The 64,411-nt window shown below is 35.4% G+C and overlaps 1 protein-coding gene across 1 annotated transcript; it reads right to left on the minus strand.

Moving 5' to 3' along the window:
• Positions 1–1,617: 1,617 nt before the first annotated feature.
• Positions 1,618–28,974, minus strand: LOC142355267 (MFS-type transporter SLC18B1-like). The gene is made up of 8 exons (XM_075407475.1): positions 28,773–28,974; positions 27,303–27,489; positions 15,305–15,905; positions 8,303–8,455; positions 5,719–6,024; positions 5,258–5,343; positions 4,400–4,655; positions 1,618–1,721 (listed from the first exon to the last, which is right to left on the minus strand). The coding sequence occupies exons 3-8, from the start codon at positions 15,627–15,629 to the stop codon at positions 1,618–1,620; spliced, it is 1,230 nt and encodes a 409-aa protein (XP_075263590.1). The 5' UTR covers positions 15,630–15,905; positions 27,303–27,489; positions 28,773–28,974.
• Between the last annotated feature and the right edge of the window lie 35,437 nt (positions 28,975–64,411).

The raw sequence follows: 64,411 nt of genomic DNA on the forward strand, positions 1-64,411 counted from the left end.
ACATTTGGTCTTTGGTTTAGCGTTGAGTTTAATTGTTTATTCAACGCATGATTTTTGACACGGTTTGATTGCAGCTATTTCATTTGATAGAGGAAATAGAGGAATAAAATCTTTTCAGAGCAACGTTCAATGTTTACTAAGCAAACACTGATTGACATGTCAAGTGCATATATGAGATAAAGTGGAGTGGAATTGTTTACATAAGAGTCCAAAGGTCGTGTACTTAAGATAAATAAGAAAAGGAGAAAGTTGCACAATGGTTGGTAGCAGTTGAATGACAGAGCATAATTTGATATTGGTTGTTTGCATAGCAAACAAAGCCCTCCTACAGAATTTGAAAGATTTCAAGTGTAAGTTGCAATGTTTACTTAAGAGATTAAGGTTTGTTTGCTTAAGATAAGAGCGTTTTGGTAGAGTATAAACTGAAGTAACACACAGAGAGAGAGAGAGAGAGAGAGAGGGTCCAAACGATTTGCTGAGACACAGTAGAAGTGGAACACAGAAGAGATTTTGGCACAAGCGAGAGATAGTAGTTGGTTTAGTGGGACTAAACTTTAGAAGCTTAGTGTGAAAAGCAGAGAGGAGACTGAACTGTGGAAGTTTGTAATTGCAAGACCAGTTGTGATACTGTGAGCTGTTTTGATTTAGTTCATTTGGGAAGAGAACCACGGATATTGGTATTATTTTTGTAATTACTATTATAAATTGTCTTGAATTTGTCTGTTCCATTGATGTGCAAGTAATTCTCTTACCTTCGTTATCCATATAACTAGAATTGATATTACGAGCCCCTTTGTGAATTAACTTATTTTAAGGCAATCTAATTTGCAACAGCATACAAGAGTGGACGAGGGGAAATAGCAGAGTAACAAATTAACGCTTGCTTCACCAATTCAAAGCCTTTGATTTATTTTATTTGATCGATCTTCTGGGCGACAGAGTCCCCTCACTGTTGAGCCTAGCAGAAATTCAGAAGACGACAGCGAATCTCAGTGAGACTTTAATTCCAATTTCGGAGTCAGGGGTTGACAAAACTGATTTTCTGTGTTACTTAAAAGTAAAAATAACCATTTGAATGAGTTTATCTTGTCTCATTAAAACATTACTCTTGTTTTTTTCTGATAATAACGTTAGAAGTCGAATAATTATAGGAAAAAATATTATAGGACAATTGACAAAATCTTCATTATCTTTATCATAATGATAACCTTTGTCCGTAGGACAGCTATTTTAACTTAAGTTATAAGTGCCATTATAAGTTAAGCACGACAAAAAGCTCCAGCTTTTGACATTCTCTTTTAATGAATTCACACAGCTTTCGTCCTCGTTTCAATTTATTAATATTTATTTACGCATCAGTCTCATGTAAATTTGGGCCAACATAGTCGGCTTAATGCAGCACGCTTCCAGCGGATATCGTCCGGTGAAATTGAGCAGATCTTAAGCTTTTACTATTAATTCCTATGCGTTTTTATACCAAAACTCTACGTTTCTTTTACTTTGAATAATAATTGAACCAGTTTTTATAGGGGTTAAAAATGAGACAAAATAATCAGGATTGATTAACTTTTCGGACAGATTAACTAAATAAGTGGTTGAAAAATGTATGTTGTTTCTTTAGACAGCACCTTTGATTTTGTTGTTGTCGTCATAGCCCATAACATATGCCATTCTTTCGAACACCAATTGGCCAGTCACAAAACTCGCTCCACCAGTCAGACCTTTTGAAATTTGTTCTTTTTTTGATCTTGTTCTCATTTTGATTCTTGACATGCATTGCCATTTCTGCAAATTTCAATGTTTCAAATTTAAAATATATATGCCCTATGATAGAAACTCTATTCCGAGAGAAAAGAAAAAAGGAATAAAAAACATCATGGCACACATAAATCAACAAAAAATTGTTGAGTTTTTACAGTTTTTCTTTGCTTTTAAGTAGGACAAGAAATCCGTAGTTTTAATTTGTTCTTAGAGGTACATTTTGGAAAATCCTGAATAGAGGCTACCATTTTCATAGTCGTATTGGGATTATTCAAATGCCAACCCCTACGTCACGTCACCTTATTCACTTTCAGACAGTTTCAATTTCTTTAAATTTCTCTTAGATAATTGAACGGCTAATTTTCTAACAAACGAGGTTCGGCCCAAGCATTTCTTTCAAAAATTTTTTTTAACCTCCTACCCGAAAATAGTTTCACGTGGACGCAATTAAATGAAGTTTCACCTGCTAAAAAAGCAGCAACAAACACACAAAAAACAAGAAGACATTATATTATATTAGTTCAGTTTTCTATTTTCATGCAACTGGGCAACCAGCTTTTATAAAAGTTTGATATCCGCTCCTATTGGTTGATAGATCTAAACGTAATTGCGATGTTTTTGATTATGAGGTGAGAATGAAATTCTGTAATGCAATATCATTGAGAAAAAAAGATTTGATCATTGTGTGTGATTCTATATTCAGTTGTCACGAATTCGAATGGGCGGCTATGATATGGTCAAAAGATATAACAAGAATAAAAGTGTTTGAAGTAATGTAGAAAAAAGCGTTTTTTATAAATATATACTACAAGAACGCTTTCTTCTAGGACGATTCAAAAAATTTTCTTCAGGATTGTTACATTGATGCTTAAAAATCTTTTATGCTTTAAAAAATGATTGTTACATTGATGCTTAGAGACTTGCACGTTTACAAAAAAAATTATTAGTGTATTTAATCTACTAATAGAGTAGTTCAGATTGACCTGATCAAATATACAGTTAAAAGACAAGCATTTTAAGGTATACTTTCTAGTCTGTACTTTCGAACGTGCTAACGTGTTAATGTTTTGTACATTGAATCTTTACCCAATGATGAATAAAAAGGAGAACAAGAAAACAATATCGAAATATACATTAAAAAGATCTAAATTGATTTGTTTGGTAGAAAAAAAACTTTTTGATTGAAATCATAGGTGCAGCTTATTAAAATTTGTGAGTTCATATCCAGATCATAGTGTGTTCACCAGACGTTTGTGCGCTTTTGTTAGGAATTTCATACGTTCACCAGATTTTTTTGCGTTTATGTTCAGACATTCGTGCGTTCATCAGACTTTCTTGCATTCGACAGATTTTCGTGCGTTCCCCAGACTTTGGTGCTTTCATCTCCAGATTTGCGTGCGTTCAGCAGGTTTTTGTGCGCTAATATTCACATTTTTGTGCATTCATCAAACTTTTATGCTTTCCCCAGACTTCTGTGCTATCACATTAAGACTTTCGTGCGTTCATCAGAATTTCGTGCCTTCACAAAATTTTTTGTGCTTTCATGTTCAGAATTTTGTGCGCTCATGTACAGACTTTCATGCGATCAGAGTTAGAGAAACTGCAACTTCATATAACTTGAATACTTGATATTAGCATAATTTATTCGATTTGTATGTACTTCTTCAAAATCTGTAACTGTTTAATAAAGTTTTGAATAACATTGTCTGAACTTAAAAAAATCGCAAAACATCTTTTTTTTTCGCTAAATATCATATACTTCAGACTTTTCCATCCTTTAGATTGAAAAACATGAATATGTTTTTTTAACCTCGGCACAAGAAGTAAAAGCTTCAAAAACAATGCAAAAGACTGAGTGCAATTCTTTTCGTATTCCACATTTTGCTATTTATTTTGAAGTCAAGTGATTTTCGGCTTTGAGCATTGAAGGCTGCCACTTGAGTTGGTACTCTGGGGTAAGAATGCTATAACTCATCTTTTAGATATTATTTTTTAAAACAAAAACATAGTGCGTTAGTGTCCTAGCTTTACATACGTTCATGTTCAGACTTTCCTTCGTTTTTCGATCTCTGCAGACTGCTGACCCACTCGTGTGTTTATCTTTGGGACCTCAACTTGGGACCTCAACTCTTTGGGACCTCAACTGGGACCTCAACTTGGGACCTCAACTTGGGTAGCTTTTCACTGTTATTTTGTTTCCATCCTCAAAAAACCGAAATAAAGGCGGAGAAAAAATATTTTCTCCATTTTTTGATTTATGCTTGACATTTTTGGTTAGCACGATTTCCGGGAAACTAAATCCACGTTAAGTTTTGAATGGAGCTGCAAGTTAAAAGCGTAAACACTAGGTATAAGTTTTTAACGTTCTGAAATGTACAAAAGTCAAGCCATAATTGATGTGGGATAAAAATAAAAAGTTCGATTTTGGATACTGCTCGCAAAAACAAATAACGTTATTTATACGCTGCTATTTGTTGATAGGTAATATGCAAAGCTCCAGTAGTAAAAGAAACGTCGCGAAAATTGTTCGAATAAGTTTTATCTGGAGAAAGCGCAACGCTACCACAGTTGCTTTCATTTTTTCTTTGCACTGTTTTCTTCAATTTCGATCTAAATTTCATAAGAACAAGATTTGTACCCTGAACACCAAGTAAGCCGAGTAACCAAAATGGCGATTCAACTCGTTTCCATACCAGCGGAAGAAACATTAAGAAGAATCCAAAGCTGGCAAAGATGGGAGAATACGAGTATATCTTCCCCCCGTGACCTCTGTCAACAAGGGCTCCAAAAAATGGGGATCCAATAGCATACATTGAAGAGAGAAGGAGAAAATAATACCCAGATGTGTCTCCGTTGATTCCAAAATAAATTTTAAGGTACGGGGATACGGCCACCTCATCAATTGCAAGCAATCAGTTAGTGATGAAGTTAAAACTCAATTTTTAAGAAATAAATTGCACAGTTACGGAGTAATTCCATGCAAGAATACCCAATAACCCAAAAAACCCACAATGCCAACTTACACAATGCCATAAAATTCAATATAGGTCAATTAATTCCTTTTGATGGTCTCCATCAGTTTTTCGATTACAAATTCGAATTTCTGTATGTACAGCCGCAGAATTTTTCAAAAAGGATTCTGAAGTTGCTAATAAAACTTATGAAGCAAGAGACTTATGGAAAGACTTTTACTCGACTCAAGATAACTATGAAAAGACCCTGCTTGACACAAAATATCTATAAAAAGGTTTTTACTCGAACCAAGGAAAGAATTGGCAGGAATTATGAAAAGAATTAGCCTCAACTTTAACAAGAGTCCTCGACCGTGTAATTTCATTCAATATTTACCCCCTGGAATTATTAGGTCTTTTCATAAATTCTAGATCTAGACTAGGGTTTTACTCGCTCGTAAGTGGAGATAAATGATTACTGCGAACAAAAAAAATGGTTAAACTAATTGTTAACGAATTTTTTAATTGATTGCTTGTGAGGTGACCTCTATGAAACCAATGCTGCTTGACATGACAATTAGTGGAAGCATTGAGCCAATCATGAGAGGCCGCGTCATCAGATATATGAATCCTTAATCGGAAAGGGAACTTTTCCCTTTCGAACAAACAATAATCATACCACTCCCCATTTTCCCATTATTCATGAGTGGCTAGATTTGATGCACTCCATAACAGTAACTAATATATAGTGTGGATTATTATTGAGGATTATTATTCTAATAGAGGATATAAGAGCTCAAACTTCCGCCAAAAATTATCTATCCTGTTTCCGCCGCTCAAATAGGCATATAATTTTTACGCCCACCACCGCACGTGCTATTTCTCACATAGAAAAGTGCCTTATAACAACTTATAGTTTATTCATTGAAACAGTGGTTGCAGGGGGGGGGGTTCAAACAAATCTAAATTCAGATCCCAAAAACATACTAAGGAAAAGTTTCCTATCCTTGTTCTTCGTCTTCCTCTTCATCTTTTACACCATCATTCTCATTTCGATTTGACCTCGGTAACAATTCTTGCGTCGACTTGTCGATCGTCTCAGATCCACTCCCACTTTCTTCGATAGTGCCCAAAGTTTTGGACTGCAATTTGTCCGGGGTCTGGACCACATTCATGACCGTGTTGGGCAAAAGGGGACAAGTGAGGAAAAAGAAGAAAAGCTCCACCAATCCGGAGGCGAAAAATGGCAAAGAGTATCCACCTAATGAGTAGAGGGCACTTCCAAGAGACGGTCCAATCATCTGACCCACACCTGTTGAGTGGAAACAAACGCAGGGTTCCGGTAATGCGTAATATCGTTCTTATTATCATTGTTAATTTGATTGAATTGAGTCATTTATTGTTACATCATTTATTGGAGAGGTTGATTTAATACCTATTTAATACCTTTAATGAAATAAATAAGAACAACTTGAAATGAAAATTTGATATTTTAAAACAAAAATAAACAAAGAAGAAAGAGAACCGTTTTTGATAATTTTCGCCTCTAGGTTAGTCTAGTTTTGATGTAAGTGGTTTGCAATCTGTAGCCGACATCAAAAAATGGTTGAAACTTTTGCTTAACAAGTTAATTAGAACACAGTAGTATCAGAATAATAATTAACCTAACCTACAAAACATTATGGAATAAAATGGACAGAAATGATTCCTCAATCGGATAAATTAATCTAATTACGGCTTCATTCATTCATTTTTAGGATTTTTAATATACAAGTTTTTACTAAAGACCAATGTGCAGAAAAATATGCCCAATATTGTTCTACTCAGAAAAACTTAATTTTGTTTTAAGTTTTTGAATGAATTTTTAATTTTTTGTTGAGTTAATATGAACTTTTTTAGACAATTTTGGAATTTTTTGCCAGATTGTTTTAGAGATCATGACAGTTAACACAACAAGAGCTTGTTAAATTGGTTAAAGGAAGAAAAAAAAATAAATTGAAGCTAGAATTTGAAACTGACCTTCTAGCAAAAAATTTTCAACTTGTTAAAAACCATAAAAAAATCACTGAGGGTGAAACTCAGCTCAATTCGCTCTGTAAACCACAGTTCTGAAAGTTTTTCCATTTATAACAGTCAGAAAAAAAGAGTATAAAAATTAATTACATCAAGACTCACTACTTAATCAAGACTCACATTAGCTATCAGCAGCAGTAGACTGATCACATAGGTAGCGGGTGGGGTATGAAACAAAAACATGAAAAGTTGAAGCCAATTTTTGCAACTACTCGAAGCAAAAATTGGTCAAAAATTTAATAGATAATAGACAATTACGAAAAGAACGCTAAGGGTGGTACTGTAGGTCCGCATGACGCACTCTTAAGGGCACTCCATCAATAGATCCTACATTTCCAGAGCTTAAAAAACAAAACAGAAACGCCGTTGATTTTTTTTGTTAAAAAATGAGCACTGGCAGAATTTCAGGTAAGTTCTTCAACTATGCCAATATATTTGTCACAATTTTCCTCTCCCATAACTTTTAACTAATTAGAATAAAGCAAATGCATAATTTTAAATTTTTTTTTCTGTTTTCTTTTTTCCGAAGCAAATTTTTTATTGCCCAGATATTTTCGACAAATGATAACTTTTTAAAAGTTTTGAAAAAAAATAGTACATTTTACGTTGTAATTACGCAATTTTTTAAATAGAGAGAGTTCTGAAGAACACTTGAGTACTTTATTGCGTAAGTTGGATTTTGAAGTACACATATAAGTGTTGAAGCAAAGTTTGATACACCCTGATAAGAAACATACTAAAACTTGATAAATCTTGCCAAGATTTTAAGTTGACACTTGCCATGATAGTATCAAGACTTGTACGAGCTTGCAAGGACTTTCCTTGGGTATCCTGATATGAAACAAAATGATAAGAATCCGCAGTGAACACAGATTTTTTGTGCTTTATATTTCCGAAAGAGGTAACCTGGAGCCTATTTGTGGGTTATCTATAATGTATTCTAAATTTTCAGGTTTTCAAGCCTGAAAACTGGGACTGATTCACTTTACCCTTACTTTATATTTTGAGTTCACATGAGATTTTTGTGGGGACAAGAGACATTGAGCAGCGATCAAAGATAATAAAAGATGTTATCATGATTTGTCAAGATTCTGTGAAGAGCTATCGAGAAATTTTCTTTGTTGATCGTGATAAGATCTTACCAAGGTCTTTTCAAGATTTACCATGAAGTGTTGGCATTTCAAATTCTTGGCAATATGTTTCAAGTTTTAAAATATCATGCATGTCTTATCAAGGTGTATCAAGTTTCCATTCACTGGGATTCGCCTACAAATCTTTGACTCAAATTTTTCAGCCAATGATTACAAAAATTGCCCTTTATTGCGTTCATTAGAAATCGGTAAAAATAATTTACAGCTACTTGAATGCGGGAAAAAAATATTTTCTTCGAAAAAATGGCAACTCAAACTATAAATTGGTAAACATTAACCAGTATCTCTTTAGGGCAACCAAATTTCTAAAAGAACCATTTTATTTGATAGAAATTACAACTATGTAATGATGACCGCAACCCGTGCCTAAAACACACTGAAGGGCACTGGTGACAGTTCCCGACCAATTTGGAAAGAGAGGTAGCAGTAAACCCAGACCACTGGACCATATCATGCAGCAACAAGCACCACTCACAGCTCTGATCATCATACACACTGTTATGAAAGGCCACCCTCCGCCTGCAATTCAGCACGTGAATAAGGTACACGCAAAGTTGGGTCAAGTTTGAACAACAAAAATTAACAAATTGTGAGAATTCTTTCTTAAATTAAGCTTGAAATAAGTTTTAAAAATTGACAGGTATGGGCGAAATTCCATATCCCTAGTTGAGTAGACTCAAAAAAACGACGAAAAGATACATCTTCGGAAATTCGGTTAAGAACGTAGAAAACTTCAGTACGTTGGGCTTGTTCGGTGTTGTCGGTTTCAAACGTAAGAAGGATTCGGATTTGGATGTAAGAAAGATATTCTGACACAGTAAAAACCCCTTAAATAATGTAGAAAGTTATTGAAAATTCTTCTTTAGCTTGTTCACGAAAGTAATTGAACAAATAAAAATTTCTTGGTTACTTTTGAATTCAAAATTGTAACCTACTTGTTGAACTTTCATGTGAATTCTGTTGATTAATTCATGTTCACTGAATTTTGACATACTCTCTTGTAAGGTATAAGCAATGTTTTTGACGGTTAGTTACGTTTAAAATCAAACATGCTGACCATTTTTTGTTCAGTTTGCTTAACTAATCTGCTTGTAAAACCCAGAATAAATAATTTCACCGTGTTTCTCTAAATTACAGGGAATGTACGTTATGTTTAAAAAATGACGACATTGAATCTCTCTTACGTATACAAAACGACAATACCCAGTCTCTCTTATAATAAATATCGAACAAAAACTACGAAACCGACAAGCAAAATGTAAGGGCTTTCATCCTTTTTGGATAGAATAAGACGACGATACTGACAATTTCTGATGTGTGAAAACCGGAGATTTCTCAACTACCGATTCCATACCCGATGAGTCATGGAAAAACTTGAAGTTATCTTGGAGGCTATCTCTGCGAGTTACTGAATAGGGAGGTTATATTGCTAGGAAGCCTATTGCAATCAACTTGAATTTTTGCATGAATAACAGGAAATGATCGTTTTCGACTTCAATTTTTAGGAAAAACCTCTTTATTTGGTCTTTTGACCGGTGCGATGTTTTTTTCAACTGTTATATATATATATATATATATATATATATATATATATATATATATATTATACTGCTGGTCCGTACATTATATACTTAAACGATAGGGTTAATCGCGAGACCACATGTATAACTTGTGATTTCAACTCCTAGTTCTACTCTTGGTATATAGTTGAGTATTAAAGAAAGTTAAATGCAAATATGAATTAATAAGTTATGTTAAATAGCATCAAATATGAACCGAGCATTAAGGGATAGAATAGTTAAAGTTATTAAGATTGAGATAACACTAGTTAGCACATGTTGAAATATTCTAACTTAACTTGAAACTTAGATAGAATTTAAGAGATGATAATTTATGACTTAGAGAAGTTAAGCTGACATTTCCTGCTTTCCACAATCGTGCTAAGTTAATATTTTCTGACTTAGAAAGTTCTTAGTTAAGGACTTGTCACGATATATTCTAAGTTAAAATCTATCTAAAATAAGCTGAGATTTAAGCAGAGGAGCAATACGGGAGTATGATTTAAATCAGAAGTTATCGGGGACCATTTAATACTTGCATTTTTAGACTCCTTTTTTACTTGCGGATACGTGGTTCTCTAGTATCCTGTTGGATAGAGATAGCAGTGTCGACAGAGTTACCAAGGTTAAGTTGGTGTTCTCTGTGTGGCGTGACAGCATCACGTCATGGTTTTCTCAGTTTAAGTTAGTGATCTTAAAATAGTAGTTTATTTAAAACTACTTAGTAATTTGTTCACACGTTAAAATGGACTTTGTCCAATTCCAGTTTGTTCTTCACGAACTATAATGTAAATTCTCAAAATAGCGCTAATATTATGAAATAGTGTTACTGAGTGTAGCACACTTCAGTACATCCCATCCCGGTCAATAATCAAAACATCAAATTTTACATAATTGAATAAATTATTTAGCTTAATTTTATAATAATTAAGCATTAAATGTTTATGAGATTGATTACTTGGTTAGAGTTCTAAAGTTCATCATAGCTTCTTGTTTTTTGAGTTTTTCTCTTGAAGAAGGGTTGACGACGTCCTGAGATACTAAGCTTTACAAAATAATATGTCCAATATTTTTGGTGGTCGTCGTAGTTGACCGTTTGAAGTTTTTCTATAAAAGTTGTTTTGTTTATACATCTGAAGCTGGGTAATAAGTTGAGGAATATGCTGGTTTATTTAATGGTCTATAATTACAAGCAAGGTAAATGAATAAGGATATTAAAATGACTGCGCACAACACCATGAGGGCTAGTGTTGCTCAAATAACTGCCCAAATAAAGAAAGAAGTTTCGTAATTCATCTTTATTTGAGTTTTGTTGAATAAAAAAATAATCGGAGTAAGCTTTGAAGTTATAATTTAAGGAATTAATGTTTAAACTTGGTTGAACATCTTGAATTATCTTCATGAAGTAATTAATTTTGCTTTTTGTCTTCAATTCAAAATAAATAACAATATCTCTTTGTTCTAATTTTTCAAGAAATAGAATAACTTCGGCTTGAAATTCGGGTTAAAATAAATCAGAGATTTTGTGAACTTTATCGTTAAAAATATTTTGTTTAGATAAGTTTATCCATGCAGAGTCAACATGTTCAGAAAATTGGCAATAATCTCTAAACCATTCGGTATCAGCGCCTCCTTCCAAATATGTATTCATTTTGAATGTTGTAGTAATTCAACTTTTGTGTCATTAGCAATGGTGAGAATGAAGAGAAATTAATCCTTGAAGGTAATTGACTGCAAAGTTCAAATAGTATTTAAACTATAAATGGCGGATGGCGATCCAAAAAATCTGTTAAGGAAATGTTGTAACATTGTATGTAAAGATTTATAGATCCGTAATTCGGTCATCACCAAAACTAAAGTATTAATTCAATTAAGTGAGCGGTCGAAAATTTAGATTATTGATGTTAAGATTTTCTTCTGTATGAATAAGCTTTAGAATTTCAAATAAATCGTACTCAGGAACTTGATGAAAATAAACTACAAATTTATTGGAATTGTTATCTTGCAAGAATAAGATAATTTCTTGTAACTCAATGTCCAATGAACTGACACTGGAGTATAGAATTTACTTCCAACTAAGAACGTTTTCGAAGTTTTAATCACAATATGTTTTGAAATACTTAACGTCTACTGAAAGATTGTAAGACATTAAATAGATTATTGAATTCGATGGAACAGACTTCGAAGTTAAAATAACTTTATTGGGAACAAAATCAGTTATTTGATGATAAGAACCGACTCATTGTTGACTATAAATTGCGAGTAAGCGTTTGATCGAAGAATTAATCAAATTGACTCTAATAATTAAGCGTTAAAACGAATGTATTAAACCAATAATTTTCCTCACCGCCGGAGAAAGAAGAGGAAGAAGTAATGAAGGAAGTACTGAACATCAACAACCACAAATTTATCTATTCCATTCCGTGAGTGCTCAACGTGAAGAGAGGAGGATATGGAGTTGAAGCTTCAGATTTGCGATCTCCTGATGGAGCTCAGTAATCCGTTGTTCGAGCTGTTGGGTGCGTTGCCTTTGTGTCAGAAAGTTTTGTTTTACTTGATAAGTGAAGTTATCAAGCTGAGGAGTGAGATTTGCTGTAATATTGCCAAACGGGACTTGTATTGTTTTTCCTTGTAGAGTGTGATTAGTTAGTAGATAAGATTTCTTGTGCGACAAGTAACCAATGAGACTGAATCTGTTGATATTGGGTTGCAACTGTTAGATTAAATTCGAATAGTAGTTTGGGTGTCCACTAAAAGCGGGGGTTTTAGCTTGTATCTCAGCTTGATGTTGTTTTTGTAGTCGGTCTTGCAGTGGGGTAGTTGTGTACTGATGAAGATTAATAAAGTTTGGTCGTGACGACTGAGTAGTTGTAGTGTTTGATAAGACATTGGGTACCGTACTGTTTGTCTTGGGTATATTTATGTCTAGCGGTGTCGCCGGGCTGAATGTCTCTCTAATGAAGTGTTTACGTGGTTGTTTCTTTCAAATTGTATCTGCGGTTTGAGTTCTCAGTTTAGATGATGTAACTGTTGTTGATGAATTTGCACTAGTTGCTTGAGTTTGTACTGCTGAAATCTTGATGAGTGAGAGAAAAGTTGTAGATGGGGTAACGTGAGTTGTGGGTTGTACTAGTCGGTCAAGTTGTTTAACTCCAGATTGAGGTTGAGAAGTTGATTGTGTATTGTAATCGGGCCAACCACTTGAAGGTTTCTTCCTAATGACTGGTATCAATTCGTTAGGGATTGAAGAAAATTCCTGAAAAATCAAGTATTCTCTACTCTTTTTCTATTCTAAGAGTATATTATTTGAAGTTATTTTGCAAGTATTCTCTTTTTTATTATTTTTTTGTATTCTCTTTCGAAGTGAATCAGTAGTAAATATGAAGTCAGTCTGTATTATATGATCATCATATAGTTTGATTATATAAGAATAATAGAGGAACTTTATAAATTCATCTTTTAAAGTATTCCAATTTGTAGCATCTGTAACTTCGCTCTAAAACCATTCTAGTGCGGTATCAGTTAAAAGTGAGATGAATAAGGATTGTTGCCTTTTATCATAGCTAGTTTTTGCAGCGGGTGCTGTAGGCCTAGTTCCCAGTGAAAAGAGTATTTTGTTTTCAAGAGAAATCCAAAAAGAAGTGGCGTCCTGATTAGGATCATTACCTGAGAAAGATACAAGTGAATGATTTGGTTGTGTTATGGGAGTTTCAGGTGGGGGAGTAACGGCAGGTGGAGGAGTACTACCTCCAGGACTGGTCATTGCTTAAAAGACTGAAGTTATTGTATTAAAACTATTAATAATAGAGGAAAAGTTTAAATCAAATTCAAATAAGAAGTTAAGTGAGAAGCCTTTTGAATAGTTAAATCACACAAGTTAGTCTAATGGCCTCTCTATGTTAGTTGAACAAGTTAAATTGAAATATCCTCTCTATTTTAAGTGAACAAGTTAAATTGAAATATCCTCTCTGGGACCACCATTTATACTGCTAGTCCGTACATTAGATACTCAAACGACGGGGTTAACCGCGGGACCACCTGTATAACTTGAGAGCTCAACCCCTAGTTCTACTCTTGGTATATAGTTAAGTATTAAAGAAAGTTAATTGCAAATATGAATTAATAAGTTATGTTAAACAGCATCAAATATGAACCGAGCACTAAGGGATAGAATAGTTAAAGTTATTAAGATTGAGATAACACTAGTTAGCACAGGTTGAAATATTCTAACTTAACTTGAAACTTAGATAGAATTTAAGAGATGATAATTTATGACTTAGAGAAGTTAAGCTGACATTTCCTGCTTTCCAAAATCGTGCTAAGTTAATATTTTCTGACTTAGAGACTTCTTAGTTAAGGACTTGTCAAAAATATTCTAAGTTAAAAGCTATCTCAAGTAAGCTGAGATTTAAGCAAGGTAGCAATACGGGAGTATGATTTAAATCAGAAGTTATCGGGGACCAAATTGTGCTGGTGGTTGAGCGTGCAAGCTAAGCTCCTTTTATACTTGCGGACACGTGGTTCTCTAGTAACCTATTGGATAGAGATAGCAGTGTCGACAGAGTTACCAAGGTTAAGTTGTCGTTCTCTGTACGACGTGACCATATCACGTCATGGTATTCTCAGTTTAAGTTAGTGATCTTAAAAAAGTAGTTTATTTAAAACTACTTAGTAATTTGTTCACACGTTAAAATGGACGTTGTCCAATTCCAGTTTGTGCTTCACGCACTATAACGTAAATTCTCAAAATAGCTCTAATATTATCAAACAGTGTTACTATGTGTAGCACACTTCAGTACATTATATATATATATATATATATATATATATATATATATATATATATATATAATGACCGTTTCTAAAGCCAATTTTAGGAAATGCCGGATTTTTCCAAAGCTTTTCTGAGAGTAAGGTTTTATAACAATTTTACGAGGTAATAGGTGGTAATACTCTCGGTGTGATTTAATAATCTTAGATGAAAAATTTTTTTTCGATAAGATGCTCGAATTAAATTTGCATTAAAATATTAAGTCTAATGGATTCGATTTCGTTTTTAAATAGAAACAAACTTGACCATATTATATTGAACAAATGTAAATTCAAATCTGCAATTTCAGCCTTTTTGAAACATTTGCGAAAATCCAGGAAGACCAAAATACCAAAAGTGGTATAAACTGGTCAAAAACTATCCCATCCTTAGAAGATTTACTATTTCTCTGGTTACCACCTCAGACGTACTCATATCACTAAAAAGTTTCTTGACAAGATTAATGCATATGAGAAGACTTATAAAGCCTTATGACATTGAATTGAACTTCGTCATTAATAACCACATAGCAAAGGCAGAGCGAATCTTTTCGAAAAATCATAACTTTCCAAAGATATTTTTGCAAGAGTTTTGCTCATATTTCTGTTTCTGCAGACTTAGTTCAGTTTTGGGCTCTGCCATTTTGACTATAAATACACGGTCCAGCAATACGATTAAAGTACAGTGAATTAAAGTCTTTTCATGAGTCCAGTATGGCCTTTTCGTGTTACCGAATTGACCGTGGCCTTTTCTTACGTCGAGGCCACAACTAGGGGAACAAGCGAGTAGCGTGTCCCAAGTTCAGCTTTTTGCTCAAAATAAACATGAAAAGTTGTCGGTTTTCGTTGGTTTTATTTCACCAAATAATATCAAAGCCTTAATTTTTTGTCGGTTTCGGTGGTTTCCTTCGATCTTGAACATACGTCTGTTTCTGTCAATTTTCAAACATAATTAGCATCGTTTTTCCTCGGGTTTATAGCCTAGCAAAAATTACCCAACCTTGCGTGTAGCCCATTGCACCAAACAATAAATTAGAAGCAGCCGACAAAAATGCTCCAGCGCAGAAGAAAAATTTCTGGTTCTGCCGATCGATAATTCCACCGAAGACAAACACTGCAAATAAATTACCAACATCAAAAAAGGCAGTAATCACACCAACAAATGTCGTCGACGTATCGTGTTTGTAGCGAGCCTCTATTGGGAAAAACGGCCCTAGTAGAGAGTAGTTAACTCCTTCGCCCAGATAGAAAGTCAAGCCCAATAGTAGGGCAATAAATTTCCGGCAAACAGACTCGGATCTCTGCATATTTTGGGGGTTACTCATGCTTAACGCCCAGTGTTGGTTTGGTGGATAAAATGCTATCAAGGTTGCCACTTTCGATAAATTGTTCGTCTGGTATGCAAAATGCTGCCTCCGATACGATTGCAAATAAAATTGCTTTGAATCTTTTAAATTAAGTAAGGAAGTACGTTTCGAAAAATGGGCTGTAATCTGTTAACGTAAAGGAAATGGATCTTTAACGTAGCGAAAATCAATCTTTGAAGCTGGCCCAATAATTAACCCTATCTCGTCAATGTGACGCCTTGACTAGTCTGTGAACTGTCAAATAATTTGTAAATTGGTCAAACAACAATATAGATTACGCTATACTCGCAAAATTCAGATTCATAGCAACAAACATAGCAGATTGATATTGGACGATTTTACGCCAAAATAGGGAACAATCGGGGAAAATAATGGAAAAAAGCCAAAAAGCGCAATTAGGAGTAATTATTGACCATTCGTCTATTTAATTTGAGTCATGAAACTAATTTCGAAGCTCTTTGATTTATCTTTCTGTACTGAACGACTGGGATTAGTTTAGTTCAGTTGCTTTTTGTGCTGGATGAGACCAGATTTGGTCACGCAAATTATAACGATTTCGGAAAAGCAATACTATTCGAAAAAAATGGGCCGCAAAATTTGTACAATCACTAACTTTGTGAAATTGATCGTTCACTATTTTTAGTGCTCTCATCGAACGTGATAATTCTTTGTTATTTTGTTGCCGATTTTTGTCTCTGCGCTTCTGCCTGTCATAATTCGTTATGATCAAAACTTGATCTTAAAGATGATTTATAAACTGAACTCCAAATCAAAGAACTTTTTTTATCAAGTAAACAGAAACTTAGACCAAGAAACGACTAGAAACAGACATGAAACACAACTTAAAAACGTAGCAGGAACAATCCTCGTATAGAATCCAAACAAATGAATTAAAAAAGAAGTACTACTGTACCTGACAAGTAGATTAATTGAAAAATGCCAACCAAAATAATAACAATCTCAAAAGTTGAAACTAAAATCAAACAAATTAAACAAATCTATAATCAATGCTAAAAATCTTGAAGCTTTAACCCTGAAGACCAAAATTTTTCCGTTTAAAAAACTCAATAATCTGTTTAAGCATACGTCTTAAAAGATGTTCATTGGCCAATAATCATTGTAAAAATCAAGAAAAATGGCCAAAACAAAAAAAATTGATAAGTTCAAAATTTGAAAACTTCAATTTCGCAATATTTGAAAACATCAAACTCGCAATATTAAAACGTTCAAAAAGTTTTTGTCTCTGGAACCTACCAAGTAACACATCTGCAAGACTTAAAATTTCATTTGGCCCGTAAAGGTCGATAAACTTAGAATAGACAAAAAAAATTGAAAACAGTTGCAAATTTTAAAGAAATACTGTTAGTTTTGCGACATTATTTTCCTCAGAACAATTCCATTGTCTCCAGAGGCAATCCAGTAAAACAGATTCACTCTTTAAAAAGTTTCATTGGCTCATAGGGATTTATAATTTAGGAACATGACATTAATAAACCGAAATTTGAAAAAGATTTCAAATTTCATTGGCAAATTTGCATTATTTCGTGATATTGAAATTCAGAAAACCATTCCACTGTCATTAGCAACTACAGGGTAAGCTATTTTCAATCACTAGAGGAGCTTACCTAGCTGATGATGAGGCAAAAAAGGGTAAAGAAAAAGGTTTATCAATCTGGTGAAGTTTAAGTCGGAAAAACTTTCAAGATTCAGAAAAAATTGCATCTCCGTTATGTAATATTTTTTCTAGTTCTCAGTCTTAGCTTTCAGCCCTTTGAAGATTATTAGTTATAAATATTTGATAGAATGGTTGTTGGCAAAACAAAACAATTATCGTCAAATACGTCATAATTGCATCCTTGCCTAATACTCGAGAAAAACTAAGTGAGTAAAAATTAAGCAGGGAAATGTTTTTAGACCACCAGGACCAGAGCCGTACACGAAACAAGAAACTAGATGTAAACTTAGATGAGGCTACTTAAGGTGGAAATTAGATAAGAGCATCGAGCACCATAAGCGGCTATGGTCATAATCACGCCGTCACCAGAACAAAAAAAAACTGAGAAAACATTTTTGTAGAAACTTAATCACAATTATTTATATGGACAACCGTTCCAAGTTACTTTGGAGCCCTCCCTTCAATTTTGAGCGATCTAATAAAAACAGATCTAATAAAAAATTTAACAAGAGACTAAGTCGTTGATTGAACAGGTTGCTACCCTTAAGTTTTGAAATCGTTCATATAACAAGCTGAAAATGGAAGCTCAGACCGATGAATTAAATATCGAGAGAATTTCGACAAACTGCCGCAAAAACTTCATACGATGACGAAAATTTGCTACTGGAAAAAGGTTCCATCTAAGGTAGCGCAAACGGTTCTCTTTTGAGTACTTCGAGTCAATGCACTTTTACACCGCCAAACGAAGAAAAACAGAGCCGGATAATAAAATTAGCAAACACCACAAAACAATTGTTGATTAAGCGCTCATTTTTAACTTGAAACTAAAAATTGAAACAACAAAATTGATCCAATTAACTCGATTTCGAAAACCAGTAGTTCGATTAAATAAAATATCGTAAAAAACAGCACTCATCAAAAACCCTTTTTTAGGCAAATGGACAATACACTCCAATCTTGATTTCTTTAACCTGGAATCATTAAAATCACTGATCGAATTTTCAAAATTTCAAACATTAAAAACTTGTGTTTCGTAGACGATGCTGGACCATCAGATTCAACCCCCCCCCCCCCCCACCAACAAGAAGGATCTCACCAACTACACCAGACCCGACAAAAGATAACACTCCAACAACGAGCAATAAATTGTACAGTGACGCATGCGCAATCTCCAAAACTGATACGAAAAAACTTCTCGCCAGCCTAACATCAAAAGACCCGGTCTTGAATTGCATTCTTATCGACCAACAAGAGAAATGCGAGAAAATACTTATCTACTGACACGACTTACACGTGAAAAGCGGCTGTGTCGGCATCGAAAATGGCATCTCTATCCGTATTGGAATCAAGTATTCATACATTGACGCCGTACACTGCAAAGACGCAGGCGGCTGGGACAATCTGGACATGAGATTCACGCCTGAAGCCGTACATCAACAAGAATAACCTGCAAAAGACATCCAAATGCAATTGCTGCATAAAGTTACTTAGAAAAAACTAACCCCCCATCATTTTCGTTCTCTAAATATCAACCACTAAATGGACTTCGGCTGTCCGGTTTATATCAAAATGTTCTAAGAAAGTTATTCTTCATCCGGAATCAATGGCTGCTCGAGATTTTTAACCGGTGAAGCATTAGAACACGAAAACCTAAAGAAGGTACACATACTTCTATAAATTTTACATGGCGTGCTATGCGCAATTAAATAACAGAATGCACGATGCTAAATCAAACAGCAAATAAAAAGGTTTTGTAGACACAAAAAAATAAATTAATTGAACCGACAAACACAATCGCAGAGCTATTGGATTGGTTGAAGAGATATTCGTGGTACAATAGTACATGTTAGTCTGGGGGCTATTGATTTGGTGCAGCTAATCAAGTTCATTTTAGTTTAAATCAATTTAGTTCATTTTCATTTACCATTATTTCATTCATCATTTAGTTCATGTTCTGAAGATCAAATCTTATGTTTTCACAATTTTAATTTTGTTTACATCCTGTGTATGATATCTTTTGTCTGTTCATGTTGTCTCGTGATTTTAAGTTGCCGCAATTGGAAATGTAATATTGTGAACAAACTGTTGATCAGTTTTAGTTAATCTTAATTTGGAATCATTCTGCTCATTTTCTGAATTCAATTTAGTTGTCTCTCTATTAAACTAGATTCCGCTCTGCAATAAGCCTTAATTTAGACGAGATACAAATTAAGCGTATTTCGATAAGCGAAATACCCATTCAAAAAGAGAACGAACTTTCGCTCCGCCAAATCTACAATAATTCTGTATTCAGATTATAAATTCAACAAGCATCAAAATTAAGTGTCATTTCGCTCCGCGAATAAACCCACAAATTGGAACACTAAGTTTGAATAAATCGGCACCGCGAATCAACTCAATCTACAGATTGCTAATCTGTACGACTTGGCGCAGCCAGCTCGAGAACTTCGAAAAACACCACTGTCGATAGAACCATTTTGGGAACGTCCAACGTCGGACCCACCAATCAGATGGGAAAAATAGCAAATCCAGGTCAAACTTGCGATCCTCGCACGTGAGAATATCACATTGGACACGCTGTTACAACCGAAACCTACGACGGTTCGACTACCAGCGGAACCAATGTACGAAACAGCAATTGAAGATTCAACAATGGAAACGGAGAGAAACGTCAGATACGAAACAGTCAATTGAAGTTGCAATGGGAGTTAAGATGTCAAAAGTTAGCAGAAGCGGGAGTACTATGCGGGGAACGGCCATGGAATCTTTGCGATCAAAAATGTGTGTTTCTTCTATACCTAAGCATTGGTACAGAGGGAAGACGTTTGCTAACACAAAAATTTCCTCATGATAATATCTATGATCTGTCTACCCTCAAACTTTAGGAGATGATGGAGATCGCCTTTATCCGTCCGCGAAATATCACATTCGATCGATTTGTGTTCTTTTCTCGAAAGCAGAAAAAGGGCGAAACAGTAGTGAACCGTGCATCAGTTGGACAATGTCGTGGTTGTGGTTAGTCTTGGACACCAACGCAACGCCAGGTTTGCTCCGCTATGGGTAAGAAATGTAATCACTGTGGTTTGCTCAACCACTTCGCAAAAGTATGTCGACGAAAACTTAACACTGTACGAAATACACAACAAAATAATCGTATTAATAATATCGGAACTGCTGAAACTACAGATCAAAATTCAGGTCAGGAAAGTCAAAACGTTAATTATATAAATTACAACGAGCAAATTAATTCGGATTATAATTCTTCGGACGACAATTACGTTGCGACAGTGGAAAATGCTAATTCACCGCAAGCAGCATTGAAAAATATGATGATAACGATCGGAAATACAGATTGTGATTTGCTTCTCCATTTCGGCAGCGGTTGCACTATTATTAATATGTCGCTTGCTAAAGAAATAATGTATAACTGTCCGCAACCACAATGGTCAGAGAAAAAAACATTAGAACTATAGTCTTTTTCTAATGACATTGTAAAAACTCTAGGCACTTTGAAAACGCCAGTTCGATGCAACCATTGGAAAATCCAGAAAGCAAAAAATACGGTCGTAGCTGATGGTTTCCCATCAATTCTCGGACGAGACGTTTTTGATCAATTAGGCATAAAAATATCGCAGAAACCTTGCCCGAATGTAGAAGTCAATAACATAGATCAAACTTGTGCGATTAAAGGTCGTTAGCAAAGGAATTCCCAGATTTCCCAGAATTCCCAGATTCCCAGCTTCCCGTTCTCACGAATCGGAAAATCTAAACATCACACGGTTAACTCAAAATTTCACAAAAATTATCGAGTAACACATCAAAAAGGAAGAAGTGCCAATACATCTTCAACCGAAAGTGAAAAATGAACTTGAAAAATTGCTAAACGAAAGACATATAGAAAAACTGACCAATTGTTCTGATCAATTTTTTATTTCTCCAATAGTCATTACAGTGAAAAAGGATCAGTCAATCAAAATAGCACTAGATTCCAAAGTTCTAAATAAAGCCATTCACAAAAACAAGTATCAAATGCCAAACATAGACTCGCTAATTCAAACGATTTCACAAACACTGTCAACGGCGCCGCAAGAGACTGCTTATTTTACAACTCTTGATTTGCAGTACGCTTATAGTCAACTAAAGTTACACAGTGATACGGCCCGCCATTGTAACTTTAATATCGTAAGCGGAGATATGACTGGCACATATCGCTTTAAAACTGGAATTTACGGTCTTACGGATAAGCCAGCTGAATTTCAAAAAGCTATTGATTGCACTCTCGCAGGTCTGGATAATACTTTCTATTTCTTGGACGATATATTGATAGTGAGCAGAGGTGGAATAGAAAAACATCTCGATTTAATACGGAAATGTCTAATAAAAATAGATCAAGAAAATCTCCGAATAAATCTTGCAAAATGTCACTTCGCAAAAGAAAAAGTCGAATGGCTCGGACACAATATTACACAATCAGGTGTAACTCCATTATCAAATAAAACGGATGCAATCGGAAAATTATCAGCACCTACAAATCTTAAAAAATTTTGATCGTTTATGAGTTCAGTACACCGTTTAGGAAAATTCATTCCAAATTGGTCACAACTATGCTACCCACTCCGACCTCTGCTTAAGAAAAAAACAAAATTTCTCTGGACAGGTGAGCATGAAAAACAGTTCTCATTTATTAAAGAACAAATTGCTCAAAACTACCAAAAAAAACATTTTAACCCGGAATTAGAAACGCGAATTAAATGCGACGCATCACGTAAAGGTCTGGGATGTGCATTAGAACAACGAACACCTAATGGTTGGCATACAGTAGCATTCGCGTCACGATTCTTGAATTCGGTTGAGGACAGATATAGCATAAATGAGCTCGAACTTTTGGGTGTTGTCTGGTCCGTGGAACACTTTAAATGTTATTTATTCGGCAAATCCTTTACTGTAATCACTGATCATAGGGCTCTTCTCTCAATTATGAGAGAGAACAGATCTAACAAATCTTATAATAGTCGATTGACACGTTGGGTAGATTGATTACTACCATTTGATTTTTCAATTTATCATCTCCGCGGCTCAAAAATGGGATTAGTGGATTATATCTCTCGCGACCCGCAACAAAAAGCCGTTAATATATCTACGTATGACGGGCAATTCATAGTAGCAAAATTGGATGTAATTAAACGCGGTGCGAAACGCTTCTTATTAAATGCAGAAAATTACGTCAATTTCTTAGCGCGAAATCCGCTTAAAAAACGAGCCTCAAATAATTCAAATTCCTCTAACAAATTATGCAGTGAATTCGCACCGCAAAATCCAGAATAGTCTACAATTACGAATAATGATAACTCAATTAACGAATTAACACCAAATAACTTAGACTCCAATATTCAAATCGAGACAGCTAACATTCCTCACTCGCTTTTTGCTTTAAATCGTTCGACCAAACAGTCGCTACCGAATTAAACAATTTCCAACGAATCGCAAACAAATTCAATAAAGTCTACATGATGTCTCAATCAAACTCCGACGATGAAACTTTGATGCAAGTCAAAGAATCGACGCCCTCAAGAGTACGATTTGCAGACGAAGCAGGACCGTCATCAGCCCAAACAGTACCCGCGACGCCAATCACCCCTACCACTGACACGACAACTGTTTTTTCGCCTTCAGTAGATGATCTTTATTTGGACTCTTTCAATTTGGCTCTCTCAAAGATCTTTTCCAGTTCCCTGATGGCTAGCCTTACAAGTAAGGATGCAATTCTGAAAAAGATACGAGATTGCATCCTGACCGAAAATGAGGACCGATGCAAGCAGATATCACCCTTTATACATTCCTTCTGGAAAGACCTAAATGTTAAGAATGGATGTGTCTGCATCGACGACAGGATAGCCCTTCCCCATGCCATCAAAGAAGCATACGTGGACGCCATCCATGCAACTCATCCTGGAACATGGGGGATGACCGATATGGCAACTCACGCGTGGTGGCCATATATGCACAGGGACATTGCTACAAAAACTGCAAAATGCAACCCCTGTGTCAAGGTTGGTAAAAATTTAAAATCTCTTATACCTGCTAATAAATGGGCACCATTAAAGTTATGCAAAGTTCCAAATGAAGAAATTCAAATTGATTTTGGAGGGCCAATTTATAATGAAAAAAATCAAGAGATTTACTTTCTTGCATGTATTGATCGATATTCAAAATTTCCAACAGCAGAATTATTTGATAGAGCTAATGCAGATAATATTTTGAAATTTCTTCAAGAATATGTTTTGCTACACGGTATAACCCGTACAATTAGATCGGATCAAGCTCGATGCCAAATGGGACAACAAGTTAAAACATTTTGTAGTCAAAATAACATACAGTTAATTGAAGCTCCAAAACACGATCACAGAGCAATTGGCTTAGTTGAAAGGCTAATTCAGACAACAAAGAATCGCTTAGCTTGCATTAAAACGGCGACGCGAAATCAATTTAATGTGAAAGCATCAATAAATTCAATAAATTGTCAGCTCCGAATATGCCGTCAAAAGACTATTAATATATCACCATTTGAGGCACATTTTTGTAGAAAGGCGAATACTCCATTAAGTAATATAACGACTAAACTGGACCCAAAAAGTCTAAACTACAAAAATATTTTAAATAAATATTTAGATTTGGAGACTGTCCAATGGGAGGAACTCATTGCTGATGAAAATTGGAACAATGAAGGACGCAGCGACACAGAAATTGAGATGAACAAAGACAGGCTGAGCAAAGATGCGACAAAAAGAAAAAACGAGGACCCGAACAAGGAATCAGGAGTGATTCCCCACACAGACGTTGGACAATCAGTACCACGAACAGAAGCTTCATTAGAAGTAAGACTTGCGAAAAAGAGACCGCGTACGAAACGATCAAAGAAAAGCATCGATGGCTTATACGACGTGTTGGCACCTGGATCTTCAGTAGTAAAAACGGATACATTCACCTCAGTCATTAAAGAACCAGGAAAAAGAGACGTAATTATCAGAATTTCAGACTTAGCGAAATTTGGTACAAAAGCCGAACATCAAACCGAACTACAGGTCTACGCAAATCGACGACCAAAGATACCAACGGGAAAAACAACCGAGGAACTGATCAGCCATCACGCGAAAGAAGTAGGGAAGAAGCTAGAGGGAGGAAAACGCATGAAGCACAGAGAATAAGCCGATGATGTCAGTACGGTTTCTTCTATGCATTCTAATGTCACACGCGCTCTTCGGGTACGAATGCCCACTAAACCAAAAAGATCGATAACAACAGCACCGCCAAAACAACCCGCCGAAATAAGAAGTGATTTCGCGGTGCCAATGGAGATGCCATCTACTTCAATTGTTATAGCGGAGCCACCTAGCAGACCCAAACGTAAATCCGCTACAAAAGCCTCAGCTGCATCAATTCCTTTAAAACGAAAACGTTCAACACCCTCGGTTACCAAATCAGATGAATCCGTCACATCAGTACAAACTTGTCCGCCTGCAACATCCAGTCCTGGTGTAATTGCGAGAAACAAAAAGAGACAAATCATCAAGCAACAACAAACCCAAAACAAATCGTTAATCTCCGCCATAAAGACAGCCGCTGCCCAAACCCAACAAAACGAATCTGACTTTACAGTCGGCCCATGTTCACCGACAAAGTCGTACCCTACAAAATTCTACGTCTCGCCCAATTACGAAGGACCAGAATCATCGATGACAGTCGGCGAGGCCGAAAGATATTATGAAAGTGATAGCGACTAAAACATTTAACCAAAAAACTGTTGACATTTAACAAATGAAACAATTCTGATTCAAAACATTATAGTATTAATTATTTAACCAGTACATATGTTATTAATTTTCTGATAAATAACTTTGTCATTTATTTTCGTCAAGGGGGAAATGTGGCACAATAGTACATGTTAGTCTGGGGGCTACTGATTTGGTGCAGCTAATCAAGTTCATTTTAATTTAAATCAATTTAGTTCATTTTCATTTGCCATTATTTCATTCATCATATAGTTCTTGTTCTGAAGATCAAATCTTATGTTTTCACAATTTTAACTTTGTTTACATCCTGTATATGATATCTTTTGTCTGTTCATGTTGTCTCGTGATTTTATGTTGCCGCAATTGAAATTGTAGTATTGTGAACAAATTGTTGATCAGTTTTAGTTAATCTTAATTTGGAATCATTCTGCTCATTTTCTCAATTCAGTTTAGTTGTCTCTCTCTTGAACTAGATTCCGCTCTGCAAAAAGCCTTAATTTAGACGAGATACAAATTAAGCGTATTTCGATAAGCGAAATACCCATTCAAAAAGAGAACAAATTTTCGCCAAATCTACAATAATTCTGTATTCAGAATATAAATTCAACAAGCATCAAAATTAAGTGTCATTTCGCTCCGCGAATAAACCCACAAATTGGAACACTAAGTTTGAATAAATCGGCACCGCGAATCAACTCAATCTACAGACTGCTAATCTGTACGACAATATTTCAGCTTTTAGAACAACGTTTGACTTGAAAAGAAAGAGGCAGCACAAAATACATTTAACCTCGAGACCAATTCTGAAAAAAATTAGATATGGCAACAGTACGATAGGACCAACTGGTCCATCAAAAGAAAGGGCAAGACAAGACAAAAAGCAACAGCAAATATGAAATAGATTGGGACGGGACCCACAAAACATAGTGAGTCGTAAAAATAACGATTCACTTTGCCAATTTTAGGTTACTTGATACTGAGATTTTTTTTCACTACCAGTACGAAAAACGGAAGCATCGCTATAGTTAAATCTTGTCAAAATAAGCCAGAAAAATCATCAAAGAGAAGCCTTGATAGGTTTTACTATAGTTTGCCCCGATTCAGCAATTATAAATTTCCACAAACTTGCCTCAAAACACTCGGGTAAGCTAAACTTGGGATAAAAGAGAAGAAAAATCTGATTGAGCACATAGAGCGAATCGTCAGCCAAATGTCCCTACGGTGAAGCTATCGTAGAAATAAAAGCAGTACAATGGCAGGACATCAGAAAGAGAAACCAATGTTTTGTGAAAGACAACGTGAGCTGCGCACGTGATTGGGCTTCGATCTTAGTAAAAGGGGTCAAATTCCAAACATTTAAAATTAGAAGGAATCCTGATTTTGCTTGCCCCTAAAACTCTAAAACAATTAATTGCAGAACAGTGAAACTACTTAATTAGATTAATAGCAAAAGATTGTGCCGATTATTGGGAATTTTAAAAAATATTATGGAAAACGATGTTTTTTAGGCCAAAAGAACCAGAACTGGCCTTTCATAGTAGCAAGAACTACCTCGTCATGAAAGCTTGACTTATCGGCACTTAACATATGATTCCGGGTAACAATAAATTTTCAATTTTATGTTGTATTATGCAATCACCATTTTATATTTATATATAAATAATGAATGATGTCAAAGTATGATGCCAATTTTCCTAAATTTCTAAGGTGAACTTAAATATATTTATATCATAAAGTTTTCTTTTAAGTTTAACACATTTTCAAATGCTCAGTTTGAAGTTTAACTTCAAACAGATAAAATCTAAGCGCAATGCAATTAATGATTTACGATCAATGATTTACGAGATCTGTCACAAACTTGCTGTCAATCTGGTTTAAAATAAGCCGGAAAAACAATTCAAGATTCAGGTAAAAATCCCAATTTTACATAATAATTTTTCACTTCATTTTGTTTAACAGTTGATGAACATTTTTGATAAACAGTTGATGGAGTCATTGTTAACGAAGCCCAACAATTTTTGTTCATATGCGTGTGTGTGAATGTGTTCATTCAGTGCACACTGTTCCTCACCACTGACTACAACAAAAACTCTTTCGCCCAAAACCCTGCTAATCTTTTGTTTTGCGTATTAAACCCTACGCTTTTTTCTCAAGCCATACATATACCTTATTTTGAGTAACAACTGCACAAGCTTTAGCAGGAATTAAAATTGGGGTGAAATAATATGTGAAATTAACGGGATTAAATGATAGAGGGGTGAAATAATCGGAATGAAATGATAAAGGGGTGAAATAATCGAGATGAAATGATGAAGGGGTGAAATAATCGGGGTTAAATGATAGAGGAGGGAAACTATTAGAGGTGAAAAATCCGGACACCCAACATTATAATTTGAAAACCACAGGTACTCTGAAATCCGCGACAAAGCAAACCTTGCAGACAAAATTTGAATAAATAGATGTCTTTGAGATTTGAAAAAAATGGAAGTTAAATTCGTTACGTGATTGATGCTAATTTTAGCGACAGTAGCAATGCGTAAATCGGCGACTAATCTCCAAATCGCATTGCTATTTTTTGAACCAGTTTGTACCATTGCTTTGTCATCTCAATGGCTACGTTTTATTTAGTAATTATTCGATTTTTAAATTGTTACGTTTTGTTATTAATTAATCCGACCTAATAATTTCATAAAACCCCTCAGTTAAAACAAAACTCTTTTCAAATATAATTCATGAAGAGTAGAAGCAGCCGACATGAGGCGTGTGGAAAAGAGCGATAACATCAATCAAGGATTAAAAATAATAGAGTTGTCGCAATTTATGCACACCTGGAGTGCAAAAACTACCAACGTATATACCAGCGTTTGAGCATGTCAGACTTTTTCGCCCTCGCCCGGGTTGAGGTGTCAACGCTAAAAATCGCTAAAAAATGTGAGATTTGCGGTGAATGTGGTGAAAAGATGTAAGAATTGCGATTATTAGCGCTTAATGCGATAAATGCACTGTAAATTTTTTGCGGTGAATTTTCGTATTAATCGCGGTTTTTAGAGGTGAAGTTTTTATTTTAACCGCTTCTTGTTGGTAGCGGCGAATTGTTTTTTTCACCGCTTAAGTTGTGAAAAAAAGTTTCACCGCTAAAAACCGCAAATTTTACAAAATTTCAACGCATTTGCCTATCAAAACGTTTTTTGAATCTTATTTAAATTCACAAGAAATAACATTTATCTAAGTAACAGATGGGGCAGTGGAATAAAAAGTTGTTGATATGCAGGAGATTATTACCGGCTCGAACTGGTGTATGGCAGTTTCTTTTTTGTAAGAAATCCGGTGAATGCGGTGAAAATAAAAATTTGACCGCTAAAAATTACAAATCTTACAAAAATCCACTACTAAAAACCGCAATTCTAACAAGAATTCGCTGCTTTTACAGCATTGATCGCAAAAAGATGCGGGCGCTTTGCAGTGAAATTTTTTTTTCACCGCTCTTCACCGCAATTCTTACATTGTTTCTTGACCAAACCTCGACCCGGGCGCTTACTTTCCTGATCTTAATACATGCGTGCGGAAAGAATTATCATGCGGAATGAGTATATATATTCAGTGCCATACGGTTTTAGTCGACCACTAATTTTTGACCTCTAGTTTTTTTAAATAAATGATAGGAACGGGGAAATGTTTATTTCTTGAGCTCAGATAGGCCACGATGACCGCCCTTTAAAGAAGGTCAAATGCACAATGGTAATACTAACAATTATGATACTAAAGAGTAAGAGAATTACTTTTTAACCCAATTTTGGCTTAAATCTCAATTAAGTAATTAATCTTAATTGTGTTTTTTTTTTACAAGTGTACTGGTCAGAAAGAATGGAAACCAATAGTCAATTAGAAAGATTAGAATCAAAACTAGGCACGTGAGCTTAACTACATTGTCCAGTTGCGTGTACGGTTCAGTTCGAAGTCTTTAGGAAAACGTCAATCAGAAGATGCATGATTGATTACACATTGCTCCGATTATCTTAAGTAAATAACCAAATTCCATCTATAATGGTACGTCCGGTTCTCACAATCTCAGCTTCTAATTTTGTCATAAAAATAAATGAGCATTTTGACCGCTCTTTCAAGGGAAAAACGGTATACGGACATGTTGATTGTATTTTCAACGTCAAAACGTTCCAATTCTGACAGTCATTTTTAGGGAATGACAGCTGTACAGCGGTTTTTTAAAAGCAAGAAGTGACGTTATAATGAAAAAGAGGAGGCTCGGTAATGTGCGTTCGCACTAAACTTTTCAACACCCATCATCCACTTTCTTGACTAGAATGTCTCCCCGGGTCGAGGCCGAATGGTTAACTTGTAAGAACTTGCAAAATTCTGGCAGAAACTTACAAGGCGATGAATTGCCTTGCAAGTTTTTCTTCCAAACGCTTTCAAGTTCTTTACAAGTTAACCATTCGACCTACAAGTTCTTACAAGTTAACCATTCAACTTAAAACGCTCTTCTAATTAAACCATTGGGCTTAAAGGGCTCTTGAAAGTTAACCATACTCAACTCGCAGGTTTCTTACAAGCTACACATTTGATTCACATAATTTCTTACATAAGTTCAGTTCTTCTAATATAAGTTGAACTTTTCCGCCTATATTGTTGAAAAACAAACAATACAACGTTTCGATATTTGATTGTAAACAGAAGTATCAAAATAGAATCTTGAAAAATGTGAATTGAGACTACAAAAGAAAAATTGAAGAAAAATGAAAAAAAAATGAAGGGTCGCAAAATTATTTTGAGAAAGTGCTGACACATGAATTTGAAACTTCAATCAATGTAAGAAAAGGTATAAAAATAAAAAGGTATATAACATTTTATCAACTTAAGTTGCATTTTATTGTTATCTAATTTGAGCAACTAACTCTGCCGCGCTTTCCACGCTAAATGATTGAGTATTAAATTGAATTAACCAATGAAAGTCGAGCTCAACCGGAACAACTTGCACGAAACACACAAGCTAGCAATTCCACTTGTAGGTTCTTACAAGTTTACCATTCGACTTTCAAGTTCTTACATGTTAAACATCTTTTGCAAGAAACTTGCAAACTCTTACAAGTTAACCATTCGGTTTCAACCCTGGTACCGAATAGAGCAAAGATAAAAAATTTCAGAGTAAAAATTGTAGTTCGTGTTTTGTAATTTAAAATTTAATGGATTCTCAAAAAAGATGAGGTTAAATATATTTATATGGAAAAGTGAAAAAAAAACCTGTATTACAATTTATCAAGCAACAAATTAACAGGCGACATCTAGTTCACCAAACACCAGTAAAATTAGAATCTGAAACCGAATTCTACCGGTTTTTCAATTAGCATAGCCTTCTGGCCAGTAGATCCTATAATTTGATTCCAAGATTTCATTTATATTCAACTTCCACTTGTTTTTTTTTGTGCTGGGAGATTGAAACATTTTGGTCAATAAAAAGAAGGAGCACAGTTTTAAATAAATAAACAATTTTACCTGCTCATTAAGGATTGTTTGGAGGATTTAACGTATATCTAGGACGGCAAAATATTTTACTTTTAGTGTTTTTCAGTTGTTTCAAGCCATTGTTTCAAATTTTTCAAACCGTTAAAAACCGTGCTCTCCGTTCCCACTTTATTCGATTTTGTCTTACGGTTTCTGAATCTTTTTTTTGACGTCTAGAATGATTGCCCTCTAGTTTGGTGCGGTTCCTCCGTGGGCCTCAGTAATGCACCCTTTTTAGTCATCAAAGAAATTAAAGAGTCTCATGAACACGCTAAAACAAATATCCCCCTTTGTTTCTGCTGCGCGATCCCCTTTTTTTCTTGACCCCCAAGATTTCGTGTACTAGCTTGTAGCACAAGTGAAATGGCAGGTAAATTGTTTATAAAATGCGGGTAAACTGATTATATATGCCGGTAAATTTACTTAGAATTTGCAAGTAAATCGTTCCATAATGCAACTTACCTAAAAACTACTTTCGAGCTATCTAAACTACCTGCAATTCACATAGAAACTGCAGTTTTAACAGCCTAGAATTTTATCTGCAAAAAAATTTTAGATAGATCTATCCGCAAATTGCATGTAAAAGTTGCAGGTAGAATTACCTAGAAATATCATTTTACAATTAATTTTTTTTTGGTGAAAATGCCTTCAAATTTTAGATAGATCGGAGGAAACTGTACTTAGGAATTTACCTGCAAACAAAATTTCTAGGTAATTCTACCTGGAAATTGCATGAAAGCCTTGCAGTTAAGAATAACTAGAAAACTTTCCTGCAGGTAAAATTCTATGTAAATTTGCTTACAATCTACCAGGAGTTTGTTTGCAAGCATTTTAACCAAAAATGCAGGTCGAATTACTCAGAAAAACATTTTTGGTTGTAAAGTTCTAGGCGGGTAACACTGCAATTTCCAGGTATATTGCAAGCAAATTTAACTAAATTTTCAGGTAGTTTAGATTGGTTCCATGTAGTTTCTGGCTAAATTGCATTAAAGAACAATTTACCTGCAAATTTTAGGTAAATTTACCCGCATTTTTTCATCAATTTTTCAGAGTGTTGTTTAGCTAAAATTGCAGGCGGGTAACACTGCAATTTCCAGGTATATTGCAAGCAAATTTAACTAAATTTTCAGGTAGTTTAGATTGCTTCCATGTAGTTTCTGGCTAAATTGCATTAAAGAACAATTTACCTGCAAATTTTAGGTAAATTTACCTGCATTTTTTCGTCAATTTTTCAGAGCGTTGTTTAGCTTGGGTGACCTCATTTTAACTTCAATTAGATTTTGCATTACGAATTTTGATTTGCAGAGTGAGTCCCGAAAAAAAATATTATATTGAGGGAGGAAAAAGTCATGCATGCTCAAAAAAACTAAATACGAATTGAGCAAAAAAAAACCCTCACAGAATGCAATAAAGAAAGTCTCACGCGATAAATTCAGTAGTTTGACGGTAAAACTCTTTATAATTGGTCTTTCATTGACTTTTTTGGGTCGTGGCAAAAATCGAAGAAGGCGAAGAATTGAAAAAAAACTTAATCAAGTTGTTATAATAGGAGGAATTATAATAACTCATTGATATCAGAAATCAATAATATAGCTATGCAGTTTATTTTTGTCAATACCTTTTTGTTTATTTTTGTCAATAGAAAACAAATAGCTTATAGAAAGGACTTTTTTTCAATTTTGCTAACTATAGAGCACCATCGATCAAAAATGTATTCACGAGAAATATGTTTTCACAATTTTGTTAAAGAGTTCTTAGAGGCCCAAAGTTAATTGATCAGAAAATTATCATTAGAGATGATCAAAATTGTTTGTCAAATCAGTCTTTATTCCTACAACAGTAGCCCAAACATCATTGTAAATTTAGAATTTGTGCATGCTTTTTCGTATTACAGATATTAGTTCTTTTTAAAATGAGAATATGAATTTTTCAATTGCAATCCAATACCTGTTCTCTTAGTCACATTGTAAGTTAGCTGCACATTGTTTGTTTTAAACTCTTGATGTATATTTGAGGGAAAAACAACGTTCTCTTTTCTTAACAAGGGCCACTGCTAAATTTCAAAATATTTTTTCAAATCTTTTTCAAACAAGTTAATAAACTGATCATCACCCACATAAGAGCGGCCACTGGCAGTGATAAAATTCTGTTAGTTGCAACAAAAAACCCAAAAGAATATAAAAAGACCATGTTTCATTGGATCCCATTATTGTCAAGGTTATCACACCCAAAAACATGCTTAATATTTTCACTAAATCTCTTTGGAAGCCGTAAATTCCGTATTCTGTTAATATTACCACTGGTGACAAAAATGAGAGCAGTTGCGGTCTAGATACAATAAATCTAATAATGTTTTGTGGAAAAAAATGAAGCCATGTGCCACAAACTGAAAAAACTGAGTAAACAATTGAAAATCCATTCAAAGTTATTAAAACCTTAGCGGCCCCTCGGAGACTTCGAATTAGGAATGTAATTACTTCATACAATTTGAAGCGAACACTGTCTCCTAATTTTAGAAAGCCAACACTGTTTCCTAATTTTAGAAAGCCAACACTGTTTCCTAATTTTTCTGACGCATAAGAAGACAACAATATCAAAGATGCAACTGATTAACAACAACAACAATTAACGGTAAGAGTAAAAACAACAAAACAATGGACTCTTACATGTTATATTGCTAAAAACTGTTAAATGCTTTATTTTCCAACAGTTGTAGCCACAAATCTGAAAACCAAATATTGAAGAATTAGACGTCCAACATTATCTGTTATTATTCAGGTAAAGACCCATGTTTAGTAAGCCAGCAAACTGGGCGAAAAATGAAAATTCCTTTATCTTTCAAATAACACATAGTATAAAATAAAAATACATTAGATAAAAACTAAAATCACAAATTCGACACCATATTTTACTCCAGAAAGAAGATGAGATTTAACATTAAACGGACAAAGTTACAACTCGAGAAAAGAACGGAAAAAATGGAGTAAAACTCAAAACTCATTGAAAATAAAAAAAATTCAAAGTCAGTAAAACCATTAATCTGCTGAGAACACTTAATTCGTTCTTTTATGCCACTGTGATCTTTCATTCACGGAGTTAATTGATAATAATACAAAAAGAGCAACAAATAACTAAAACATTTCAATAAAACTAAAATTTTACCAAATTATCGAGCTGCAAAAACCTAATATGTATTCAAGTAGGCTTCATGATAACGTCTATGATGTATGTCTGTAATGTAACTATGCTATTAAAATTTGAAATTACAGCGTGTCAAAATCATAGCAAAACGTGCTTTCCTTTAATCGATTTGAACAATAGAACAACAGCAAACATCTACGCGCCGTTCGAAAAAGAATCAATTTTAGAAAGATTTGCTTCCAAACCTTGAAAAAAGCGGCAAAATTAGAAATTGCCGCATATAAAAAAAATCACTAAAACGTATTTCAGATAACGTCTCTTTATAAGCAGTTCGAAAAATTTTTCTTTCCTAAACTACTTCGTCTCTTACTCTTTTATGGTGGGTAAAATCTCTAATGCAATTTGACTTCTCGTTAGCATCAAAAAATTGGAAAAAAATGTGGCTAAATTGTAAAAAGATAAAACGACCCAAAACAAATCCAAATTGTTTGGATATCAGCTGGCCAAACTGACTGAAAAAGAAAAAGTCTCCGAGTTGAGCATATAGTTCCTCCACCTAATATGTTAGTTAAAAATATATATGCTCCTCAAAGCCATTTCAGTGGCATGGTTGATTAAATTGGTTCTGAATTTGGCAAATTTACAATAATTCGGCGCTGAATTGCCGTAACTTGTAGTTTTTTACAGAACTGAGTGATGTAGTCGAGATTTTAGGCCCAAACGGAGCAAATAATCAAGAGGGCCAAGGTCGCAGAGTTGACTAAGTACCCTAAATTAATCAAAAGATTATAACTGGCTCGGGTTTGATCTTTTCAGAGGTGAATTTGATACAATTTTTGATGAATCGAGTGTAGTCATCCTTCCGTAGTCCTTCGCAATTTTTGGTTTTGCTGTAATGCTGCAATTCCACTTGCAATATAATTCTCGACCTCACCAAATTAGTTGTATGCATTTTCTCCATACAACATGACAGGCGAGGGAAATGATTTTTTTCATTTCAGACACTCACAGAAGTTAACGCATGATGTCAATGGAAACTTCTTGTGTTTACGGAGATTGTTTTGGAATGCTTGCAACGTTCCCAGATAAAAAGTAACAACTTTTAAGTTTTTTTTAAAAAAAAACGTTAAGCCAATAATTGTGTAAATTGAAAAAATATATAACCAGTTGCAGCGGGCAAAACAAGTCTGCGTCCTGTAGTAATCATTCTAAATTTATTACAAATATTATCACATCAAAAACTATAAACAGAGATTTATTTTAAAAGCGCTGGAAGTTTTGTTCCATGCTGTTTGTTGTTTTATATTTCTCTGTTTTTTCACTTGTCTCTAATTGTTGTTTTTCCTATATCTTGTTATTTTTCCTACGTCTCTAACTTTTTGTAATATTTTGCCCCAAAGTTTAAGCAGTTTTGGAAACCATTGAGTGAGATAGCTGTTTACTGGCTTAATGAGGAGAAAATAGTTTTTTTTTCGCGTGTACCCATAATTGTCAGGAAGTTTTTCTCATCATAAATTAAAGTTGCACATTGAAATCAATCAGTTGATTTTGAATGTCTCTTTTGCACTGAAAAATTATGTTTGTAAGAAAAAAATCTTGGTCTCTATTGTGTTTTTTTCTGTCAAGTGAATTTTCTTCACAAATTCAATTGCCTGCGCATTTTTTAACGGGTTGTTCAAAAAATGGGAGAACATAAAAAAACTGCAACTTAAGCAAGAGAACACTAGAGAATTGAATTATGATACTTATGTGCTTAGCGCCCTTGAATTTGGAAAAGAGATGGAACACTTATAGCCGTTTTGCTTTGATTATAATTCAATTGGTTATAAAAAAATTAACTTATATTCAATTAAGACAAGACCCATTAATGGTGATCTATTAAAGCTCTTAAGCGTTCAAACAAAAACTGAGAAGTGAAATCCTAAAGACTATTTAAAAAACGTAAACGAACAGGAGCGCGCGTGAACATCGAAAACAGCTGAGATTAAAAAAAGGAAAATTCAAAACTAAACAATCTGCTAATGTAACAAAAGAGCTGCAACGTCAAGAAGCGAACATGCATGGGAGCAAATTTAACATACTAGTACAAAGCAGTCCGGATCGAATGTCCGCCTTAATATCCTCCCATTTTGTTGTAAGAGTGGGGGGTATTTTGTCTATGGGGGATAAATTGATGTAAGGGTGTGGGGGCATTTTTTATCAGAGGGTTTAAAAAGATGTAAGAGTTGGGCTGCATTGGGCTGCAATGGGAGTACTTTTGAGGAATTACCCCCTCCCCTGACTAAAATTGCCATGTCAGAGTGGGCTGCAATGAGCTGCAATGGGAGGACTTTTAAGGAATTACCTCCCCTGACAAAAATGGCCCTGTAAGAGTGGGCCGCAATGGGAAGACTTTTGAGGAATTACCTCCTGACTAATATTGCCATATAAGATTGGGCTGCAAAAGGAGGAATTTTGAGGAAATACATCCCCTGATTAAAAATGCCATGTAAGAGTGGGCTGCAATGCGCTGCAATGGGAGGACTTTTGTGGGAATAACCCCTGACTAAAACTGCCATTTAAAAGTGGGCTGCAATGGGCTGCAATGAGAGGAACTTTGAGGAATTACACCCTTACAAAAATTGCCATGTAAGAGTGGGCTGCAATGGGCTGCAATTGGTGGAATTTTGAGTAAGTACCCCCTGACTCAAATTGCCATGTAAGAGTGGGCTACAATGGGTGGACTTTCGAGTAATTACCCCATTACTAAAATTGCCATGTAAGAATGGGCTGCACTGGGCTACAATGGGGGGATTTTTGAGCAATTACCCCACCCCCTGACTAAAATTGCCATGTAAGAGTGGGATGCAAAGGGCTGAATTGGAAGTTTTTTTGACTAATTACCCCACCTGACAAGAATTGTCATGTAAGAGTAAGGAACAATAGGCTCAAATGGGAGGCCTTTTGAGGAATTTCCTCCCCTGACTAAAAGAGCCATGTAAGAGGGGGCTGTAATGGGCTGCAATGGTAGGACTTTTAAGCAATTACAGCCCCCTGATTGAAATTGCCATGTAAGAGCGGGCTGCTAGCTGGGAATGGTGTAAGAGTGAGGGCATAGTTTGTTCAGGGGGGGATGAATTAGGAAGATTGAGAGGGTAGTTTGTGCAGAGGGGGTAAAATGGTGTAAGAGTGGGGCTGCAATGGGAGGATTTTTTACGAAGATGCAGCTCAAAACTGTCACGTATTTTTGGGCTGCTTTAGGCTTCCAACGGAGGTAAAATGGTGTAAGAGTGAGGGGGTGAAGGAAAAATTAACCCCCCACCCTTATGTCTTTTTGGTCTGTCAAGGGGGTAAATTGATGTAAGAGTTCGCGGGTAATGGAGAAATTACCCCTGAACTCTTACATCTTTTCACCACCCTTGAGAGACCAAAAAATGTAAGAGTGGGGGGTCAATTTGTCTTTTACCCTCTCTCTCTTATGCAGCCCAAAAAGACGTAAGATTTTTCAGCTGCATTTTCCTAAAATACCCTACCATTGCAACCCCCTGCTTACATCACTTTGCGCGGAAAATTTTGACCCAGGAACATATTACATCACAATCATCATTATAATATACCCCTGCAATGTAATACGTCACCGATATAAAGCACGTGGAAGTTGATTTTGAACAAGAAATAACGCTGTACTTGAACTTTTATCGACAGAGGGTTAAAGAGTAATACTTTTAAAAATAGTAATGAAGTGAAAATTCCAAAGCAGTGGCTTACGATTCTGACATAAGTACAATCTCTCTTAAATTAGCTATAATAATTGAGTTAATTCTGATTCAACTACGCTAAAACTGCTACCTCATAATTTCGTCGGTCGATATATTCATAGTAGAGGGTTGCGAGTGGTATAATTAGAAAGACTGTTCAGCGAAGAATGTGGAAATAAGGAGATTTTTTTGTTTTTATTTTTTAAAGAGAGGTACAATGGTTTGAAATTTTGGGAATAGTAGACCGAAATCTTTTGTTTTGATCACATATAGCCTATTTTTGACAAAAGTTTTCATCAAGTTTGCTAAATTTTGATATAATTGTTAAAAACAATATCAATGAATTTAGTAAAATTACAAACAAAATTTCCTGACTTTCGGTTTTTCCACAGAGCTATCGAGGTTTAAAGTTCTGTATTCATTTGACTGATTTTTGTTGTTTCTGTTCAAAATTTTCGTATATTTATGCTATTTTTTTGCTAATTTTGCTCTAAAACTGTTATATTTAGCAAAGATAGTGTTGTTTGTTTTATCTCTAAAACTAAGAGCGTTTTTCAACTGTTTGGTTTATGTTTTTGGCTGAAGTTTTTGCTAAATTTGTCAAATTTCAGCCTTTTCTCCATCAAAAATTGCTCAAAGTAGGCTTTTATAGTCCACTTTGTTTAAATTGAAAGCCTTACAACAGCTGAAAACTTCCGACACAATTTTCGATGACTCAAAAACATAGTAGTTTAATTGTGGATCCTTTGAGAGTGTACTTGAAGTAAACAATTGCCGGTTTTTCGCTAATAAAAATCTTTAATTGAGCAAAATGCATCATTTATTGACTTTTTTTGTCATGTAATCCGTATCCATAATATTTGCAACAAAAATTCCCCAATAGACAATTGACAATAGCCAAGCTAGCTTTGGTCTAACCGTTGTTTCCTAAAGCCCAAAAAGATGATTTTAATCAGTCGATAATTTTTTTAAAAGCTCGCATTTCTCCCTTTTTTACGTTAATTACGGAATTAAACAAAAATATCTAATCGTGCTAATGACAGGTCCAAATATTTTCTTTTTGATGAAGTATCCTGGAATTCTATTTCGTTTTTTAGTCGAAAACTAATGGTCGTTTTGACTTTTGAATTTCAAATTTTAAAAATGAACAATGGTTTATTGGGCTTTCTTCTCTTTTTTTTCTCGTCTTCTGACTTAAGGTAAGCAAACACAGGTCGCATGAGGTTTTATTTCGATTAAAATCTAACACTCAATGCAATTTTACTTTTTATCTATTCAATTCCTTCCGTGAAAGTTTTCGTACCAATCTTACAAATTTTGCACATTATCTCAACATTCAGTTTTTTTTAAGCACTTGCCAGATTATTGACAGTTCAGTTCTTACGTTTTGGAAATCTAAAAGGAAGGATTCTCAATCTTATTTGAACACATCGGTTTTTTGGAGTATAGTTTATTGTTTTAACTGCTTCGACTCTGTCTTCTAGAATAATTTAATAATTTTTTAGGATTTGGTATTTTTTTGTCGTTATGTTTGGAGTCTTTTGACAAATTCTGAATATTCGCAGGCCTCAGTTTCTTCAAATAAATTATCAAAGAAAACTGTTTACTAATTATGGTTGATTGCTATAATTGTTCATGATTTTAAAAACAATTGTTTTCAAAAAGTATATAGAGGTTTTTTTTTCAAATCCACATTTCGCTGTTTTTGCCTACTTGTTAGCTACTCTCAATAAATACAGGCTGTTTAAAAAATCAATGCTGATATAAAAAAAGTACAATTGAAGATGTGACATTTTTTTGGTTCATCGTTTATTGTTTTAACAAAACCGGTTTTTTGCAAAAGAATAACATTTTTTTTTGTTTTTGTTTGTTGTTTGTGTAGTCGAATGAGAAACACTGCATAATTGCAGTTCATACATTCGCTATGACAAAACTATTTGCTGAATTCGTTTGATGTTTCATTTTTTCATTAATTTTGAATCAAAGGTTTTAGAATATATAAAGACGTATTTTTCAAATTTAAACATGACTGTTTTTTTGTCTACATGTTATCAAGTCTCCTTATTTACAACTTGAATATTGAATTATTGGTTTTAAGAATAGGCACAATTTTTAAATTTTTAGTGCAATATCTATTGTTCTACGCCTTCAGAAAAAGTTTTTTTTTGCAAAAAATAGTTATTTAGTTTTATGTTTGGTTTTTGTTTTTTATTTTTTCTGTTTTTGAATAAGACATATTCTGATTAATGGCAGATTCAAATTGCATTTTGAGAAAAACAAAACCCTATCCAATATTTTCAGTTGCTATCTCATTCTTTGATGCCTTTGAAATTAATAGTATTCTAATAAATTATAAACATAAATGAACTATTAAACTTCTCCCTTTTTGTTCTTTTATTAAAACTTAAAACCCAGTCTCATTATTCAGCGGTCACATATATCACAATTGAGTTTCAAAGAAGACAAAGTTGACTTTTCTTAAATTTTACATATTAGGTTATGGTTTTAGCGTTTCGACGCCGTTTTATTGTAGAAATTAACGGAATTTTTTTCTTTTGAATTTGTCGTTTGTATGTGTAGACGTACGACAAATTCTGGAAACTGATTTATCTCAATATCTTTGTTTCATAAAACGAAAAAAAAATAAATCTTTATAACGTTTTCAGTTGATTTCTAATGGATCTCATTGAATTATTTGTTTTCGAGAAGACAGAAACGTTTTTTCGTAACTTTGTCCTTTTTGTTCGTTTTATCTGCTTGTTACCGAGTCTCATCAGAGACTAGTTCAAATTTCTTCTAACGAACAACAAGCTAGTTTGTTTAATTTAGGTACTATTTGAAACTGTTATTGACCTTGTCATTAATTAGTTTTGTTAAAAAATAGACATTAATCTTTGGATGTAGATGCTTGGTGTTGTTATTTGATTTTTTTGTTTGTCTTGTCTCGTGGTCCTAATAATGACAAGTCTCATTGGCCCACTCATGCGGTATTATTTACTTTAATAAATGATTTGATTTAGATGAAATGTTTTTCGTACACCAACTATTGTTCATCAATATGTGATAACTTTTTAAAGTTTTCTATCTCTTCCTGATTTGGTAGACAATTAAGCCAAACTTGTGGGTATGCGGGGTCGGAACCTTATGTGCAAACGCACATTACTGAGCCTCCTTGTTTTCTTTCAAAATTGGGTTTTCATGGGATACTTTTTGAGCATATTTTACATCAGGTAAATTTGACCTACAATTTTAAGTGCAAAGCTCCTGAAAAAAAGGGAGGAGTTGGTGGTGGTCAGATACATCAGTCACCTTTGGTTATATAAACTAATACAATCAGATGTTTCCTCTACAAAATTAATTGAGGGGGATAAATTGTGTAGTTTTAAGTCTAATCAAAGCTGCAGAAAAGAACGATATTGTATGTCGTCGAGTTTGTTTTCGATGTCAGCTAACAAAAATTGGATGCTCTAAAATGCCTTTTATCCTTTTTTCGACATTGTTTCTTTTCTTTCTCTCGATAAAAATAAAGGGCCTTTAAAGGAGTTCAGTTCGAGAAAAACCAAAGTTTTTTTGAAAAAGAGAACCAATCTCGAACGGTCAATCATCATATTTTTGTCTTGACAAACCCTTATAAGCATCTGCAAAGTTCATTGATTTTTTCTCAGAAGCGCTTGAAAATATTTGATTCGAATTTAGAACCAACGACGAAAAATGGATTTCACTTACAGGATGTAACAGAAATTTCAATTAGAAATTCTTCTTACGGGAATTCGTCAAATTTCAGCATTACTTTTAAGCATCTTCTGATGAGCAAATTCAAGTTCCCTTCAAACTTTGTTTTTTTTTTGTCCGAAATTTCCTTCATCTTTGTTTTCAAATGCGGCTGATTTTCACCCGATTCATATTTTTGATACATTTTGCCCTTTTTTGTGAGTCACATAACCCAAAATTTTAGCAGCCGCTATCGTGATAACCAATTTTGCTGCCCACAACTTGGTCCGGTGGAAACCAGGACACTGCCTTCAGTCTTAATTTAATACTACACTTCGATAGTAAAGACTTTAGCTTTTCCTTAGTTTACCACGTCAATATATCTAGTTGTATCTAGCTTTTATACTCCTAATTTGCAAGAAGAAACTTTTTAATCAGAGGAAAACTCAAAACCCGCAAGGACAATTACATAAGAGTAAACCGCCCTTTCATCGAATTTTTCACGAAAAGATTAGAAAAGTTTCTATCTTGCTGAGACGTTTGTAGTCTGGCGGGTTTTCCCAATTTAATTTTAGATGACTGACTTTGATTTTCTTGTTGAGCTGTAGAAAATAAACACTCGTTCAGGTGAGAACAAAATTTAAAAATATTTTGAAGAAATATTGACATTACCGGCAGAAGTATAGAAGCGAATCTTGTTGTAAACCAAAATCTGGAAGTATCAAATTTAAACATTCCCCGGTCGAGGTTTGGAGGTGAATTTTCGTAAGAAATGCGGCGAAATGCGGTGAAAAAAGATTTTCACCGCGTATTTCTTACATCTTTTTGCGGTGAATGCGGTTAATCGCGGTGAATTATTTATTTTCACCGCGTTCTCACCTCTGACCTCCTGCATGCCTTCCACTGCTTAGTCCTCTGCGCCAAATTTCACTTACATCTTCGAAATTTCTTGTGGATTTAAATCAGATTGAGTAAACTTTGGAAAACATATGCGGTGAATTTTTTTAAGAAATGCGGTGAAATGTGGTGAATTATTGTTTTTTCACCGCATTCACCGCTTTCACCGCATTTCTTACATTATTTTGCCACAAAGTTGATGCGGTGAATTTTTGTAAGAAATGCGGTAAATTTTGCCGTGAATTTTCGTAAGAAATGCGGTGAAATGCGGTGAATTATTTATTTTCACCGCATTCACCGCAATCACCGCATTTCTTACAAAAATTCACCGCATTCACCGCATTTCTTACAAAAAAACCCCTAAAACCTCGACCCGGGTTTAAAGAAAAAAGCGTTGGCAAAAATGCGAAACCACCTTTGAAAGGTCCAATATAAGCAATTAAGACATCTCAAGAAGGAAAAAATAATTTATTTTTAGAAACTAAAAAGCGAAAAACTAACTTAAAAATTTCAGGATGGTCTTGACGCTTTGCTGCGTATAAGCAAGCAGGTGAACTAAGTGGAAAAAAGAATCTTTCACCTTTACAATTTGTAGCAAAAATGTTTAATAACTCATTACATTTAATCAAAAGACGTTTGCTATTTTCGGGCGGGTAATTAGAGAACACGTACAAAACTGTCCAATAACTCTGCCCATTAACTCAACTATTCAAAAATACTACCCAATGTTAAATTAGAGATGAAATCAGACACCGAAGTTACGTCATGTGTAAACTAAGGACAATAGGACGGCTGCTTTTTGAAATTTATAATATTCCCGGACCTATCTGTCATAGTATTTCCAAGCTGAACCATGAAATAAACATGCTGGATTTTTGCGCTGCGCATGAATCTGTTCATGGCATATTTTTTAATTTATAGTCTGGCTGTAAATCCTAAAATGACTCATCTGTCTGAGCAGTCTGCACTTATTTTCTGCCTTTCATCTGAGCATAGCAAATTACCGCGTGCTTTCAATTTGAGCAGCTATAATTACCGCATTTCCTCTATATGCGCAGCTATAAATATTGAGTGTCCTCTATCTGAGCAGTTTGTGTGCACGCCGCAATTACCTATCTCTCTCTCTCTCTCTCAAAATGCGCGGGGAAATGAAAGTTAAAATGAAAGCTAATTTGAAAGTTGAAATGCATGCTCAATAAATGCATGAATTAATTTAAAATTGTATTCAATTTAGTTCAAGTTAATTTAGATCATTTAGTTTCATTTTGCTATCATCTCGCTCTCTCCGGAAGTTATAATCCGTGTTTTCCGGCTGTCGCCCTCTGGAAGTTATAATTCGCTCTCTCCGGCTGTCGCCCTATGGAATTTTTGATCCGCTCTCTACGGCTGTCGCCCTCCGGAAGTTTTAATTCGCGCCCTCCAGCTGTCGCCTTCCATGTATAACGCGACAGGGGTGAGGCCAGCTTTTCCAATTGGTTTTACTTGGCCCCCGGCTTTGTTTCAGTCCATTCTCTAACTCACAACATAAAAAAACAGTAGTCGAGTGTACACTTTTTACTTAAAGTTCTTAGAGTTTAAGGTAACCGTCTTCTCAATTGGGCACGGTTAGGGGGGGGGGGCTGGTTGGAGGCTAGCTACTTTTTTCGATCTTTTCGGGTTGTGCCCCCTCCCCGGTACATTGTGCATCCCGCATTTACGGAGCGCAGGATCAATTCACATAGTTAAACAAAGCGTTAAGAAAGAACAGCAGATAGTTATAAGCTCTTTAAGAGTTGTAATTGGTTTTTAATGTAAATGAAATTATCATTGTGTCTGATAACAGTCCCGATCCACTTGTGGGTGGGAGTACTATATACCCAAATCGTTTTTTTTAGACAATTTTGGCTGATTGATATATTCATCGTAGAGAAATGTGAGTTGTATCATTAAAAAAACTCGTCCACCGTAGAATTCAAAATTAAAAAGATTTTTTTTGCATTTCGTTTTTTTTTCGAAGAGTTATCAAGGATTGAAGTTTTTTGCAAACACGGGATATTTGGCATGATTTTCTTCACTTTTAGTGTAATATTTCCTCAAATTAAGATTTTTTTCTCCACAAATATTATTTCAAAAGCGCTTGCCACGACATAAAACGTAAAACGACTAATTGTGGTCTTATAGGGAAGTTTACTATCAAAAAAATTTCGAATTCTATTTGGAGCTGTTTATTTAGAAAACGTTTCATAGTTTTTTGTGTTTTTAAGTCACCAAGAGACTATTCTATTATCGTATCGAGGTTCCGTTAATGACAAATTTGCAGTTAAATGAAGCCCAATAAACAAAAAATTTGTTTTCAAGGAATTGTTTATGCTTTTTTGACTTCGACTCTGAGCTTTCGTAATTTTTTATGAATTTTTGATTTTCTTTTTGAGATTTTACTAAACTTTGGAGCCCTATGCCGTAAACTCGTTGACTTACAGCTCAATAGGTTTTGTAATTAGCATTAAGTGGAAGGCTCATTATGAAACATCCAAAATTTTTGGACTTTTTTGCATTTTTGGTTCACTTTGAAATCTTATCCAACTATCCTAATTTTGATAGTTCTCTTTGGCTCAGGGAACACGTTCAATGCATCACAGAAGAAAATTTTAAAGAAAAACTTATGGTTTAAATGGCTTCGACACTTTCTTCACCCACTTTGCTACTGAGTTTTTGATTTTTGCCTGTGTTTGTTGTTGTTTTCATAGTCAATGACTCATTGAAATTACTCATTGATAAAGTATGTATGACAAAAATTGTTGTTGACTCATTGGGGCATAATTTAGCGTTTTTTTGCTTCCGTTGAAAGTTATTGATTTTAATGGCATTGACAATACTGGTTTTCTCAAAATTTTCGTTGTTCTTACGTATTCATTAATATTTGTTGATTTTTCTGAAATGATATTGACTGAAAAACAAAAAACTCGCTGTTGTTAAAAAACAAATTAAAAATGAAAAGTTTTTACTGATAAGTTCACTTGTTAATGGTTTTGACACTTTTCTTGCTCATTTTTTTTAAGTTTGCAGATTCTGCTTGTTTTTTCTCGTTCTTTAAGTAGCCGTAAAATTCTGAGCGGTCTCAAATGCTGTATTTTGAGTATTGAATGAATGATGTTACCCAAATCAGTCAGTTTGTAGCTAATGGTTAAAAGGTTAATGATATCTTACAATTTTTAAACTTTTCTAAACGTTTTATAAATTTTTCAGTATTTGTTGTTGTTTTTTGTCAAATTGTAAATTATTCTCATCATTGAGAGGTCCCTTTGAATTCTCTGTATTTCAAAAATCAACTTGTCAACTGATATTATGTCGTAACTGATGTTTTGTTTTTCGACAATATGCGTTTTGATAATAGTTTTGTCAGTGTTGTATTTCTATTTCTTTTTCTTTTCTTTTAGAGCATTCGTGTAGTAACTGATCCCAATGATTTGCATATGAGGCCCAAATGAAGTTATTTAGTCTTTGTGTATAATTTTAGTTGACTTAGGAAATATAAAAGTTGAAGGAAAATTACATAATATTCAGATAAAAGCTTATGATTTTAATGGCTTCAATAATTTGTTTTTTTTTTCGCAATTTGTTCGTGTTTATGTGAGTTTATCTGCATTTTTAGTCCGTTACTACGGCTTTTTCCAAATAAAGATGGTTCCTGTTGGTTCCATAATGAGTTTTTAGTAATTTTACCAAGAATTATTTTGTTAACAGTTAATGAATTTTAAGACTTTGAAAATTATTTGTTTTAAAAAATGTTGTCTGATTTTTGAGTTTCGCCTCATTATTTCTTCTTTTTGTCGATTTTACCTGGTCTCATTAAAAAATTGCCATATGCTTTACTTTTAGGAAAAGGTTTATTTGTGTAGTTAAGGTTTTGTCCGATTGCATTTTGACGTTGTTACTAGGTGCTTTTAAATTTAGATATTGAGTTTTTGCCGTGAAATTTCGGTTTTTGCTTACTTTCTAGTTTGATTTTTTTCTCATAGTCTTTTAAATGATCACTGTAATGAGGCATGACATTATGTAATTCATTTAGTAGTTAGGTTGTTTAACGATTTTTTAAAGGTCAAACATCTATTTTTGTCATATTTTTATTGGGTTGACAATTAAGTCAAAAATGTAGATGAGCTCGGGTCGAAACATCATATGCAAACGCATATTAATAAGCTTCTTTGTCTTCATCTGAAGACAATAACAGAGAGTTGATTACATTTGGTTAAATTGTGAAAAGACCAGAATTAAGAAAGTAAATTGCATTTTCAAAATTTTTTGATTATTTGTTAATTCAATCTCTTTAAACCAAAATTCTGGTAAATAGCTTGCAAACATTCAGCTGCAATCAACAGCGAAATACCTACCCCGAATTATTTACTGACACATTAAAAAACAGGGTTGAAATGCTAAAAGACGGATTTCATTAATGGTGTTAAGGATATACAAAATTATTTCTTCAATTAATTTCACCAAAGTTTTTATCTGATAATCAACAATTAGCGTCTCGAGGTCGGCTCAGTTAATCTTTTTTCACGATGAACGTTATTTTTTTAAAACAACCTTATCATTTGAAAATAATCAAACATCCGAATTTATAGACAGAGTTTGAACAGTTCGTTTATCAGTACAACAATGCTCTTTTTCTAAACTCTCGTATGACCGGACTACGGAAATTTTGTCTGACCTTTTTTTTGTTCGACTTTTCAAATTTTCGTCTTCAAAAATGAGATAGGGAGGCAAAAGGCTTAGTGGGCACACATGTTATTTGCACTCCCCAGACACACGTGCAATATTTGTTCCGACCCTCTTGAGGGGGGAGGAACTATATACTCAACTGGGTTTTTTTTTTTTTTTGTTCAGTGAATTTTCGCCGCTCGATATATTCATCGTAGAGAGTTGAGACTGGTATCATTAGAAAGCTCGTTCAGCGTAGAATATGGAATTAAAAAGATTTTTTTAATTTTCGTTTTCTACAGGGAGTTATCGAGGCTTAAACTTCTGAGAAAAGAAGAGTGAATTCACGTTGTTTTTATTCACATTTTCCGGAATTTTTGCCTAAATTTTCGTCAATTTTGCTAAAATTTGTTATAATTTTTAAGAATAGTGTCGTTGATTTCATTTTTGAAGACGAACAAGCATTTTTGATTGTTTTGATTTAATTTTTTGGTCAAAAAATCTGGATAAACATTTCAAAATTTAGCCTTTTTCATCAACAACAGCACGAAATAAGCTACTTTAGTCCACTTTGATTAAATTTGCCTACAGTACACCCCCAAACAACACTCATACAATCTTTGTAGACTCAGAGGGGGGCTATTTCTACTTCAGAGTCCGCAGAGAGTGCCTTGTAGTTAAAACTTTGCCGTTTTTTGCTAACTTTACTCGTTGATTATCAAAAATGCAAAATTTATTTTGAGTTTCAACTCAGAAATTATCTATATCTACAACATTTGAAAAATCAATTGTTCTTAACGGACAATAAGTATTAACAGGGGTAGTTTTGGGCCATTCTTGGACTGTTACAATCCAAAAAAAAATCGGGTTGTAATCAGTCGGTCTTTTTTTTTTAAAAAAAGACTTTTTTTTAATAATAAAGAACAGAACATATCAAATCAAAGCTCAGGAGTGATAGGTCCAACCAATTCGCTTGCGAAACAGCTCCAGGCTAATTCATTTAGTTTTTTAATTGAAAGTTTATGGTGGTTTTTTTTAAAAATAATTGACTTTTCAATAAATAATGGCTTAATTAACTTTTCCTCTATTTTTTTCTTAATTTGTTCAACTTCCAGCTTAGTGTCAGCAAAAAAAGACTGCTTCTTCTTTCTACTGAGTTAACATTTATTCTCGGTTGCAGTTTTAAGCCTGAAATTATTGTTTTCTGGCTTTGATACTACAAGATTTTAGATTTTTGTTTGTTTTGATATTTGCCAGTTTTTCATGTTTTCTAATTTTGTCACATTATCACATTATTGACAGTTCTCATGTCACCTTATTAGCATTCAAATTAAAACACAATTGAACATATTAAAATCTTGAAAGATATAAATCATCGTTTTAATGGCCTCGACGCCTCTTTCTTGAAGAAATCAATTGAATTTTTTAATTTTGTCTTAACTGTCATTTATACTTTGTCGTTTCGGTCGTATGAAATTTCCTGTTTAGTGATAGCTTTCATTAGCTTTTCATGGAAGAATAGGAAAACCGATATTCTGATATTAGCAGATAGCTGATGGCTTTTATGACTTTCAAACCCATCGTTTTCCAAAATTAAAAAATAATTTTTTAACTTCGCAATTTTGTTCTTTTTATGTTTCTTTTTGTTACCTAATCTCGTTAGTTGATTACAGGTCAAATATGACATTATGGGTGTCAAGGGAATAAAAGGGATTAGTGTCCAAAAATCTTTTTTTTAAAGATTTTGTTATGACCTTACTGGCTTCGACACCGCTTTTTCACAAAAAAAAATTAAATTAATTTGATTTTTGTCATATTTGACGTTCTTTTTGTAGATGCAAGAAATATTCTGGATAATTACAGGTCTCGAGGGTTTCTTTTTCATGAAAAAACGACGATATTTAAATAGTTCTTTTTGTAATTAATGCCTTTCATGACATTGAATGTAATTTTGTTTCGAAAAAAAAATTAAAAGTATTACATACTTTAGCACTCCGCTTTTTTGTCTACTTGTTACCTAGTCTTACTAATGAATGGCCACGTACTACATTATAACTGTTTGAAGAAGGCGCAATCAAATATATTTTGAGTGCCAAAATTTGGCTTGACGGTTTTGACAGCGTTTTCTGGCAAGTTTCAATTTAAATTTTGTTTGTTCTTTGTTGTTCTTTTTAGCCGCTCTAAAAAATGAATAAGGTCAGGTCCTAATGCCCTTCTATAGAAGCAGTGGTAATCGCAAATTTGTGGTAATATTAATTTATTCCTAATGGTATTTATTACTTTGAAGTTAATTGTTTCAAAAAAAAAAGTTAATTTTTTTTACTTTTCTGTTTTTGTTCTTTTTTGTATAATTATTACCCAACCTTTCTATGGACTGGTCGCATATGTTTTGTGGTGATTTTTAAGTTATTTTTGTTTAGTTTGAGGTTTATCTGACGGTATGTTGACTTTGTTATTAAATTTAGTTTTTAAGAGGGACATAAATTTTTTGATATAATTAATGTTTGTTGTTGTTGTTGTTTGATTTTGCTGTTCGTTTTGACTCGCTCTCTTAATATTGACATATTACAGCAATCTAATGCATCAATTTTTACTCCACTGAGTTATTTGTTTTGGAGGTTATCTTATCGTTCATACGGAATTTTTTGAAAAAGACTTGGGCTTTTTTGGGATTCGCAAAAAATAATTTTTGGGTTTTTCTATCTGTTACTCATTTGGTCGCCCATCCACAAAATTGTGGATGGGCGGGGTCGGAACCTTATGTGCCATTGCACATTACCGAGCCGCCTTGTTTTACATAATGATTTAATACGTAAGTAATGAAACGTGCTCTGTAACTGGCTGACTAATCTCTTAGTATGCATAGCTGCTCACATATCTCAAACCCTGCGCACCACATTCACCAGTTTGTCACCCATTCACCACTTCAACCCACCGCTCCACCCCTCCATCCATCATATTCCAACCGTACCACCGCGAGCTCTCCCATCCTCCTGCAATCACCCTTCCCGCCCCAAAATTAAGCTAAAGCTGGTTTGAAGCTGAGACAGCTGGCCAGTTAGAAAGCTAAACGCTCGCCATTCGTTTGAGAGCAATTCCCTGATGTCAGTGTGTAATCTCTCATAATCTTGATATTTCAATCGTTTTTTTAAAAACTATTTCTCTCTGAAATGAAAAGAAATTCACTCGAAGGAATGACAAACTGAGTTTTACTATATCAGCTGGCCAAGTGCTCCAAGTTTTTTAACTTGAATTTTTTTTTTCAAATCTGCGTCATTTCATTTATTGCCGTGAACAAAGCTGTCAGTTTGTTGTCAGAACCAAGTATGAACGAATGTGAAATTTGTCTTGATAGAGCTTGGATTGGGCTGATTTTGCTATAGCGCCAAATACGAGGTTTGGGTTGCCATTACATTTAAATCTTACCTTTAACGTGTGTAAAAAATTTAGTTAACAGCCCGGAACTGATTCTAAGATCCTTGCAACGTTGACTTATGATTTTAGCAGTAATCTCATCGCGTCATGTTATAACAAAATGCGAATCTTTTCTGCTTCGCCCTCCCCCCAGTGCTTTTTATGACCCCCAGTTACAAATTACATGTTATTGTAACTGGGGTGGGGGGGGGGGGGCAAAACACAATAGATCTCAAAATGATGCAATGTAAATCATTTTATAAAATGAGTCTGTAGCATAAAACAATTCAAATATGAAGGGAGACATTCCTCACATTGAATAATTTAAGCCTGCAACATAAACCCTGTATTGCTTCTACAAATAACACTTTTAGACACCCCCGTACCTATCACAAAGTGTGAATCAGCTCTGAATCAGCAGCAAAATCATTTTGTTTTTTTTTCATGACCCTTACTATGTTCATGTCACATTTAGGAATTCACAGTCTGCGTTTTGGAGTGATTCATTTGAGCATAATTGCTTTGTTATGAACTGCTTCTGAAGTGTTAGGACAAGCGGCTGATTCTATCAGCAGCAAAATTAATCAGCGTATGAATTTTGAGACCTAACTGCTCTATGAACGGTTGCAGTTAAAATGTGAAACAAATTCATTTGCTTAGAAGAAAGATCAGGGAGTACAATTATTTTTCAGCATTTTTTTGGTACGGCCGTTTGGTATCTGTTTTCAAAAATAACGTGAAGTGCACGTGTTTAACAGCTTTCGAGGAAAACAGATGTTTACTTACAGCTGAGGCGAATAAAACCAGTTTACTAGCTTTCGGGATCTTTTCCGTTTTGCCCCCCCCCCCCTCCAGCTTAGTGGGCTTATATTTTTCACGCCCCAGGCGCACGTGCTATTTTCTTAAATAGTAACGTGATATATTACAACATATAATTTGTAATTGGGGGCGTAAAAATCACTGGGGGGGGGTCGAAACAGATTAGATCCAGATTTCAAATAGTGATAAGCAAGCTTCAAAAATTTAAAAGGGTTTGTGAAATCGTTAGTTTATAAAAAGAATAGACAGCCATGATCATAGTTTGCTTCCCTCAAAATTTCAATAAACTTGCGCAATTTTTCCTCAGAAAGTTTGACTGCTACTGCTTAACTGAACATAGTAATGTATGAAGATACCGTTAGTATAGACTAGTACAGTACTGAATAAACTACCCGGGTCGAGGTTTTGTCAAAAAATATTGTAAGATTAGCGGTGGATAGCGGTGAAAAAAACTTTTTTCACCGCAACCTCGACCCGGGTAATTACTATCCAGGCCCGTACCGAACTCCAAGTGTAAATCGGTACTGGGCAATTGTATATGCAAGTCTCCCATGTAATATATTTTGCTCGCTTTCTCGCTCGAAATTTTCTGCTTTCAAGCGGACTTTATCGGCGCAAAATACAAATTAACAACAATAACGTTGGAGCAGTAAGAAGAACAACCTTTAAGGACGAGGGAGGTCGGTGGTTCGATCCCCGTGAGGAACTTTATTTTTGAACTTGGCTTTGACTTGCCAAGTCTTAGCCAAATCAGACAAGTTTTAAAAGTGTTATGATCATAGTTCTGAATCAGTACTGATATCTAGACTTGGAATTAGACTTGCCCAGTACCGATATTGACTTGGCGTTAAGTACGGGGGTAGACTTCTGTTATCAAGTATACTGTAATCAAGTTTGTTTCAGATTTCAATGGAGCCCAGTGGACTTCAGCCGTCCATAAACCACTACAGTTACTCAGAAATCCAGCCGGCTAAATAACTGTTGATAGAAAATGAGTAATAGTTGATATGGCGAAACATGGCTCCTCAATTTTAGCCCCCGTCCAGCTTAGAGGTCATGAACGCATAGCCCCCTATTTGTGGTAAACATTAAAAAAATTGGGGCGCTGGCTATAATTTTGTGGCGGGGATGTATAAATAACGGGAATGACCCCAAATAATAAAACGAGTAAATGACTTAAACTCAAAAAAAACATAGGGAATGAGGTAAAGGGAAGAGAAAGTGCAATTAGGAGAATAAGCACCACCCTGCCCCAGTAAAAGAAGAGTAAAAGCCATTACATATTAAATAATTTGATAAAAAATTATGACACATGATGTTGGGGGCTGAACAATTAGTGTGCACTGTCTAAGATGCGGCCCTCAAACAGAAAAAAACCTGAAGTTCTTGAAAACTGTCCAAAGATTGTACTGCCAGATTTTCTGGCATAAATTTCAATAATTGGGTTCCAGTTAAAAAATTGGATTGAGGCTGGATTTTTGATTTTTCGAACAGTAGTGCCAAAAGCGTACCACGAGTGGGCTCATCCAGTTTACGGTTCGAAACTTGAGTTCGACTTGCTTCATTATCGCCTCAGAAGTGGAGTGAATATTGCTGAGGTTGGTAAAGCAGACCTTAGAGCACCTATTAAAAACTATTCATCAGTACTTTATAAACTAATACTTAGCTCTAATTGTACCCCAATGACTCTGGTGTCTTCAATGAGGAGTACTTTAAGAATAGTTTAAAAATATCCAAAAAATTTGTATCAAAACTTACGTTCTTCAATTGAGAAAAAAACATATATCAACTGGAAGTTTTGTGTAATGAACTCGTTTAATTGGCTTGTTTAATTTGATTTTTCGTTTGTTTGACACTTCGTTTGTTTTTCGAATTTTAGCAAGTTTGTCCAAAATCAGCGACAGTGCGAAAATAACCAACCAAATTGGTGCTCTTCGTTGCTAATCTTGGCAGCAAATTCTAGCGACAATAGCACCGCAAAAATTGGCGACTAATCATCCAAAACCAAAAGACTAGATCAGAGTCAAAGACAAGATCAAAGGATTGGAATCATTTACACATGTAGCTAGTATTCACGCAGTGTAAAATGCGAAAATAAACGACCTATATACCACAAAATGAGATTGTCGAAATTTTTCACGCTCGCTTAGTTTCCTGATCTTAATACATGTGCTTAAAATACATGCGTAAAACAGTGACAAGCCGAGTATGTATGCTCGAGCTATTGTTCTTTTTTGCAAGGTAAAGGATTTCCATTTTTTGTCGATGAAACTGATAAGGGATTAGATCTGAACCATCAGTAACAACTGAATGTTTGCACAGATTGATTTTTAAAAAAGTTGATTTTTGTATTACTATGTTGCCCAAATCAATTAGCCGGCAGAAGATGTTACAACTCACACTTTTAGGTGGTTCTCAGTGTAGTAATTAGTTTAGATCTTAAGTTTTTTAAATTAAGCATTCAAAGCCTGTTTTTATGGGTTAGGAGTTTTCAGTTAAAGGTAGATGTCGGTGATATCCTGAAACGCAGAATCTAAATTATTTGATGCATTCGAAAGTGTCTGTCTTGTCGCTATCTTTTTAATCGATTGCAAGTTGTTCAATAATCGACCTATTCCTTTGATAAAAATAGAGCTTTCAAAATCATTTTTTTTTTGGTTTGAGTCCTTTGTCAAATATCTTAGTTCAGCAGTAGAGTTTTTTTTTTTACAAATGTTCTCCTCAGAGGCATTCATAAATGTTTTTAAGTAGTCACTATGTTTCTCCCATTTGCACAGGTGATCTAAAATAGCTAAAGAACTATTTTGACGCCTTTTTAATTATTGCGTGGCATCGGTTCGACTAGGTTTTGCCTCGTCTCAACTCCGCACGCTACTCTAATCAATTCGTATATGCAAATGAAGTTTTCAAACTATCAATTAGTGATCAATATGATGGTTTTGAAAATGATAGTTTTACACGTTTTTTTTCTAAAAAGCGCACCAGGATTGAAATCTCCATCGTCTCAGCACGTTGTCTTCGTTGCTAGACAGGATACCTAGGCTAAATTGCCTTCCATTTCAAATTTAAAAACCCCACTACTCAGGGAAATTATCACCATTCCATTTACATCCTCTTTCCCCGTAGACAAATCATTCCCATTTTAAACCTCATAATCGGAATATTCAGGGAATTGGAGGGGGAGGGGATGGGGGGGATGGTTGGGTAGGTGAGTAGCTGGAAAGGGTATACGTTATATTCCCTGACGAGACGGAATAATTTCCTTGCAAGATCTGGCGCGACTAACTGTTGCCTCGCATGATTTCAAGATGGAGGATTTGAGCAAGATTATTAGACCCGGGTAGCTAAGCTAATTCGTTTAGGTTCTGATACATCTGATGATATTCTCTGTGAATCTATACTGCGCTGTTAGTTTCATAAATGTGAAGAAGTTGCAGAAAATTGAATTTGGTTTGGTTGGCATCCAGACTGTTGGAGACTTGATTGGCGCCCTGTTTTACACAATCAATATTTGTCAATTGTACTTGCAGAGATACTTCTTCTATTGCACTATGGACTACACTACTGGCGTTAAAACCGATGACTTTATATTCTATCACTCAACTGATGATCTCAACTATTCTGGTAATTAATTCTGGTTATCTCAAACCAAAAACTGCAACAAACTTAAAATTTAAAACATCAACAAGTTTATCTAACTTGGACTGCAGTGACAATGCCTTAAAAATGTAAGATTTCAGGTTTTAGCCCTGAATTTGGTGAAAACGGTAAAAACCAAATTGTCACTCAAAGATAATACAGAATTTGTTAGAAAATTGAAGACTTAAACTTAGTATTATTAGAAAGTTTAACTTACCAAATTAATCTGACAGAGGTAAATTGATTCAAGTCACCCATACTGATAAAAAGGAATCTTCAAGAAATGGAGCTGTGAATCAATACTCGGTTCAAACTGATGATTCTAGATAACTATTGTTAGAGTTAGATTAATTGATGTAAAATCTTCCCAGCATGTATTAAATGATTATGATATCTCCGGGAGTGTGAATGAATTCTTAGAAAAGTGCAAATGCATTCCTTTTATGGTTCCCTTTCCGACTGATTTGCGGAAGCAAACCATATTGGGTAACCCTTGCGACCCCCACTATAAATCATGGTGCTAAGATTAGTTTTGTATCTTGACTTTTTCACACTTATAATGGGTATACATACAGCTGATTTTTGAGCCTTTTTTCATCCCCAAAATCAAATCACCATCTTGATCTAATAATCAGATCTCTCCTGTAAATCTCTAAATTCTACTGTAAAATATCATTCTTGTTATTCTCTCATTTTGAGAAATCAATTTTTCTACTTAGTTAAAAACGCTTTTTATTCCGCTTGCGAAAACCCATAACCCAACAGGTTAAGGGCCCAGCAATTTTCTAAGTCTTAAAACTAATTTCTAAAACAAAATTAATTTGTTGTAGACAGTCATAATCCTTTTCTGCTTAGTACCTTATCTTTTCACAACTGTTTTGCCTGTTCAAACTACGATGGATCAACAGACATTGAAGCTGCTGACCTACACGGGAAAGGCACAGGATTTTACAATCTGGAGCACAAGATTTGTGGCAATGATGCAGACGAAGGGACTCAGGAGCAACCCAACGAGCCTGCACTACTAGCCAATGGGGCGAGCAATGATGAAAAGAAGAAACACAAGGTGCTGAAGGATGCATATCAGAAGGAAGTTGCAGACATCAAGGAGAAAGGAAACAATGTGTGGTGCCGTCTGGCACTGACTCTAGATGCAACAACCCTCATGCTGATGAGACATGACTGTGTGGGAGATGACGGCATCGGAGATGGAGCAAAGGCTTGGAAGCTTTTGCAAGAGAAAGTTCAGAGTGTGGAGACGCCGACAGTGGTGAATTTGGTGGCACAGCTTGCTCGACTGCAGCTCAAGGATGCTGACGATTTGGATAGCTTCTTCATCAGAGGACAGGAGTTGCTCACAAGGCTACAAGAAGCAGGGGAATTAGTCTCAGAGACCCTCTTCAACGCCTTGGTCCTCAATGGTCTGCCAATGAGGTATGAAGGTTTTGTTAAACAGGAAAGCTTTAACCCGGCAGCGAACTTCACAGAGTTGAGGAAAAGGCTGCAGAACTTCCATGAGAGCACAGCACAGAGGCACAAGGGACAAAGTGATTCAGTGGCACTGGCAGGGAAGCGTGACTTCAAGAAGGGACCCAAGAAAGGAAACTTCTTTTTGTGTGGGATCCCTGGACACTTTGCAGTGGACTGCAAGAGGAAGAAGACAACACAATGCAGCAAGTGCGGTGAGAAATGTCACCTAGACAGGGCATGGAAGAGACAAAGAGATGGAGGCAAACAGGAGTCAGTGGCAACGGGTCCAACATTGGCTTCACCAGACGAAGAATACTGGGCAGCCCTTACACAGTGGAAGGCAGCAGGCATGCTAGTGGACAGTGGTTGTACAGATCACATAGTGACAAACATCGATGCGTTCCTGGACTTTGTGCCCATTCAATCAGTGGGGAATTCCACTCAAACAAAGGGGAATTCCAATGCAAACTCAAAAATATTTTGTGTGTGCCGGACTATTCTTCAAACCTCCTATCAGTCTCAAGATGCACGGAGTGGGTACATGGCTTCACTTTTGAGAAAGGAAACAGCTGCATGAAACTCCAGAAGGGAACTCGGGTAAAACTAACAAAAGCAAATAATTTGTTTTGCTTACCCTGCAGCGTTCTAGAAATCAAGATGAGTTCCAACAGCGTGAAACTTGACAGTGCAAAGAAGTGGCACAGACGATTGGGTCATTCGAATCGAGCGGATATGGTCAGCAATGAACCTGAAACAGTGCGGGAACTTGATGATGTATGCAATATGTGTGCATTGGCCAAGATCACAAAGACTCCAATACCAAGAGTGGCAGAGACCCAAACAGAATAGAAGCTGAAGGGGATGTTCACAGACGTGATGGGACTTTTCAGAGTAGAGTCACTGTCAGGGTTCCAGTTTTGCATTGTGTTTGCAGACCAGTACACGAAGTTTGTGTTTGTGGACTTGCTTAAGGCAAAGAGTGAAGCACTAGCCAGCCTGAAGAAATTTGATCTCAGTGTGGGACGCCCAAGAAGCTGAGGCAAGACAATGCGAAGGAGTTTCTCTCAGAGCAGTTCAAGACGTACTGCTTAGATGCAGGAATTCTACAGTAAAAGACCATACCACAGACGCCACAACAGAATGGGTTAGCTGAGAGGTGCAACAGGACACTGCTAGAGATGGCAAGATGTTTGCTCATTGACTCAGGACTTCCCCAGATGATGTGGGGAGGGAACAGCAATTCTTCACGCAACAAGGATCAGGAACTTGTTTGTGAGACGAGGAGAAGAAAAATGCCCAACAGAACTGATGCGAGGTATAAAACCTAAGCTTTCAATTAGTTAGCTATCTATTTTTGGTTGCACAGTCTTCATGAGGAAGCGGGACAAAGATATCAGCAAACTTGAACCCAAGGCACTGGAAGGAAAGTTTGTGGGTTACACTGAAGGAGACAATGGATACCTAGTGTACGTACCCAACACACGCAAGGTTGTGAAAGTTCAAGATGTGATCATCATCCGAAGTGGGCTCAATCCCTGACAACACAGGGACGCCCGACCTACTAGATGAGGGGTCACAGCAACTGGGGATCTGGCACCCAGATGATGGCCATCAAGACAATGGCAACATAGAGGAGCAGGGCACATCTACTGCAATAAAGGAAGAGTGGCATGACGCAGAGAGCGCGTGAACACTCAAGAAAATACACTGAGACGAGATGCCTCAGATGTTGAGGAGGCAGCACTGGATGAAGAATCTACTGCAACAAGAGGGAGTCTCTGAGACTCTGAGTCACTGGAAGACAGTGAAACGGAGGACTTCTCACAGACAATCGGCTTCTTTGAAGAGGCACTGGAGCAAGCGGACAGGTCATAGCCCACACGAGGGACACGAGCAAGGAATGTTCCGCAACTTTTTGGAGAAGTCAGGACCCATCTTGCTGTGACTGAGGGTAACTATGTGGAACCCAAAACAGTCTACAAAACCAAGCAAGTTGACGAATGGGACCAGTGGTACCGGGCAATGAATGAAGAGGTCAAGGCACTCCAAGACAACGAGACTTGGGACCTAGTGAGACCACCACCCACAGACAAGGACTTCATACCGGGCAAATGGGTCTACAAAGTGAAATTGGGATCCAGTGGCAAAGTCAACAAATATGAAGCACGCTATGTGGCAAAAGGCTTCAAACAAGTGGAAGGACTGGACTACTTTGAGACTTTTGCGCCTACCTGTAAGCCAGAGACATTAGGATTCTACTTCAGCTGTCAGCGAAACAGGGCCATGTGATGCACCAATTTGATGTCAAGACTGCTTTCCAGCACTCACCAATCGAGGAAGAAGTGTATCTAGAACAGCCACAGGAGTTTGTAAAACGCGGATTAGATGGGGAGATTTTAGTATGTTGACTAAATAAATAAATTTATGGTTTAAAACAGGCTGCTAACAAGTGGTACAAAGAGCTGGCAAAATTCCTACTGAGACAGGGGTTCACCAGAAGCAGGAACGATCACTGCTTGTTCGCAAGATCAGAGACAGAGGATCACACCTTCACCTTGGTCTGGGTTGACGACATTATAGTAGCATCAAGAAGTATGACAGTGATAACCGATGTCGAGAAGTCACTAGAGGCAACTTTTCACATGGAAGACAGAGGGAGACTACACTGTTTTCTGGGCCTTGGAATCAGAAAAGAAGAGGGCAAAGTCACAGTCGACCAAGAACGCTACATAGAAACAATGCTTGAGCGGTTTCAAATGGATCAATGCAAACCCTCAAGAACTCCAGCGGATTTGAATTTGAAACTTCAGACAGCACAGAACGGAGACAAAGAAGTGGACCAGAGGATCTACAGAAACTTGGTTGGATCACTTCTTTATCTGGCCAAACAGACGAGGCGAGACATCATGTTCAAACTCAACATTCTGTCCTGGCACATGAACGCACATACCAATCAACACTGGCTATGCGGAAAACGACTTCTGTGATATCTTCAAGGTTCAAAAGGATTAAAACTTACTTACACAAAGGAGGCTAATTATGATTTAGTGGGGGAAAGTGATGCATTTTGGTCTGGAGATGTGAACGACAGAAAATCAACACCGGGCTATTACTTCAAGCTCAACGGACGTGGCGCAGCACTCAGCTGGGGTGTCAAGAAGCAGGCCACAGTTGCTCTTTCTTCATCAGAAGCAGAATATCAGGGCATGGCAGCAGCAGTTCAGGAAGCACTCTACCTGAAACAACTTCTAGAGGATTTTGGCATCCAACAGAAACGTCCAATAGCAATTGGAGAGGACAACCAAAGTTGTATCAGACTTTGCCAAAACCCAGTCATGCACAAGAGGAGCAAGCACATCGAGACAAAGTTTCACTTCATTCGGGACAAGACGGAAGATGAGACTATTTCAAATCTTATTCTAGATAACTATTATTAGAGTTAGATTAATTGATGTAAAATCTTCCCAGCATGTATTAATTGATTATGATATCCCCGGAAGTGTGAATGAATTCTTAGAAAAGTGCAAATTCATTCCATTTATGTTTCCCTTCGAGACTGATTTGCAGAAGCAAACCATATTGGGTAACCCTTGCGACCCCCACTATAAATCATGGTGTTAAGACTGGTTTTGTATCTTGACTTTTTCACACTGATAATGCGTATATATACAGCTGATTTTTGAGTCCTTTTTCATCCCCAAAATCAAATCACCATCTTGATCTAATAATCAGATCTCTCCTGTAAATCTCTAAATTCTACTGTAAAATATCATTCTCGTTATTCTCTTGTTTTGAGAAATTAATTTTTCTACTTAGTTAAAAACGCTTTTTATTCCTCTTGCGAAAACCCATAACCCAACACAATTGTAGGCTACTTTTTTCATCAGAAAAAGAGGCTGGAGCAAGAGGTCGGAGGTTCAAACCCGAGTGAAGAAAGCATAATGGAGGTGCATGCAGCCAAAAAAATTACACGGCTGTTTTCGCGACTTTTACCAATGTTTACCGATACAGATGAGGACGTTTTTCTCTGCTAGCCTACAAAAATTTTGATATATTTTTTCTGTTTGAAACCCATGAACAGTAACACCTATTAAAGATAGCAGCAACTTATAACCGGTGTGCTGTCATAAAAACGAGCAAAATAGTATAGAACAAAATGGCTTTGTTGCAATTAGAAGCAACAGAATATCAACCTCGCCTCAATTGGTTAAACATGTCACAGACCCGTAGCCATGTGATTTTTTAAAATCATGGGTTGTATTACTGTTATTCATAATATCACAGAGTGAAATCCAGCAAATTGAACCATCTGGTACCAAAATCACCAGGACCCTAGCGGCATAGTACAGGTCTACTTTACTCTGATATGAGCGCTGATCAGGGAGTGAACAGTCTGAAAACCAATTCTAGCCAGCCTTTGCTAAGTTTTAAAATTCTATGCTGTTTTTAGTTTGTACAGTCTTTGACATTTTTTTGTCTGAATTTACAATTTTTTTGGTAAAAAGTGATATGATTAGAATAAAATCACAGTAACATTGCAGACTGAGAAATACTATGGTTCAGCGCTGAGTTACAATGTTACTATAATCCGGGCTGGATTGCACCCAATAAAAACTGCAAAAAATTTTACACATTTCTGTTCTAAGAATATGCTATTTTTTCCAATTCTTCCCGCCAATAGTTAATTCCTCCACTGTGTGTCGAGAAAAAAGTTTTCTAATATACAACAAAGAGACGAAATTATGCCACCTCTTTAATTGCAAAAGTAGTCAAATTTTAATCAAAATAGGCTCTGGAAAAGATCTCTTCAGACATTGGATCCACTCAAATCACACCATACACGCATGTTCGGGTCAAGGTGTTTGGGATCTTTTCTGTTCCCCCCCCCCCCCCCCCCCCAGGTTAGTGGGCTTATATTTTTTCAGCCCCCAGGCGCACGTGCTATTTTATTACATAGTAACGTGCCATACAACAACATATAATTTTTAACCGGGGGGTCATAAAAAGCACTGGGGGGAGGGCGAAACAGAAAGGATTCGCATTTTATTATAACGTGACGCAATGAGAGTACTGCTAAATTCATAATTCAACGTTGCAAGGATCTTAGAATCAGTTCCGGGCTGTTAACTAATTTTTTTACACACGTTAAAGGTAAGATTTAAATGTAACGGCAACCCAAACCTCGTATTTGGCGCTAGAGCAAAATCAGCCCAATCAAAGCTCTATCAAGAAAAATTTGATATTCGTTCATACTTGGTTTTGACAACAAACCGACAGCTTTGTTCATGGCTAAATGAAAATAAAACAGATTTGAAAAAACTTTCATGATGAAATACTTGGAGCACTTTGCCAGCTGATATAGTACGACTCAGCTTGTCATTCCTTCTTGTGAATTTCTATTCGTTTCAGAGAGAAATAGTTTAAAAAACGGTTGAAATATCAAAGGTTATGAAAGATTACACACTGACATCAGGCGAATTGCTCTCAAACGAATGGCGAGCGGTTATATTTGCAACTGCCCAGCTGTCTCAGCTTGAAACCAGCTTTAGCTTAATTTGGGGGCTGGGAGGGTGCTTGCAGGAGGAAGTGAGAGCTTGCACACTAAAAAAATTGCAGGTAAATTGATTGTATATTGCAGGTAAATTTACCTAGATTTTGCAAGTAAATTGTTCTTTAATGCAACTTACCTAGAATCTACCCGCAAACACATTACATTACCTGCAATTCTATGTAAAATTTCTTGCAAACTACCTAGAGTTTGCAGTTACACCCTCCTTGAATTTTACCTGCAAAAAAACTTTTCAAGGTAAATTTACCGGCAAAAAACACGCGCAAATTGGAGGTAATGTTACCTAGAATTTCAATTTTGCAGGTAAAATTCTAGGTAAATATAAATGCAATTTACCTAGAATTTGCAGGTAAAAACACCTAGAATTTTACCTTCAAAAAAATTTTTTCTAGGTACCTGCAATTGCGCGTGCTTTTTGCAGGTAAATTTACCTACAAAAATTTTTTTGCAGATAAAATTCTAGGTGTTTCTACCTGCAAATTCTAAGTAGATTGCATTTAAATTTACCTAGAATTTTACCTGCAAAATTGAAATTCTAGGTAACTTTACCTCCAATTTGCGCGTGTTTTTTGCCGGTAAATTTACCTTGAAAAGTTTTTTTTTTTGGGTAAAATTCTAGGAGGGTATAACTGCAAACTCTAGGTAGTTTGCAAGAAATTTTACCTAGAATTGCAGGTAATGTAATGTGTTTGCGGGTAGATTCTAGGTAAGTTGCATTAAAGAACAATTTACTTGCAAAATCTAGGTAAATTTACCTGCAATTTATAATCAATTTACCTGCAATTTTTTTTTAGTGTGCAAGCTCTCACTTCCTCCTGCAAGCACCCTCCCCGCCCCCAAAGTAAGCTACAGCTGGTTTCAAGCTGAGACAGCTGGCCAGTTACAAATATAACCGCTCGCCATTCGTTTGAGAGCAATTCGCCTGATGTCAGTGTGTAATCTTTCACAATTTTTTGATATTTCAACCATTTTTTAAACTATTTCTCTCTGAAATGAATAGAAATTCACAAGAAGGAATGACAAGCTGAGTTAGTGGGTTTCTTTAATGCAACTTACCTAGAATCTACCCGCAAAACACATTACATTACCTGCAATTCTAGGTAAAATTTCTTGCAAACTACCTAGAGTTTGCAGTTATACCCTCCTAGAATTTTACCTGCAAAAAAAGTTTTCAAGGTAAATTTACCGGCAAAAAAAACACGCGCAAATTTGAGGTAAAGTTACCTAGAATTTTAATTTTGCAGGTAAAATTCTAGGTAAATTTAAATGCAATTTACCAAGAATTTGCAGGTAAAAAACACCTAGAATTTTACCCTCAAAAAAAATTTTCTAGGTACCTGCAATTTGCGCGTGCTTTTTTGCAGGTAAATTTACCTACAAAAATTTTTTTGCAGGTAAAATTCTAGGTGTTTCTACCTGCAAATTCTAATTAGAATGCATTTAATTCACCTAGAATTTTACCTGCAAAAAAAAAATCTAGGTAAATTTACCTGCAATTTGCGCGAGTTTTTTGCCGGTAAATTTACCTAGAAAAATTTTTTTGCAGGTAAAATTCTAGGAGGGTATAACTGCAAACTCTAGGTAGTTTGCAAGAAAATTTTACCTAGAATTGCAGGTAATGTAATGTGTTTGCGGGTAGATTCTAGGTAAGTTGCATTAAAGAACAATTTACTTGCAAAATCTAGGTAAATTTACCTGCAATTTATAATCAATTTACCTGCAATTTTTTTAGTGTGCAAGCTCTCACTTCCTCCTGCAAGCGCCCTCCCCGCCCCCAAAGTAAGCTAAAGCTGGTTTCAAGCTGAGACAATTGGCCAGTTACAAATATAACCGCTCGCCATTCGTTTGAGAGCAATTCGCCTGATGTCAGTGTGTAATCTTTCATAATCTTTGATATTTCAACCGTTTTTTTAAACTATTTCTCTTTGAAATGAATAGAAATTCACAAGAAGGAATGACAAGCTGATTTGTACTATATCAGCTGGCAAAGTGCTCCAAGTATTTCATCTTGAAAGTTTTTTTCAAATCTGTTTTATTTCATTTACCCATGAACAAAGCTGTCGGTTTGTTGTCAAAACCAAGTATGAACGAATATCAAATTTGTCTTGATAGAGCCTTGATTGGGCTGATTTTGCTCTAGCGCCAAATACGAGGTTTGGGTTGCCGTTACATTTAAATCTTACCTTTAACGTGTGTAAAAAATTTAGTTAACAGCCCGGAACTGATTCTAAGATCCTTGCAACGTTGAATTATGAATTTAGCAGTACTCTCATTGCGTCACGTTATAACAAAATGCGAATCCTTTCTGTTTTGCCCTCCCCCCAGTGCTTTTTATGACCCCCCAGTTACAAATTATATGTTGTTATATTGCACGTTACTATGTAAGAATATAGCTCGTGCACCTGGGGTCATAAAATATTTACATTCACTAAGGGGGGGGGGGGGGGCGAAACAGAATAGATCCCACAATTTCAACATTTATCCCGCATAAATTCCATTCTTTCCTACCTTTTTTCACACCCCCAGCTTTTGCTCTCTGAATCTCTATTCCCGCATATAAACTTCCACCCTAGATCAGTCTTGCTTGCTCTCTGATCTCTAATGCATACGCCCCTTTGTGAAATTCGCCAACACTCCACCGATTAATCAAAATTTTGTCCCGCTCTCGAAAAAATGGAAAA

The sequence above is a fragment of the Convolutriloba macropyga genome, unplaced genomic scaffold (assembly GCF_964194025.1).
Source record: "Convolutriloba macropyga unplaced genomic scaffold, txConMacr16.3 SCAFFOLD_1133, whole genome shotgun sequence".
NCBI classification, from domain to species: Eukaryota; Metazoa; Xenacoelomorpha; order Acoela; family Convolutidae; genus Convolutriloba; species Convolutriloba macropyga.

Coding starts and splice junctions, on each gene's coding strand:
- LOC142355267 (XM_075407475.1), bottom strand. CDS start 15,629: ATGAGTAACCCCCAAAATATGCAGAGATCCGAGTCTGTTTGCCGGAAA. Junction 8,456..15,304: donor TGCAATGGGCTACACGCAAG/GTTGGGTAATTT, acceptor GCTGAATTGCAG/GCGGAGGGTGGCCTTTCATA. Junction 4,656..5,257: donor GCAGCATTGGTTTCATAGAG/GTCACCTCACAA, acceptor GCAATTGATGAG/GTGGCCGTATCCCCGTACCT.